The sequence below is a fragment of the Passer montanus genome, unplaced genomic scaffold (assembly GCF_014805655.1).
Source record: "Passer montanus isolate IOZ18808 unplaced genomic scaffold, ASM1480565v1 scaffold53, whole genome shotgun sequence".
Classification (NCBI taxonomy): domain Eukaryota; kingdom Metazoa; phylum Chordata; class Aves; order Passeriformes; family Passeridae; genus Passer; species Passer montanus.
The window spans coordinates 436,169-508,257 of NW_024370263.1; positions in this window are offsets into that span (position 1 = coordinate 436,169).

The following is a 72,089-nucleotide window of genomic DNA, read 5'->3' on the forward strand; positions in this document are numbered from 1 at the left end:
ATGATTTTAACAGAGGTGCTAGAAGAGGACTCCTCTGAACCCCCCAGTGGGCAGTGAGTAGCTTATACTCTGGCTCTTTGCCACAAAGCAGCACCCTGTGAGCAGAATTTCAGAGAAGGGAAATTTGCTTAGCTGGCAAGAAAAGGTCAGGCCCAGCTGGGTAAACCCTGCCAAGAAGGGTCAGTGTGGTGAACCAACTTAGGCTTCATTTGTCACCTGTCAGTGCTGAGCACGATACACTTAATAGCACGGCAGTGGAGAGGACAAAGGGGATTTCTGAGGGGAGAAGTGAGGTAAGCCATAATTAACTTGAATACTGAAGGAAAACTCCATCTTGGAGCTGCTGAGCTTTTCTTGTGAGCTTAGATGTTTTCACCCACACTTCTAACACACAGTACAGCCCCTCCTGTATGCTCTAACACCTGTCCCTGGCTGTGTTCTCCACAGTGTGCCATGTCAGGAAATGGGACCAAACAGAAGGAAGACTGAGTCTTTGTGACTGGTCTTTTGCCCATTACCTGGGCACAGGCACTGAATGCAGTACTAAGATCTGCAGTACAGTGCAGAGCTCAGGCTCAGTCTGACTTGTTGACCAAGGAAGCAGAGAGAACTCTCCCACGCTTGTGTTAGTACTGGGATTAATGTCCCCTCCCAGTATGGGTAAAAACAGAGCTTACTGACCCCAAGGAGAGCAGTTTTGTTAATTGTCCCTCCAGCAACAAGAAACAAGGGGTTCCCCTACACTCTTTCTTTCTCTATAGGATGAGCTATTGCCTATACCTGTAGTATCTGGTTTATCTATCACTTCTCCTGCATGAAATGTTACCACCATCTTCTCGCTTTTCCCAACAGAAAACAGGCAGGTTTTATTCTTTGTTCCTGAGTAGTTTCCAGCCAGTGTTATATCCCTCTAGATGTAGCCTCATGTCCCCCGCAGCACAGGCTGCTTCAATGTTGAAGCATAATCTGATTGGAAACCAGCAATTTGGTGGCCTCTTTTTCTCACCAGGCGTAGCTTGGAAATATCTCTGCAAGGGCTGCCAGTGCCCAAGCAGAGATTTGGTTCCTACACCCTGCTCATCCTATGTGAGAGCTGCTCTTGTTTTGCATGGCAACAACTGGCAGAGCAGGCTGGGAGCCCTGAGCCTGCATTCTGCTTCACCCCCAGAGCTGGAGTGTAAGTGGACCTGAACTATTTTTAAAGGAAACCATTCAAGTGTCATTAACAACAAAGTCATAATGGTAGCCTCTGACACAGCTGGAAAACATCTGCAAACACTTGGAACAGGTAACAGTTTGATGAGGGCAAAGTTGTATCAGACTGCACACGGCTTGTGAGGATTAAAAGCCTTAGCTAGTGGGGTCAGCATGACCTCTGGTTTGGTTTGGAAGCTCCTTTAGTTCAGGAAATATTGGTAAAACATGGCATCTCCTTGCTTCTGGAGAGTGTCAGGGTGTAGAATACCAAACAAAAAGATAATTTACCTGACAAATGTAGCTCTGCTCCATGTAAATTTCTTGAATTTGCTCATTTTTCAAAAGTTGAATTTCTGTACTATTTTGAAGGGTAGGGAAATGAGTTTTTTGTTTTGTTGTAGGTTGTCTTTTAAACAGCTGCCTGCACTTGGTAAACTGCAGTCACTGTGGTTAAATGACTAATGTTTTACATTCCCTAACACTGAAAATAGTTGTGGTGCAGATTTTGCTGGGATTAGTTTTGTTGTTCTGTTTTTGTAAAAATCTTAGGCAAGTGGCTTTTTTCTGATGTAGACAATCATGGAAAGCATGAAGCTTCATTATTCTCAGAAATTATGGCAAGAGTACAGCAATGACAAAAAGAGCCAAATAAATATTCCTGGGTTGTTTTTTTTTTGCTGCATTTGTTTGGAGCAGTGTGTGTATGGCCCAGATGTCATGATTTTTGTGTTTCTCTATTTTGCCTTGAGGTCTGTATAGTAATAAACTCTAAATGAGGACCATAGTATGTTGTGACTGTAGCAAAAAACCAGGGTTGTGTTTTGTATCCTCTCCACCTGCCACCTTTGGATTACCCTTGTCTCAACAGCTTCTATTCTTAAATAATTTTATTTGAGATGCCAGGTGAAGAAGATTTGGAAATCTAAGTATTTTTCTGATTGTTATGGAGCCAATAAACAGAACTGCAATTGCCCCATACATGATGCTACTATTTTTGATGTCAGGAATGCCACAGATGCCTCTTTTTTTTTGGTCTTCTCAGTTTTCTTTCCTGCTTCTCACCTGAAGCAGGCACACTCTGAGCATGGAACACCTCCTAAATACAAACAAACCCCAAACGTAGCCATTCTAGTAAAAGATAATACCTCACCAACTGATGTTACTCCCTACACTGGTCCCTGGAAGAGCCCCAGGCTAAGCTGAGTGTCTGTTTAAACAGTTTCAGTTGTTGGCCACAGCAAAATTGTTGGCTTTGGAGAAAATTAGGGAGTGTTCACAAGAAGTGTTCCTTTTGCAAACTGGTGGAAACACAGCCCCGGTAAAGACAGAAGAGATGGGAGGAGTAAGTAGCAGGTGTGGGAGGTAAGTGCTGCTTCTGGGTGACGATGGCCACTGTGCCACTGCAGTACCACTGCAGTGATAGCAGAAAACTGACTGCAGGTAGACACATCTTTTGCTATTGCTAATAAAGAAAGTTTCAGCAGATCTTAGATTACTTCTTTACCTCTCATTAAGAAGCCAGGTTGGGTGGATACCACTTTTATACAACTTTTAAGGTACCTCCCCAAGGTTATGGGAAATCAGTGACAGTGACAGACCTAGAAACAGAGCATAGGAGCCCTGGCTCTTTAGCTGTCTTCACTAGCCATTAGATGATACTTCCTCCAGATGTTTCAATAAGGAGTGCTATAAAAAGTTCTTTGCATTGCTGTTGCAATTCCTTATTTCCAAAGGGCTGCCTGCCTTTATGTTTTTAATATCATTGCTTTGAAGCACCATAGCTAGAAGTGACAGTGCCAGAAATAATAATAACAATAATAATCTGCATAGCACAACGGGCATTTTACCAGCATGCAGGAAGACAAAGGTCTCTGTGTGTTTTATATTAGCACAGTGAAAAAGTCTTATTGAGTCTATCTGGAATGCATAGGTGGGAACCTTAACCCCTCATATGCTGAGAAGAAAATTATATGCAGACCTGAGAGCTGAAGTAAATTAATAAAAGGGCACGAGCTTCATTCCTTTGGCAGTGGGAGGTCTTTCTGGACCATATGCCTTGACAGCTTTGCTCAACCTTGTGTATTTAATATCCATGTGACACCAGTGTAGTTAATTTACAAGTATTTTTTTCCATTTTCTTCACTTGTATATAATTGTTCTTTAATATAGACCAGAAAAGACAGAAAAAAGGCAAAAGCCTAAATCTTTTATTTTCCTCTGCCAATTCAATTCTTATTTCTGCCATGGCCCATGTTCAAAACCCAAACAATAAAACATACAGCTGTGACATAGGGGAATTGTCCAAAAAGGACGATGTCTGAAGGTTTATGATTAGGTTTTATATTCCCTCTGTCTACAGAGCAGCACTTCCTGAATGTTTCTGTGGTGGGAAAAGCATCCCAGCCATTTCCCCTTGTGGATGATGGTGTAATTAGAGCTGTAAAGAAAGAACCCATGACACTAAAAGGCTATAAGTGCTGCAGATTTAGGACAACAGGTTTCTATGGAAACTGAAGTGAAAATAGGACCTTAAATGGGTGAATAACAATAATACAGAGTTCTCAGTTTGGATCAATCTGTAAGTTGCAGGAAAATACAAGCCTGCCTTTCTGGCAGTTATTTGCATAATCTTTTCCATGGTGCTTTCAATGAAACATTGCTCCTCCAACTCTTAATTTCTATACAGAAACAGTCTTTTCTTAAAAAAGAAAGATGAGGATTTCCCAATTAATGCAATGCACCCATTTATAGATGTTATCAAAATAATTTGAGATCAGTATAGGCAAATAAGCAACGTAAGTGATGGCATCTATTCTCATCACTGGTACTACTCACTGAAGTCCTTGGTAGTAGCTGAAATTTTTCCTGCACCAGATGGAATATGAAGTCTTCTTATATTCTTGTTGATGCACTGGAAAGATGAGGCAATGCCAGTGGTACCTTTGCACATGATACATCTGTCATTCACTGTCTGCTGTAATTGCCAGCTCTTGATAACCAATTGTCTCTGAAATTCTGCTGGATTGTTTTTCAGTCTAAGACTGTTTGCAGTGGGAGATCCTTTCCCTCAGCTCTTCAGTTTCTGAGGAAATTCGGAACAGTCTCTTACTGGCTGTTCCAGGATTTTTGGTAGAATATTCTGTCTTGCATTTGCTGCGCCATGCTTTAAACAACATCTGAAAATGCCACAGTTAGAAATGCTCCAGGAAAGAACAAAAGGGGACTTGGCATTCTTTGCAGTGTTATTTTTTCTTGTTGAGCATTTAACCACAGTGGAAGAAATGAAACTTCAGTGAGAGAAAGATTGAACTGCTAATGACAGAAATACCCATATGGTCCTGTTTGTTTCTGTAGAAACAGCCATGCAAACTTTCTATAATAAATATAAAAACTCGGGAATATTTGAGTTGTAGATTACAGCTTTCTCTGCAATGAATCTGTATAGGCTAAATGTATAGAAATATATATGTAGCATTATTACTAAAATGAGAGGCAGCCAAACTGGGGCACATCTGTGCAGTAATTGACCTAAGAGCTTATCATCCCCATGGCACTCTGAGTGGTTCATGGTGCTCTACAGCCTGAAACATGAATTAATTTTGCAAGCTGTGGCTAAAAGTCACATAAGCTGCAGTTTAACTCTTTGCAAACTGTCCCAGAAGAAAAGTCAGCCTCATAATGTGCTGGGTCTCTTTTCCTGCCCTCATCGGTACCAAAATGCTATTCCAAGTGGGAACCACTTCAAGCAGTCTATTGCCAGTCATTGAGCCTGAGCCAAGATCTGGTTTGTGGGAGTGTCATCTAGAGCAATTCCAATGATTTCTGGCCTCAAACTTGTGTTCCACCATTTGAGTTTTAATTAAATAATACAGGCTTCCCTGACTCTCCAGCTTTGTGTTGCCATAAATGAGGGAGAATCTGTTTCTCTGTGCATGTGTCCAGAATCTCTCACTGCATGTCAAGCCAGGCAGATCCATGATTCTGGCTGCTCTGCTTGTGCAGGCTCAGGGCATTATCCAGATGCTGACACACTGGCTCCAGACAGGCTCCCCACAGAATAAATCGTGTTAAATTCTTGATCTGATTGGCAGCCCTGGGAATTCAATTCAAGTCCCCGGGGAGAGGCAAGAGAGCATTTCTTTTCTCTATGGCTATTGTCATGAAAATGAATAAATCCTTCTCCCTCCCCCCCATCCTCAGATTGTCACTGGCCCGGATTAATTTTGTGTACGTTTTTCATATTCCTTCCCTAGCTGCTTCTTGAGGAGGGGATGGCCTAATTCTCTGCTCAAGTTTGAAGCAAAACTGAGCAGCCTGGTAGATGTTAAACCAGGAAGGGAAGATGAGTGACCTGACTGAAGCCTCTGCAGCCTGCTGGCTCTGTGGCTGCCTGGTGCCCCAGCTGTGGTGCCCCAATAAAGACAGAGGCTCGTGAGGGCCGATGGGGGCAAGGCTGCTCACACTCTCCGCTCCCTTTAGCACATCCATCCATCTCATCGTCATTCTCTTCTTGTTAAGATATTACTTGGTGATTTGTCCATGGATTTACCCATCCTTTTAAGCAAATACAAGTTATCTGCAGCTTGGCTGGGGCCTGGTGTGCCCGCCCCGTGTCTGCCCCCGTTAGCCATGTGATACCAAGCACGGGGCAGCTCGGGTTGGGTCAGGCACAAATGAATGGGACGGGAACAGCAGCTGGGACCCGCGCCGGGCTGGGCTGCGGCTCTCGGCGATTCCCGAGTGCCCCGGGGGTGCTGTGTGCAGAGCAGAGACCGCGGGGAGCTGCCCGAGCACGCCGACCTGAGGAAACCCATCCAGCCTTTGTTTCAGCTGAGCATTTCAGCATGGTTAAGCTTCACGTTTACTGCAGTGCTTGCAGGGGGAAAATGGAAAAAGTAGAATTTTGTGTTCTATTTTTATTCGCTGAAACTTTCTGATTTGTCTTTTTCTTCCCTTTTGAAGGCAAAAAATGAAAAAAAATTATTTTTGGGGAAAGAAATTTTGTCGTTTTGAAATTTTTTTGTTTAAATATCTGATTTATTATTATTTTTTAATGACAATTAAAAACTTCCCCAAAGTTTTCTTTATAGAAGGAACCAGTATTTCTCAGTTTTATTTATATGTTTAAAATTACTTACATGTTAAAGTGTCTTGCTGAATCATAGTTTAAGAAGATAAAATTTATCTTAGCTACAATTCCCATTTGAACTTATGTAGGACGTTAAAGTATAACAGTTATATGGCCTCTCTTTTATCTCATAATTATAGGTCTTTAAAAACCTCTTTTAAAAGTATATGTAATTATTATATAGAGCAGAGTTTTTACCTTTAAATGTCATGCATTTGCATAAAAATTTACATATATTAATGCTAATGAGGGACATAGGAAGAGAAACAGAATTTCGCTAAACTTTTTGCTTTGAATTAGGACACCAGTGTCAGAGGTTGGGCTGAAAAATACAGCTGTTGATACCAGCTGTATTCTCCAAATCCTTGCACAATGGCAAAATTATCTAACGTCTCTGTTGGTCATCACTCTGTCAGGCAGTTCGGGAGTGCTGACACCTGGGTTGCTGTTGCTGCACCGTGCTGTTAACACCTTGTTGAGCTGAATGAGAAATTTGCACTTCTATTTAAGACAATTGATTTAATGATTTATAATCTGCGGTCTGGAGGCTCCCAGAGGTTCTTCTGAAAGCGCCAAAAGGAAAGTGAGCCTGTTGACACTGTGCTTAGATTTGCTATAAAAAGCCTAGGACAGTCAATGGGATTTTTTTTGCATCTGCAACCTGGAAAAGGTTGTAACTGTTGATTGAGAGTGTCAGCAGTCTCAGCAGCCAGAGCTGCTCCTGGTTAAGATCTCGACGTTTCCTCTCCAGCCTTCACATGGGGTTCTGGGTGTGTTCTCAGGCATTCTGTGTTCACAAAAGCATTACAAAAATAAAAATATTCAGGGAGAAGTGATTATTCTTAGAAACATGAGGGAGTTTACATGAAAAAATATTATTTAAGTTGGAGAGGGGGCAATAATGGAGAATTATTTCAATTCCAGAGGATTTTTTAAAAATTCCAGAAGCATGTGAAATTAGAACTAGCATGATGATGGTAAGGAAGCTCCCTCTCTGCACTTTACAGTAGAAGGGGAAGGAGATAGGTTTATAACTAAAATCTCTAATCCACTATGTTTAATAGGTAACATTTTTAAAACAGCTTACAATAGAAGAGGAAGGAGATAGTGGATTAGAGATTTTAGTTATAAACCTATGTTTAATAGGTAACATTTTTAAAACAGCTAAAGAAAATATTCTAGAGTCACGTGTTGCAGAACATCTTGACAAAATGTAGCACTTGGCAAGAAATTCAGCAGGATCCAAAGAAGTAAAGAGGAGAAGTTTCTAAGGCAGGCATCAAATTCCCTGTGTAAGTCAGTTGAATGTTGAGGCTGCATTCGTGATCTTGACACCTGCTTATTGTCTTTAATGCTGAGAACATCAAGAGCTGGACAAAAAAGGATGAAGTGAAATACAATTATAAAGCTACAAGAACCATGTATGTCCAGGCATAAGCCTCTGACCTGTGCCTGCTAGGAAGGAGCTTCCCTCTGAGTAGACTGGTCTGCAATTTGCCCACTATGAAGCTCCACACATCTACATCTTTGCAAGGAATTTTTTAGCAAAAAAGACAACAAACAAACAAAAATCCAGTTTATGAGGCACTGAAATCCTGGAGTGAATGAAATCCTGAGCTGCTGAACAGAATTTCACTCGTTCAGAAGCATGGCAAAGGCACTGCTGTGCATGCAGCTGGAGCTGTGCTGCACTGTCTGTGGCACTCCCACCTGGCATTCTGACTTGGATTTGGAATGGGAAGGAGAGCTGAGAGTACTTGAAGGGGAAATTATTTTTCTGAATTTGTTAGAATGTTGATGTTAATTATTCATGTTTTATGATAAATACTTGAGTATCTGGAAACTTTTATTCTCCAATAGTTAGTGAAACAGATCCAGGGCAGCCTTTCCCAGTACCTCAATATCTTAGAGAAGGATTTCTTTCAAAACACAAGCCTCTTGCATACAAGCTAAATAAACATCTCATTTAGGAAGCAATTTATGATGAGTAAGGGCTGAAAAAGTAACTGTTACAATGGAGGCACTGCAGCCAGGTAGTGACAGCATTTGGGTACAGCATTGGTGTCTGTAGATAAATGATGAGAGCATTGTTCGGTCCATCTGTGTAACATGAGAATGGCATATACACAGCTGACTGTAGGAAAGGAAACGGTGCTATTTTCTTTGAGATCTGCCTTTGTGCTATTTTAAGATGGCATCAGTTTTAAATACTGATAGTGGCAAGCTTGCTGTGGCTTATAGACCTTTAACTCAGCAGAGGTCCAGGATGAAAAAGGAGCCCACCTACCTGCATAAAAGTTATCCCCCTGCATCTTGCCTACAGTTTGAATACTAGAAAAGCAAGGCTTTTTTAGCCAAATTAATATGTAATAGCTGAGCTATATCCAGTTGTGAGACATCTGAGGCAATTTAGCGTCAGTCTTTGGGATTATGATTTACACCACATATTCCTTTTTACTGTGGCACAGAATAGCTTTAAAGTATATTCTGGTTGAATACGTGTTGCTGCCATCTTTGTACTGTTATGGGGACAATCAGAAGCCATAGGCATCTAAAGTAGAACTTAGTGTCTTTATTAGATGCACTTTTTTTCTTTATGGCTTTGATTTACAATTTTTTCTCTCTTGAGTCACAGTGAAAAGATTGGAATTTTTGATAATTTGTTTTTTAGAAAAAGGCAAGAAAGTGTTATGTTTCAAAATCTATAGTCATTGTGAAAAAGAAGTTTTAGTGCAGATGAAGCCTATGTACATTCAAGGAACATTTCAGAAAGTTTGGTAGATGACATTACTAGAAAGGGACACAAATAAAAGGTGAATGCATTTCACAATTTCCATTCGTGTCCCTGATTCCACAGCCATGGGCAGCAGTGTGTTCCTGTTCTGATTGTCCAGCTAGAGAGAAGTGAGCGTATCATCATGCCCATACCTTAGATGAGACAGGCAGAATCAGGCCCAGTGAATGCTGAGAGGCAGAATAAAACTGGGGGTATTGCAGGGTCAGGATCTTGCTTTTGTTGCTTCTGGTGATATATACTGCTGGTTTATGCAATATACTGCAGAGGATCTGTGCATGTAGTATTGCTATAGAGGACAGTGCATGCCTTGGTTTAATTGTTGTTACTGCTCAGTGTTAGATCATTATACTAATTTGCTAGATGCAGAGCAGTTGCTACAGATTACATTGATGGCATCTGAACAGATTACTAGGACCTGCAGTTTGCTGCAGGGCAGCAACCCATGTGAGAGAGATTAAGTGTCAAATTCTGCTCCCCAGTATACCATTGTAAACATCAATAATCCAATTGATTTTATCAAAGTAACTCTGGATTTAAACTGGTGTAATTAAGGGCATCTGACCTCGTTGTTTTGTTGTGTTTGTTAATACACACAATACTTTACAGCAGAAGTCTTTGTAGTGGGCAGGACAGGAATCTATAAAAGAGATTCCAGTACATTGCTAATATTTTTGAAGGAGTCCAAGTAACTAACATGAGCCTTTCATTCACTTTACTTATCCCATGTTTAAGTGTCTGAACATCTCAGCCATACAGTGTAAAGTGAAAAGGACGTTATAATGCAGTTTCATCCAACAACTGAAAGCTAATGCCCCCATTTCTGACTGAGCTGTGAGCATGATGCAGGATTGCAGAGACAGAATGATGCACAAGATATATAACACTGATTATGCAAGATGAACAGGCTGCAGTGAATACAAGTAACATTAGTGGTTACTCATGGATTTAGTATTTGATCTTACTTCCACCAAAGCTTATAACAAATCTTCCCCTGGCTCCAGGGGGAGGAGAGCTGGGAGAGCACAGCCAGCTTGTGTGTGCTGCAGAGAGAATAGTGCATCGTAATGCAGATTGCATTGGTTTGCTGCAGCGTCAGGGAATCTCCCGGTGGTGTGTGCACTGTAATAGAAATGTCACTCAGCCTGCCTGCTTTAATAAATAAGTGAGGTTATTTTAATACTACTCTTGTTAAATTTGCAGCTGCTAAAGCAGCTCTGAGTGGCAGGAGTACTCCAGCTTCACCTGCAGCCACTCTGGATGGCTGCAGCATTTTCATGCTTGTTCATTCAAGGAGGAATGCCAGTTTTCTTCTCACACCTTCCATCTGACCTTGCAGTCCTCTTGCATAGTAAATGTTACAGGGAGGCTCATGGTCAGGGTGTGGAACAGACAGATGTCTCCTTGCAAAGGGGAGCAACCTTTGCCTTGTTGTCCTCCAGCTCTGCTAAGTGCTTTGCCTCCCTGAGTGGAAGGAGCCGGGAACGAGTGCCTCTCTTGGCACCTCCTGGCAGCGTGGGTGGCAGTGTGGGAAGCTGGGGGTCACAGAGGAACAAGTAAAGGCCCTGCTAAACCTGTGTCCAGGGTCTTTTCATGTGCCCAGAAGCATTTTTGCATGTGGGTTTTCTACCTCTGGCTGCATCCTGCTTTGGGGCTTTTTGCACTGTAGTAGGCCAGGTTGGCCAACAGCCACTGACTTACTAATGAATCCATAATGAGTGTGCCAGAATTTAATTGGATGGCTATTGGGCCATGTATCTGACCCCTTCAGGAGACAGTCTTTCTTTGAGCCTTGTGATCTTTTGGTCTTTGAATTTCAGGATTGTATAAGTTGCTGATTCTTCCTGGGAACTTGGTCCTCCCATAGGTGACCAGCTATCGAAACAACAGTCACAGACCTGATAATTGATGCTTAATGTTCCCTGGTGCTTCATACAGGAGAGGACTTGCCTCCTTTTCCATTTGCTAGAGGCACTCAATGCCAAAACACTGGTCTGGTTGGACAAAACAATGCAGGCCAGCACAGTATGATCTTACCCTTGTGTGGTGTCTTGGCAAAACCCTGAGCTGGAACACAAGAGGCTCAAGCTCTTTCCCAGACACATTTCATCTGTTCTATTGCCACAACTCCTCAACTGTACGCCTTGTTCTCTACCTGTCTGGTGAAATTTTAAGATTTCAGAGCCAAAGACAGTAATAGGATATGTGAACGTCTAATGGGGTAGGTAGGGCTTTAGTCTTTGGAGTTTTTAGGTCAGGTGCAAATGGGACCATTGTTTGGTGCTCTCTCTGGTTGGTTTTAAATACCATATCCTGTGAGTCCATATCTCTTGCAGTGCCAAATGTTGCAGCAAGCAGTTTTCTAATGTGTCTGCAGGTGTTGTCATACAAACGATGAACAGGTCTCACAGAGGAGCACTGCAGAAAGGATGCCTTAACTCTTGAGATGTAGAAAAATGTGGCGAAATGTGGCAAAATATTCTTATTTTATTCATTGCTTGTCTCCCATTCCACCCACCTGTTGTGCCTGTCATTAACTGAGAGTACAATCACTTCAGAGCAGTTGTTTAAAAAGCAGACATAAATGTTCATAGAATTTCTGGCATAACAGCAAAATACTACTTTTAGTGACAATACTAGCTAAAAGAAGCAACAGAAGTGTTTACTCTCTCTTCTCATCTCTGCATTATCTTAGAATCTGGGCTGTGCTCTGCTGAAAAATTATGAGCAGATAGATCACAGGGTCTGTCCTCTCTAGCCTGAGTCCCACTGAGAGTGATGGGTTACTTTAGGCTGAAGGATCTTTTTTTAATGCAGTTAAAGCACCAGTCAGAGTCAGGGGTGACCATGTGGCTGAGTTTGCCTCACTGACTTGGTCTGAAAATTAATTGTGTTTACACTCTGGTTCTGGAAGACAGCAATGTGGAGCCCAATGTTATTGATTTTAACTGAATAGAAGGAGCCCCCCAAGGAAGAGCTCAGGCTTTAACATCACAGAGGGGAAAGCTGTTGTGCAATTGCAGTGACGAGGGTACCAAGGCTGACTTTGCTTGCAGGCCTGAAGAGTTTCTGTTACCAGCTCCTCCATTCATGAAAAGAAAATCCCATTCATCTTTCTCATTCTCAATTCTACACTCTGTAGGCTACAGGAATTTAACCCACAACATTCAGAGTAGGGATTTGGAAGCAGACTCGTTTGCTTCCTTGACTGACCCATTGTTTTATCCTGACTAGCAGCTGTGTACTAGGACTGCTAACCTTCAGTGCATTTTTCTCTCCCGATTTTCTGCTCTCAAGAGCTAGGCTCTGTGATAGGCCAGGGAGGTTAGAATATCTGTGTGAGCATTAAATGGATTTATGCAGCTTTGACACAGCCAGAATGACTGCTGCTCAGCTCTGTCATTGTTACTGTAATAACTTAATTATTAGATTTCCGGTTGCTACTGTGTTGTTGTAGGCTCTGTATAAACATACAAAAACTGATGATGGCCTGTGCCCTGAAGCTCTTGCAGTCTTGCCTACATGAGACAGCAGATTGTTGCAATGAGTGAATATTGTTGGACAATTAAAAGTATAAACCAAGAGCAGGGTTTTAGCCTCAGGTCCTCATAGCTCTCAGGTGCCAGTCTCGAGGTTATGTTCAGAGTTGCCTTCTCCAGGATGCAGGGGGGCAGAGCTGCTTTTCTATCATTTATACAAGTGTATATATGTTGGTTTGTGTTTAAACAATGTAAAACATAGTGCAGAGCTTGATTCAGAGAAGAAGCCCAAGATAACTGCTGGGACACTGCCCTGTGCCAGATAGAGCTTGAATGGCTGTTGACAGTAGCCATGACAGATAATTGATGGTTTTCATTGCCCTGACCCAGTTTCATTACATAATCTAGTATGAATTATGACAATATCATCCCCATTATATCGATGGCTTCCTCTGCTGGCTTTCCCTGGTTATTCAGACCAATATAGCTTAGTTCATGGAAATGCTGGGAAAAGGAGACTCTTGCAGATGCTTCCAAGAGTTACAGACGTACAGAAATATTCACACTGCAACAGCTACTATGAAGACTGATTTGGGTTCTGGGAGGTTACTAGTTAAGCAGGAGCTCCAGAAACATTAGTCACACTGGGCAGATAATAAATTCAGCAAAAAAGTTGTGGCAAGTTGTTGGCAAATATTCCAGATAAGTAAGGTATTCCAGGAAGTATTGCAAGTATTCTGGTGTGAATCGTGTTTGCATAAATCATCAGATAAGGCTGTTAAAACGATGATTGGAAGTAGCTGTTTCTGGTTATTTTTTTGGGGTTTTTTAATGGTTTTGACTCGAAGGGCTTGCAATTTTAATGATTTAACTAATTGTGGTTAGGCAATATGACTTTTAATTGGTACAACTGCAGTGCTAGGAAGTCATCGCACAAAGGCAGGTACCATGATAATGGTTATTAACAGGATGTATTCCAAGCCAGGCAGAAGGAGGTGAGGATCCTGCCTGAGCTCAAGAGCCAGGAAGAATTGCCCTGCAGGGCGGCAGGATTTTGCCATCAGCTGCTTCCAATGAGCAGCTGCTCAGCTCCTGCCTCTGGGCTCTGACTTCCTGCAGCTGATGGGTGGTGCTTTGCTTCTGTGTGAAACTCAGCCCCTGTGAGCTTCATCCAGGCATTTCGCATGCAGCTGTCTGACTAAAAAGAGGGAAGAGATGGCATAGTAGTGTTGCAAAGAGGGAAAAAGGAAGGGGAACATGCCTCTGCATATCACTGTGCTTCAGGCAGTGGTGCAAGAGGTGACTGTCCCATGTTCCCTAAAGGAATAGGGAAATCTGCACAGAATGCCTTTAAGACAAGGTCTGCTTGACTGGGGAGGTTTGTAAGTATCTTAGTATAACAAAGAAGTGCAGCTCTCCAGCACAGACTGAGCCCCAGGCAAGGCTCCAGACAGGAGCTGTCATGTTCCTGTTTGACGTGGTGTGACTTGCTTTTAGAGATATGGGGAGCCACAAGCTGCTTGGGCACTTGCTTCCTTCATGACACCTGATGTGCTCTGCATGACACCAATGAACAGGGTTAATCATTTCCATGTACATCAGTACCTCAAGGCACTAAATCTGATGAGAAGTGTTAGTACCAGTACCAAGCTCTGATGTTTGTGTTAGTGCCAGTGCTGGAGTCTCACGTGTCATGGTTTTATAAACTGGCCTCTCTTATTTTCATGACTTCTTGAAAAATCAGTTTTTCTTCCTTTTCTTTCTTTGTTTCATTGCTGATGAAAGCATGGTCTCTTCAAATGCATCATCCTACACTGCATCCAGTGGTTTTGGGTGTTCTTGATTTCAACAAACTTTGCAGAAGACGTTCTTTGTATCGCTGAAGTTTGCAGGATCTCACTTGTCTTCATCCATATGTAACTGGCAACTCTTTGATAAATAAAGTTCTACCCAAGTAAGCATATAGAATCCCATCGTGTTTGGAGTATGTGTTCCTGCTCTCTGGTCTTGAGATCTTAGCAAGAAACAAGTTTTTATCGGTACTTTATTTAACAGACAAAGGAAACAAGCCATAACACCAATCTCTGATTTAACTTAGCCATAAAAGTCAGTGTTTGTGGGTTTTGCGTTTGTGTGGAGTTGGAAACAATCACAAAAGTAGTTTTCTTCAACATTAGATATCTTTTCTGACACACCAGCCTTTTTGTCTTAACAGGCTTTTTTTGTGGTCTTGCTGCTTTCATGTTATTTTCATAAGCCCTCTTTGCTGACCCTAAACCTTTTTATATATTCAGCTCTTGAAGTACTAGTTATTATATCCCATTTTGTTTTGGCTTCTCTGCTGTTGTTTTCTTATTGATGGTCCAGCAAACTTCTATCCACTGGCTTTTTATGAACCTTCTCTCTTTCTGAAGCTCCTTCAGAAATGATGTGTTATATATTGTGAGATTGTGTGTAATGAGGAATCCTTGCCTGCCTAGAGGTTTCTATCTCCATGGGACAGATTTGTGTCTGGGGCTTGCAGGAATGTTATGGATAAGGAGATAGTCAAGAATCCTGGATGTTTGTGCTGCAGTTGCAGGCTTTGGTGGGGAAAACATGAAAGGCAAGTACATGGCAAAGGAGTGTGTGTGTGTGAAAGCAGGCAGTAAGCTTTTTCTTGTCTTGAGTTGCATGTAACAGTATTTTTCGTTGAGATCAGTGCAGTAGCAAGTTTATACATGGCACGGGAAAGATGGCAGAACTGGCACCATCATTTTGACAGTAATGGGCTCAAAAAAACCAGCACTGAGCCAACAGGCCCTAATGGCCACATCAGGGAGCCTGTGCAGGAGAGACCATGCTTCTCAGGAAAGCTAATTGGTGCAGGCAGAATGCCATCCTGACACAGCTGCATTGCTTCTAGCTCCTCACTAGTGCTGAGCAGGCTTAGCCGGAATGATCTGCCTGGCTCTGTGGGGCAGAGATTCACCTCCTCACTTCCCACTGCCTTGGTTACTTCTCCTTTCAGGAAGAGATGAAATGAGTGTGGCCTTGTGCCAGCACAGGTTGCTGGGGCATCCATACTGCTCTGCATTGCTGAGCCACCCCTGTTTGTGAGCCTGGTGACAGTGACAGTCCTTAGCAGAACTTTGGGACTGCAGCATGCCTTTGGGAACACTGCTACTAATACTGAGCACATACCTCTTCGGTTTGCTAGGGAGGTGAGACTTGGGCTCTGAAAACTTGAGTGGGATCTCAATAAACGCTCTAGCAAATAAATGGTTAACCAATAAGACAAAGTATAGAAATAGGATGGAGGAGTGTAATTATCATGGGATAAGCAAATGATTAGAGTGTTATGATGCTCTAAGTATAGCCCTGGAGTCAGGTGCTTAATTATTAATATTATTATTCATGGATGGGTCTTTATGATGTGGGAAATGAATATTTCTGGCACTGGAAGGAGATGTAAGACACCAGTTTAATATGCCAAGCAGAGCTTATGAGAGAGTGGTGTGCTTCATATAAATTAAATCTGCCCGTTAGCCACGTGTTTTCCACTGGGGATGGATTCTTTATCTCCTTGCCTCCTAAAGCTGCTCGTAAAATGTGAAATTAAAAAAGAAAAATCTCCTTTTAATATTTTTGTGAGTAAATCAAAATGTTCAAAATGGAACAGAAATGTGAGAGAGGATATGGGTTGCAGCTTTGGTCTCAGGGGAGGCAGGGCTGAGAGCCTGGTCTTGGTGATGAGTCCGGGACTATTTTTCAGGTAGCACTGACTGTATTCTCCTTTCATTTAAGTACCTATGACCTCACAAATCAATGGCATACATGTGGTTAGGAGCAAATGTTGGAACAGACACTAAAAAACACTGATACATCTTTTGTGCTGACATAAGCATCAGCTGCAGCATCCCCAAGGCCAGGCACACCAATATTTGTTTTGGGACTGTTGTCAAATTGGATGTTTTGGTGTCTTTGCGTTGCATTCCTATGTGTGCTGAACTCCTCCACAGCACAGGCCTGTTTGTCTGGGCTCAGCTGTTCATGATGGTGATTTGGCTGCTGTGGCTGTGGACCACTTTGGAGGCCACTGTGTAAAGGTCTGCATTAGTACAGATGGTTATTTGTACAATAGAATAGACTGGATTCAAATGGGCATCTCAAACACATCCAGGAAAAACAGCATACTGTAGTCAAATAAAGGGAAAATGTTGCTTAGCTTGGCCTCCAGTCACTGAGGGCCAGTGTCAGCCTTTGCAAATGCTAGGTTCAGGCATTAGCTGTTATTAGAGCAAGGAGTTGTGTCACCAGGCAAATAGCACAGAATTTAAGAGACAAAGTGGTATATAAAGTGTTGTAGAGAATGGAGGCTGTGTGCATGCTGAGCATGCTGCCGCCCTTCCAAATGGCTTCTTCCCTGTTGGTATCTGGCTTTTTGACAGTGGCTGTTGAAACTGTATTCATCCCTCAGTCCTAAAATGATGGGCTCTTGCAAAGTGCCCCTGTGTGTGGTAGAGCAGAAGATTGGGAAAGAGACTGTCTTCTTCTTTCCCTCTCTCTTTTTTTTTCTTTTTCTTTTTCTTTGCTTTTTTTTTTCTTTTTCTTTATTACAATACTGCCTTTTTGATCTTGCCTCCTGCAATATTATGAGGACTGCAATGGATTGCTATGGCAACTGGCCAACCAGGCCTGCATACTAAAGGAAAACACCTCCAAGAGGGCTCACAGGGGAAGGAGATAAAAGTGTAAATGATGCAAACAAACAGCAGAAACTCCAAATAACAGCAGTAGTACCATGTGGATGTGTTATACTGTGAGATGGAATAGAAGAACATAAGGAATAAAGCACAGTATTGCTGGCCAGCCTCAGAGCCAGAGCATTTTGTCATGCACCAGCAGGATAGAAAACTCTTATTCTTCTGCTCCCCCATCTCTGCAGCCTCAGCACGAGCAGATACCCAGCAGACACGTGTGTCTGTAAATATGGGTGGACTGCTAATTTGCAGGGACATGGGGAGATGGCTGTGTGAAATAGGGGATGCAAATGTTCAATTATTGCAGCTTGACAGTGATAAATGGAGAAGGGAAGAGGGGCTGCATGGCTGGGTTCATCCTCTGGGTACTTCTGTTCTGGTTGGTCTGAGCTGCATCCCTGTACCAGTGGCTCTGGGGAGTGCTGGGCAGAAGAGGGGAGCATAACAGAAGAAAAATGCCTGTCTGGCATGGGGAAGGGCCAGCTGGCAATAGGATAGGTATTTTCTGTTCAGTAAAACAGAGAAGAGATGTTGGTTCCTAAATACCTGGCAGAGGAGGCAAGGAGGTGAGGAGGATGTATAAATTTTCTCCAGCATATTTGGCTTTATCTCCACCTTCATCTCTGCTGTATTGAATGTCCCTCCAGTCTCCCAGCCACAAGCCCATATGGCATTTCCCCCTCCCCACAACTGGAAGGAGCAGCCCTTTTTGCCAGAGAAGGAGGAGGGGAGTGTATGGGGGAGGTTGGTGCTGCTGTTAGGGCCAGATGGCCCTGAAGGGCTCACTCTACACTACCCTCTGCCACAGACCCTTTCAGCTCCTTTATCTCTGCTTTTCTGCTCCCAGCAAATGGGCAATATCTGGTTTATCAAGCACCCCTTGAACCTGGAACTGCCATTAAAAACTCATGGGTACTTTTGTCTTGCTGCTCTGTGGGATGAACTGGGTGAGCCCAGATGTGCCATGTACAGAGGAGTTTCAGGGTGTGTATCTAGCTGTAGTCCCAGGCTGAGGCCTCTTGAAGCTTGGCACAGAGAGTAGGACGGCCAGTGCCCTCTGCAGAACTGCAGGAGCCTTTCCCAATTTGCCAGTCTTTACCATCTGTGCTTTAGTGAGCACAGACTCCCACAGGATTGCATTGGTGCACAAGCAATGAGAATTTTGCCCTTCACCCAGAAGAGACACCACTGTGGTAAACCAACACATTTTTATAGGCAGGGCAGAGTGCTCAGTCACCAGGCAGCATCTTAAAATCAGGTGCAGAGACACAAACCTGATAAAGAAGCAAGTTTCCATGGAGTGGAATGGGTGACAATGGATGCTGGAGAAGGAGGCAGACCTGCTCTGCAATGAAACACAGCTATCTGTATAAATTCCTGAACCCTGCTGGTCCTCCCACCATCATGTAACCATGTACTCTTTCACATGGGTATGAGAACACTGAATATTTGCAGAAATGCATCAGAGGAGTGACATGCAGGGGCTAAAGCAGGTGATGGGGTCAGCCTCCTGTCTGTTTCAGAGGTGGTATTGGTCACACTGTGATAGCAGGAAACATCTTCAGGTAGTCTTTCACATGGGTCTTTCACTTTGAATATTTGCAGAAGTGCATCAGAGGAGTGACATGCAGGGGCTAAAGCAGGTGATGGGGTCAGCCTCCTGTCTGTTTCAGAGGTGGTATTGGTCACACTGTGATAGCAGGAAACATCTCAAATACGTGGATTAGTAACAACTACATAAACTTATAACTAGAGTTTCTAACAGTTTCTAACGTGTATTGAGGAGGGCAGACCTGTAACAAGTGTTCTGAATTAACCTTACTGCTGCACACAAGCCCCTTTCAGTGTGGTAGTTATGTAAAATACTAGATTAGTCTCTGAACCTCTGCAGAGGCTGGGGAATGCTGATCCCAAGGCTTGAGTCTGAGGAACTCTGCAGGAGTCAGTCTTTGATTGCCAACATCATGTTCCCATGAAATTCTGCATCCTTCCAGAAGTTGGCTTCAACTCTGGCCCTTCTACAAAATATTTTCAGTTGACTTTTCTTTGCTAGTTTCAATGTGTTATTCCATTCGTGAGGCTGTACCAGGCTCCCTGTGGTTGGTAATTAAACATGCTGGAAATTCTTGTGCTTTCATTTTTGACCAAAGACCCTAGGCTGGCTGGCACAAAGGGATAAGGTTTGCTGACTTTGGTGTAGGAGGCCCTGAGTTCAGCTTCTCATCCCTTTCTCAGCACTTTTCTCTTTTTAAAGAAAACAATAAAAAGAAGAGGGATGTGATCAGAAAGCACTTTACAAGTGCAAAAATACTGGAAATGGGATGTTTGCTGCAAAAAAATGGGATGAAGTTAGAACAGGCTGAGCCTTGAAATGGGCCAAGTTAAATAAACAGCAAGTCCTGATAACTTGGCCCTTTTTTTCCAAGGTTCATACACCCACATATGGGATCTCAAAAGGGTGAGCCAATGTAACCCTAATTGTATCTTATTTATCTTGGCTGTTTAAACAGCTCACCATGCTGTAACTTGGCCCCTTCCACAGTGATTGCATCTTTATACAGTTGACCTTTTCTTCCCCCTCCAGTTTTCTGTATGTGCTACAAGTTTTCATGTCAGATATAATTATCTGAACCCCCGTAGGCTGTGGGGATAAGGTTTCAGCCATTTTTGGCAATGGGGTTCTTTCCCAGGGCTGCAGATGGGGTAGGTGAACCAGATGTACTCAGATAAGTTTGTTGCGATTTCTTTCTGGTTTTTGAGTTGTGCTTCAAAGGATGGCCTCTGCACTTAGGGGTTAGTTGCCTTATAAATTGTAACTCATATTTTTGCCTTTGTGATGAAGGTACTTTTCATTTCATTGAAACCTGGCTTAAACTATCATGTTCTTGTAGATTCCTTTCTAGAACTTGGGATATGATAGTTGAATGTATTTGCTAGTATGTACTTGGACTGAAGATGAAAAAGAAAATATTAAAATATTTTGGAAATCAGAGGCAGCTCCGCTGCTGCTGTACTGTATTACCTGCTGCAAGCTCTGTGTAAGGGTCTGCCCTGTAATGGGACCTTACTTGAGAGATAAAGACACTGCCTGGGTGTCAGAGCTGTGTGTGTACCACTGCACAGCCAGGCTTCTGCCTTCCCCTGGGCCCCCACTGCCACCCAGCCCCTCCTGCAGCTGCATCTTAGTCTTGTTCTTACAGATTACTGATGGGCTGGAAAGTAGGCAGATTGGTGAGCTGGTTAATTAATTCTGTTTAATATTATTATTTATACTGAGAGACTACAAAGAGCTGTCAGAGGTCATGCTGCCCCATTCACTAGGCTCTAGAAAAGCACATGAGCAGGACTTTGATTTGGTTTCTATCTCGCTAGACCAGGGTAGGGAAGAAGGGCAAGTTATGACCCTGATTTTGCAGAGAGGGAATGAGGGAGATGGAAAGTAAGCAATTTGGACAACGCTGTGCAGTGACTCTGGCTGAGCCAGGAAGTAATACCAGCTTTTGCCTACCCCTGTGCAGGCCATCCTTGGCTCTCATCAAAGCTTTAGCTTTTAAAATTTCTCTATCTTAGTGTTTTCATGCTGAGTTACAACCTCTTTTCTCCACCCATGTCCCCACCTTTCCTGTCTCTCGCCCTCTCACCCCATCTCCTTAGACTCAGAGTCACAATACTGATATTTGCTGGGAACAACATCATTTTGGAAACAGCACAAAATACATTTCAAGTGATAGCTCTGTTCAGCTGCACCATTTATAAGGGGTGGAAGGGAGGTGGAAAGAGCTCACTGGCCCTCTTTGTGTCAGTGAGTTGGTGGGGCTGTTTCTCCTCTCTGTAGATGCCACGCAGGAGCACCTCCTGCCTTCTGTTGGAGCCCTGTTCCCTGACAGGGCCACGGGCCCTGGGCTGAACTCAGCTGAGCCCCAGCTGCTCTGACTAAAGGCCGTCAGAGCCCCATAGTGCTCATACCCCTCAGGAATTGGCTGCAATTTTTTTTTTTAATTTCATGTTTTTGTCTGTTTGGGAGGTGACCAGTGGCACTTAATGTGGGTCAAGCCTGGCAAACTGATCTCCATGGCAACCCTTAATGAATGCCATTGGCTCAGTGGTTCCATCCCTGCATCTCATTAAATTTCAATGACTTTCATGGGGCTCGGACATGTAATTAATATCAAACACATGGTATTCAGCAGGATAAGGTTTAACAGCAGGCAACTTGTGCAGGAGCAGGAGAGTGATGTGGGGGGAGAATGTTTGGGCTCTGTCCCCAAACATGACAGGAATAGACAGCCCGTGAAAAAGAAGTGAAAGGCAGAGCCTGGCAGTTGCTGCTCTTGGCCCGGCAGAGGCACTGATGGGCTCTTTAGCCTGACTGCTGTGCTGGAGCTGGGAGCAGTTCTGTGATCAGAGTCATGCCAGCTCTCACTTCGAGAGTGGCTCTCAGCTGCTTTGTGACCAGTGGCCATCTTGCTGAAGGCAACAGAGAACCACTGTAGAAAATGGAGTTATATGTGCTGGCTAAAGGAAACTCCTCAAAGGCTAGGGAAATCAGAGGAAGCAGCACAAGGAAGAAGACAACTGCAGTTGCATTTTTTGGTTTTCTCTTCACTGTGAACTGGTACAATCTCTGTGGCACATCACAAACTCTCCCCAGCACAGCAGCATTACAGAGTAACTTCCAAAGCCATCACAAGGAGCCACCATAGACTGGGAAGAATCTTGTGCTTATCATTGGGGTTGGGTGAATCATATGACTCTCTTCAAAAACAAATGAGAAATTTGAGCTGGAGGTGCAGCAATAGGAGCAGCCACCACAGCGTTCTGACAGAGTCCACCTGAGCTTTGCCCCATCCAACTGCACAGGGCCAGGAGAGGTTTGTTCTCAAGTGGAAGGGACAGGTGCTGAAATACAAGGGGGAGTGGTGAAGAGTGTTTTGTTGTTTGCCAAAATGAATTTGAATTTCTTAGGGTTTGCCTGCCTCTAGTGAAGATCTCAGTCGTTTCAGTTGTATTAAAATCTTCCAGCACCTTATCTCACATGGATTAATGTTACCAGACATTAAATGAAACAAAAAGGTGGGGGGAATGGAGGAAATAACTTCTGCTAATTACTAATATGCAAAGTGAGTAACAAGATGAAGAAATAATGTGCTATCAGATATAATCCTGGGGTTTTAAAAACAAATTATTTCATCTTCAACTGCATTGCTGCTATTCCCCAAAGAATAATATACAATTCCCACAAGGATATGAGGGTATAATTCAATGGCAGCTCTGGTGAAGTTATATTCAGTTTAATGAACGTCGGTGGGAAGCTAAGATTGAATTATTGCCCAAGCGCTCTGTCAGATTGCCTTGTGTTGTTATGCAAGATATAAAGAAAATTATTATTGACAATACTAAGGAGATTCATTTTGTCTGAGTGAAGGAGGCAAAGGAGGTGTATTGAATCTGTGACGTAGTGGGAGAAGGTTAATCATGACTGTAATGTGGGATGGGGAGATCGATCATGCGTGGATCACAAGGATGGATATTTAATGTGTATGTAACATGGCAGTGGAAGTTTTACTGGCCAGGATGCATGGAAGGGACAGAGTTAGAGGCAGTAACTTACTGTGTGACAAATAAATACAAGGATGGTATTCAAAGATCCTTGTGCTCACTAGAAGGCACAGCAGTGGGGTAAAAGTGCACGGCATTTCCGGCAGTGTTTGTGTAAATTCAAGGCATCTTCCTGCGTGTGCAAAGAAAAGAGGCTCGCTCCAGGAGAGCCTTTGCCAGCCGCAAATGGCAGTCGGCGCTTTAGGCGGGCGCCGCTCGCCCTCTCCGGCCGTGGGGTGGCAGCATCTTGATGTGCAAAACGAGCATCCGCAGCGCCCTCGCTCCCGGAGCATCGAAGGTACCCGCGAGGGCTGGGAGCTCGGGCTCACCGCCCATCACAGCACGAAACACAGCGCCCACCTTCCCGCTTACAGCGTGGTGCTGGCCTCAGGTTGTGCCAGGGGAGCTTTCGACTGCATAGCAGGAAAAATTTCTTTGCTGTTGTCAAACACTGGAACAAGCTTCCCAGGACAGTGGTGGAATCACCATCCCCAGAAGTACTTAAAAGATTTGAAGATGTGGGACTTTGGGACATGTTTTAGTGGTGGACTTGGCAGTGCTCCGCTAATGCTTGGACTTAAAAGAGCTTTTCCAGCCTAAATGATTCTGTGCATCTGTGGTGCTGCAAGTGAAATACAGCAGAAATGAAAACTAAACTGGATGCTCCAGTCACACACTCTGGGGAGTTTGCTCACAGCTCGCTGGGAAAATAGCTTGGGGACAGACCCATCCCTTGGTATTTTCATGGACAGTCTGGTCTTGAATCAGAAAAGAGAGATGTATGAACAATGCTAAGTAATTATGTGCAAAACTATGCAGAATTGGCAAAACCAGTTTTTGCTAAAGCCAGATTTAAGTATCTTTGAGATCTCTATATCTGTCAAATTTAGTTGACATTGGCCAATGACTTATAACTACTCAACAAAATGTCGGGTATGATATTGTAATAAATATTAATAAATCACACAATTATTAATGGGAAGACGTGGACAAACACATACTTAAGCATACAGCAAGATTGTGTAAGATTTGTTTTCTCAGGAAAGCAGCTGATAAGTAATGGATAGTTTGGAAAGAAGGAACTGAACATTCTCAAACTTCCAAGAAATGTTTGCTTAAAGCTAGACATTAGAAATGCTTTAAAAAAAAAAAAAATCAAATATCTTTCTAATCTTGCCCTTCCTACACAGGAAATTCATTATTTATTCTTCAGAATTCCAGGTCACACAATTCTAATCAAGATTTCATTATACTCATTCAGAAGGCAGCACTCATTGATTTGAAGAATTATTTGATTCATCAAACTTTCCATATTAAAAAAATGTAACTTCTAATTTTGACTACCATTAGGGTAAAGGGTTGTTTGCATCTGGAGCACTGGACAAGGCCCTTCTACAGTATGGATTCGTGTCAGCACCTATTAGAAGAAAATGAATGTATTGAAATCAAGTGCAAACTATTATAAGCAGAGCAGCTGGTGGTCTTGTTTCAGCAAATTCCATTAGCCTGCAAAATGGAAGGAGATCCATCCAAAAATCCCTTTCACATTTTTCCTTGTTATCCACAAGAAAACTTCAAAACCAGATCAAATTCAGTCTTCTTGGACCTGTCCGCCACATTTCACTTACATATTTTCTTAGAAAAAAATCCTACAACAAAATATGGAGCTGATTGTTTCATTTGCTGAACCTGTCACTCACTGTGTTTGATGTGCATGCTCCCAGTGCAGCAGTTGCAGTCAGCATGTTTCCATTACAGACAGGACAAGTGCCTGGGCCACACCATCTACAGCTTCTCCAGTGCTGGCATTCTGAGCAACATGGGACATTTGATTGGTTTCCATCTGCTGAGGTGACAGGACTGATAGGCAGAGAAATACAAAAATAAACAAAACCAAATTCTTTAGTGGCCAAAAGAAATTATATTCTCATAAATCATGGAATACTTTGAGTTAGAGGAAACCACTGACGGTGGTTTGTCCAGTTTTCTCCTCAAATTCCTCATCAGATATATTTGATTTTTGATATCCTAGACCTCTCTGTCACATTTCTGAGCTTTTTTTTTTTGCCTCAACATTTACCAAAATCCCATGGGTATTTTTCTTCTTTTCTTCTTTCTCAGTGCAGTTCTGCTTAGGGAGTCTCACATTCTTGACATTTCTCTTTATTGCATATAGTAAGAGATAGTCTTCAAATGCAAAATATGAATCTACATTCAGAATCATAATCACAGGACAGGCCTGTGCTAAGATGGAGCCAAAAGTTCACATTGTATGTCAGTAATTTAAAATACTGCAATATATATCATCCCAGAAGTGTGCACTAACGTACCAAGGGAATTCAGAACTGAGACGAAACTTTAAAGGAGCACAGATAAAGAAAGGAACAGAAAACCATCCAAAAATACCTAAATCTGCCTTGTAGAGATACAGATTTGTTCCTGTCATGGAGATCTGATCCAAGCTTCCAGCAGACAATTGATGTAGAGCCCTGAGTTGAGTGTGTCTATTGCCTTGGGCATGGCAGTTCCCTTGTTTCCCATTGTGGGGCCCAAAGCCTTGGGTAGGATGGGAGCTGTGGTCATTGAAACAACTCAGGAGCTCTGGTTCCCACTTTCTGCTTCCAGCGCCCTGCCAGGGACTCCAGCTGAGCTGCTGGTAGTGTGGAATGAAAAGCTGGAAGCTCAAGGTTTCCCAAGGCTCCAGCCCAGTAACTGCTCTGGCAAATGAAGCCTTGTCACAGAAATACAGCTCCAGCCTTGTGTCTGGAAAGATGGTAAGGCCCTTTTGCTATGTGTGGCTCTTTCTCTCTCTCATATTATCCAGTCAGCGTGTTTGGAAGCTCTATGTATTAAATAGATTTATATGTTTAATAATTACTAGTTTCAAAGATTTACAGTGTCCTGCTGCTGTTTCTGTGACTCTGCCTCCCCAGGAGGTTAAGAAAGTGAAAATCCTTCATCGAGGAAAAAGAAAAAAATTAGAAACTTTAAATTTTCCATCATTTGCAAAATAAGATGTGGAGAAAATAAAACCACATTCTCTGGATGTTGCGGATTAGGTGAGAGCATTGTGCATTACACACGTGTTTAGGGAAGATGTAAAGATCTGGATATGTTTATCTCCTCCCCCTTTGCTTTAAAAAAACCTTCAGACAAGTCAGGGGGTATAACCAGAGGAAGCTTCAGAGCTGCTCTGCCACTGTTTGGTTGTGCAGTGATAATTTGATAGAAAGAAGCAGCCTTCATTTATCAAGAAAAAAGGAGTGGGATTTACCAATAGGAAGATACAGCTACTTCTAATACAGCCTCACTTTTTTGTTATCTTCACAGCTGACTCTTGCTCTGTGCTCATATAATTTCCAAAGCTGTCTCATGCCAGAGCAAGTCCCACTGTGTGAACTGGCCATTTTAATCTTCTTTTCATGTAGAGTGAATTACAGTCACTATAAAAGCTAAAAGGAACACAAAGGGAATTTAAGAACTGAAATGCTTGTATGTGAAATTTATTAACATATTCCTGTCTGGGTTTGGTGCAAAACCAATGCAGTTTTATTAGATAACAATACTAGAGGCATGAGGAACTTGGAATGCAACTTACAGAAACTGGATTTGAATGACTCATTTTCAAATGAGAGATTTGGAAAGGAAAAGAGGACCGTGCTGTATTACATATTTATTATAGTAAAAGTCTTAATGAATTTCATGTTAATCCTGATTACCTACAAAAATTGGAGGTTCACAATCGAACTTGAGGAGAAGTAGCATAAAACTGGAAAGTGTTTGATGTTCTGGGAAAAATGTATATTGTGAAAGTTGAGAATCATACAGCAAGGAATTATGTTTCCAGAGTTTTCTTCGTTCCTGGACATTTCCAGAAGGATGAACATATGTGTAGACAATATCTAAGTTCCTGCCATAAAACAAGCACTAAATCACAGGTGTAATGGGGTTCTATGGAAAACCTGAGTAAAGTAGAAGGGCATATCCCCCTTCTGATAAAGGGAGGTCTTCATTGTGCAGAACACAACAATGTGCTCTTTAATTTGAAACCAGCACTAGTGAGTGTAGAGGACAAGAACTGCCTGGTGAAATAGCAGAGCTCTGAGAGGCAAGCAAGCTTCCTGACATCTGAATGTTGAGCTCTGCACATCTGCATACCCCAGCTCTACAGCCTCCATGGAATCACCAGAAGTCTCTGTGTTCTTCTGAGCTCTGCCCTGAGCGGTTCCAGGGGCCTTCACAGGAGGACCTGAGCTGTCTGACCTGGTCTGCACACTGTGGATTTACTACCAAGCTTGTACTGACATTAAGGACCCCATGGAAAAGAAGTTTATCTTCCAATTTGGCAGCATGGAGAGGTAGATAATATTTGAACGAAGTTGCCAAAATGCCCTCAGGGCCTTAGCAAATTGCAGCTTTTGAAGCACTAAGCTGCATTTTTTTCTTGTGATCTAATTTTAAGAATCCTTGTGGAAAAAATCCCTTTGTATGTGGCCTTGCAACCTTAGGCTGCTAATTCAGATCTGATCAGCATGGATGGGAGGCTCCCAAATTTTGGTTCATGAACAGCTGTCTGAAGGACAGGATAACAAACAGCCTCCAAAGCAGGCTGTTTATATGGAGGGCTGTTCCTAAACTTGGAGTAAGCTGCACTCTCAAAGTTTGCTTTACTTCTGCAGTAGTAGCAACTACTGGGGCTTTCACTCAGCTACCCAACTCAAAGCAAGCTGACACTACTGTACTGCTAGTACATGACCTGGTCTGCACAATTCCTGAGTGAGAAGCCTTGCACTCCACCAGCCTCTTGTGTGAACCTGCAGAACTATGCAGGACTGCAGAGTCCCTTTCTCCCTTCCATCACCTTATGCAAGTGGCCGTGCCCTGTTCACATTTGAGCTGAGCCCCTTCTTGCACGTGTTACATTTTAGCAGCTTTAGGGAGTAAAACATCACACTGCAGAGGGGTGGTCTAGTCTGAAATGGCCGTTTGCTGAACTATGTGTGTAATTCCAAGAACAAGAAGAGGAAAGGGACATATGGGGAAGAGAGGGATTTCTGTTTCTGGGAGGAGTGGTATGCCTACATGAGGCAGTGAAGATGGATATGTGCACTAACATGCCTGAAGGTCTTCATTGCTTCTGTTTGAATATTTTTATTTATTATGCTGGAGCTAAGCAGTTGCTTTCTCCTGCTGCTGTTAGCTCTATTTTTTTGCATGCTTATGACAGTAAACATGCTTGTCCATGTAAATAGTACATAGATATGTTTATGTGCCTATAGCTTTCAGGGGACAAATGAGGACAAAGGACTTTTCAGTATTCTACATAGTGCTTGCTGCAATTGTCTTATTTTGGGTTTTTCCCCTCTAAATAAAAAAAAAAAAGTTGGATTTTTTTTTTTTTCGCACTGTGATTAGTGCTTATTGGCCAAAGATGTCTCAGCCCTCTGTAATCTGTCCTGTTCATAGCAGATGTGTTCAGGAGACTGCAGTGGCAGATGTACCCTTGCTTCACCATCACAGCCAGAGCGTTGCAGTCTGTGTTCCTGCCCTGGCTCCCAAATAAGTAATGGACAGATTGATTTGGATTTCCAAAAGCACTCTGTTCCTTAAAATGCTGGGGCCGAGGAGAGGAGATGCTTACTGGCAAGGCATTACTTAGGAAAAGAAGATTTTTGAGTCATCTCCTCTGCTTGTATTTTCCTCCCCTTTTTGGCTTCAGTCTGGAGCTGCTGTATCTGTTTCCTTGGTGAGCCAAGAGTGGCTTGGATTAACCCTTGCAGGACCATCTCCCAGCCGAGTGCCTATTGTCCTGTACCTTTACAGAAGCAGGATTTGTGTTTCCTTAGATGTGGCTGGAAGATGATCAGGATTGTCTGTGTCTCTGGCTCAGCTGTGTGATGTGTACAGAACCCAATCTCAATAAGATCTGGATCAAAATTTGGCTCTGTTGAAATCAGTGGGAGTGCTTTATTTGAGTTCATTTCTTCAACTCATCTCTGCCAGATGCTGAAGATTTATAGTAGTCTTTCAGAATATTCTTAATGCATTTGCAACACACTTCTAATATGACTACTATTTCATTTTTGACTCTCTATGGTCAGTGCAACTATTCTACTTTTAAGATAACACAATGTTATGATTTAATAAACTTTTAAATTTTGAATACTTTTTAATTGATTCAATTAAAATGGAAGAGTCACAATATTGGCATTATGTCTAATGCTAGGTATGCTTAAAAGCGTGTGGTTGCATTTAAACATTTCTACAGATGAAATGGAAATTTATTCTTTCAAATAGGGATGTGTAAGGAATATAACAACAATAACATCCCCTTATAAGAATGGAGCTCTGTAGTATGTTTTCCAGCAGGCTGTGCTCACTGAGAACAAGACAGTTGCTGTTTATACAGCAAGTTCATTCATGGAAACACACAATGAATAGCAAAGGAGAAGAACAGTGATAAACTCTCTGTGCCTCTTAGGTGATGCTGAACGAGTTTCTGCATCCTCTGCTGATCTGAGCACCTGGGATCTCTGGCACTTGCCATTTACAGCACCATCTTGTGTGGTGACCTGGTGACTCCATGCTGGAAAAGAGCACTCAGAGGATTTTGAAGGTCTTCTTTCTTACCTTTCTTTGATAGCTTTGCCTAGAAAAATGTAGGTATACCTGAGGAGGATTAGCTGCTATGTATCTGCACATTTTAGTCTTCTATCACTCTAAAGGGAGAATTGCATGCCAGCAGCTAACTGAATTCTTCTGTCGGGCAGTTGTGACAGTGTTAAAAGTAGGTCATTTGAATGCATTGCTGATAACAGTAATGGATTCACACATCAGCCACATGTAACCCCTGCCCAATGTCACCTCCACAGCGGTTCACTCCCAGCCCCTGGAATGTGCCATTTTGCTAATGCACATATGCAGACTTTGCATCACAAACCAAGGAAAGCTGAGAGCTTAGAAAATGCCAACAATAACTGTTCTCTGAAAAAAGTGTCTCTGATCTGGGCACTACCTGGCTGGGTTATATGGAGTGGCAGCTGGATGAAAACTTGCTTTAAAAGTTTCAAATTGCTGTGACGATGTTTTATTAAAAAACAAACAAACAATCAGAAAACCCATCCCACAAACAAAATAACCCTCTAGCTCTTTCTGGAGTGCCCCAGAGGATGCACGTTCAGTAACGTCTGTGAGCTGCTCAGTCCTTGCAGCTCCCTCTGCAGCGCTTTTTCTTCCCCGCTCTGCAGCGTGCGCTGTGAGCCGGGCTGTGAGCCCCGGCCTCGGCTGCTCCGCGCCCAGCGGCTGCGGGCTCTGCAGTCAGCACCTCTGCATCGCTTTGCATGACGACTTGCTTCTTCCTACTTTCAGGATAGCTTGAAACTAAATTCTGAAGATTGAAATCTTAAATACTGTATGTACTTCATTCTGCTGTCCCCCAAACAGCTTAAAGCGATGGCAACAACCAAAAGCAGCCAGGAGCCGTGGGTTACATTTGCATGTCTTGCAGTAGCTATTGTAAGCCCCTGGAAGCAGCAGGAAAGGCTTTGCTGTCCCCAGATCAGCTCCTCCACAAGCAGCACCGAGTTAGGGAGCAGCTGCAGTCAGGCTCGCAGATCAGAAAGGCAGGGGCAGGGTCTGGGCTAGAGGATGAGCATCACCCTTTGAACAGAACAGGAGCTGTGAGCAGAGGAACAGAGACATTTCTAGCCACTGTAACCAGCCTCTGGTAAAGCAGTTTTAGTTCCCATGGAGAAGGTAGCTCACTTGTGAAGCAAAATCCATAACCTCTAGTTGATGTCACCTAAGATAGCCACAAGAGTTTTGGACTTGCTATCCAAAATGACATTATCTATGGAGACACTGGGGAAATAGTTTGCTTTTAAACTGGAAAATGCAAAACAAAGCAAAAGCAAGTCTAATCTCAGAACCCACTTGTTCATATAAAAGACCAGGGCTAGGGTATGTGTACTTTGAAATGCAATTTAGGAAAATGAAAGAGCTAAAAACCTACAAAAATATAATAGAGGCACAAACCACCGAGTTAACTATTTTATAATTGGCTGTGCCAAGAAAGGAAGAAAGGATTACTCAGACTGTACACTATCTCTTTCAGTAGCAGTACTGGACAGCAGAAAATCTTACTTGATAGGTAAGATAGCTTGGTTCAGATCACACATAGCCCTTGCCTACTCCCCTAGATCTGCTACGATCAAGAATCATATGTGTCTTTTTGCTACTTAAAAATACTGTATTGTTGGATTCACTTTTCCTATCTAAAGATTCAGGAATTGCTGATGAGACCAAAACCTGCAGCTTTAGAGAGAATGTATCTGAAGAGTCAGCAGTGATACGCTACTGCAGGCTGTTTCTGTGCATGCCTGTGGTAGGAGGTTCGCTTTTCCAGCACAGCATAATGCAGCAAGTTGATGGAAAGCTGAGTGTGATGCAGGCTTGGCTAATTGGAGCACTCCTGGGAGGATGTGAATTGCAGTTTCCATAATGAGTAGACAGAAAAGATAGTTTACATCCCCTAATGTAACAGCATCAGGACAAGATTAATAGCAGAACCAGAGCAGCAGTGTCGATCAAACACTTCATTATTAAAGGAACTGGGCTTCACTAATGGTATTGTGCTGGTGATGGGTGCTGTGAGTCAGTGGGCAAAATCCCTTCCCTGTGTCTCCCCTAACTTTCTTATCACCAAAGCCTAAGATTATAATGGACACAGGAACACAGAGATTTTTCTGTTAGGCGATGCAATTAAATTGTGGTTCACCTTCCAAACTACACTGGAAATTGAGTAATCTGAATGCACAATTGTCCATGGATCTTTTAATTCTGCTGATGCTTTATAAAAGGTCATATCAGGAATGTTAATGAAGAGTCATTAATTTGAGGGTGAGGAGATGGACTGGATTTATGTAAACATGCAATTTTTCTTTCATATTTTGAGCACACTATAACTGGCAAGGTTCTTGGTGATACTTGGGCAGCACAAATTTGGAAAACAGTCACCTTTGCTGGCAATTATTGACCTGGAATGGGATGGCCAGGAGTGTCACAAATCAGCATGTAGGGAGGGGGAGGCTTTTGCTCTGAGACATACTGTAGGGTTAGAAACCAAAAGAGGTCACTTTGCTGTCATTTCAGATATTTATTAGAATACAAGCTATGGTGTTGTTTACAACCAGAGAGGGAAAAGACCTTTAAGTCCCCACTGCTGTAGGTGAAAAATATGCCTTTTGCTGCTGGTTTTGAGGAAAATCACAATCAGCAACTTTTTATGATCTGTGCTGGCAAAAAGGCTGTGCATTTTTCAGATGCCCTGTTTGGGGGAGGTGCCTTTTTCAAGCAAATACTGTTTGGGTTAACACTAGATAAATCTCTAACCCAGAGCATGTTTGCTAAAACCTAATCCCAGACTGGTGAAGTGAAGGTTTTAGTGCATCATCAGATCAGTTTTGTATGTTAATCTCAATCTCCTACCCTTTCGTATGTTAATCCTTGCCCTTTGCTGGACAGATTTGTGTGTCTGTTAGCATAGCCCCCTCAGCAGGACGTGCTGCTGACTGCCCGTCATTGAGGCCCATCAAGACCCTCAATGATGCCAGAAAAAAGTCTACCAATTCCAGTTTTTAGTATGATGATAGCTCCCATAAACTTGAAGGCCCCAGTTTGCTCTCTCCTATCCTGGTGTAGGGGCTTGGCATGCTCCAGCCTTGGCTTGGAATGATGAAGAAGGTGAATCTGAAGTGCAGTTATTATTTCTGAACAAATTCCTGTAGTCAATATCCTGTGTTTACCCAGAGAATGCAACGACAGTTCAATGTTCTATCTGGTAACTGAGAGGGGAAACTTTTAAAGTCAAAATTACAAAAAGCCCTGAGTCTGCCATAAACAAATATAAGTGCAGTCTTCTGAAGAACTTTTCTCTGCAGTTACCATTATTTCACACCTGAGGAGCAAAGAAACTGAGAGTCTGGGGGTACTCTGGCACGCACACCTCCTTTCTTGTGGCATGTGTTCATCCAAAGATGGTCACTTAACCACTTGCTTGCCCTGCTCTTCTGAGCTGAGCTCATTTGCTTCTTACTGTGATTGCCAGGTCATCTTGGAGAGCTTGTAAACAGAGCATGTTTCCCTCTCTCTCTCTCTTTTTTTCTTTTTTTTTTTCAAATGGAGTTAACCACAGCTCAATATTTGTATCATTCAAACTCAATTAAAAGCACACACAAAAAGTTCATGAATAGTCTGCTTCTAATGGAGAGGCTTACTTTCATAACAGCCGCTTTTCAAAGATACTTTTAACAACGAGACAGAAGGATTTACGATGTAAGTGTTTTAGTCATTAGAAAATTGGAATTGTTTCTTTGGAGAAAACAAACAGGCTCTGGGCTCTTCCTAAGAGCACTACGAACTCAGCGGCTGGCAGCGAGTTAGCCCCCCTGCAGTATGAATTAATGATAAAACTGCTTTCGTTCAGAAGGGAATTTTATTGGGCAGGATGCCGGGTACCAACACAATGAGGTCTCCAGGCACCCCTCCCTCTAGGGGTCTTCAATTACACTTCGTAATGAGCACTGTTTCATTAGTGAGGAAAGCAAAAGTCTGCACTAATTAAAATTAAATTAGGACACACTCAAGTTGTGTCACACAGTGTGCTGAGATATTAATAAAAAGGAAGCTGCCTTGAACAATGGTGTTGTTTACAACCAGAGAGGGAAAAGACCTCTAAGTCCCCACTGCTGTAGGTGAAAAATATGCCTTTTGCTGCTGGTTTTGAGGAAAATCACAATCAGCAACTTTTTATGATCTGTGCTGGCAAAAAGGCTGTGCATTTTTCAGATGCCCTGTTTGGGGGAGGTGCCTTTTTCAAGCAAATACTGTTTGGGTTAACACTAGATAAATCTCTAACCCAGAGCATGTTTGCTAAAACCTAATCCCAGACTGGTGAAGTGAAGGTTTTAGTGCAACATCAGATCAGTTTTGTTTGTTAATCTCAATCTCCTACCCTTTCGTATGTTAATCCTTGCCCTTTGCTGGACAGATTTGTGTGTCTGTTAGCATAGCCCCCTCAGCAGGACGTGCTGCTGACTGCCCGTCATTGAGGCCCATCAATGATACCAGAAAAAAGTCTACCAATTCCAGTTTTTAGTATGATGATAGCTCCCATAAACTTGAAGGCCCCAGTTTGCTCTCTCCTATCCTGGTGTAGGGGCTTGGCATGCTCCAGCCTTGGCTTGGAATGATGAAGAAGGTGAATCTGAAGTGCAGTTATTATTTCTGAACAAATTCCTGTAGTCAATATCCTGTGTTTACCCAGAGAATGCAACGACAGTTCAATGTTCTATCTGGTAACTGAGAGGGGAAACTTTTAAAGTCAAAATTACAAAAAGCCCTGAGTCTGCCATAAACAAATATAAGTGCAGTCTTCTGAAGAACTTTTCTCTGCAGTTACCATGATTTCACACCTGAGGAGCAAAGAAACTGAGAGTCTGGGGGTACTCTGGCACGCACACCTCCTTTCTTGTGGCATGTGTCCATCCAAAGATGGTCACTTAACCACTTGCTTGCCCTGCTCTTCTGAGCTGAGCTCATTTGCTTCTTACTGTGATTGCCAGGTCATCTTGGAGAGCTTGTAAACAGAGCATGTTTCCCTCTCTCTCTCTCTTTTTTTCTTTTTTTTTTTCAAATGGAGTTAACCACAGCTCAATATTTGTATCATTCAAACTCAATTAAAAGCACACACAAAAAGTTCATGAATAGTCTGCTTCTAATGGAGAGGCTTACTTTCATAACAGCCGCTTTTCAAAGATACTTTTAACAACGAGACAGAAGGATTTACGATGTAAGTGTTTTAGTCATTAGAAAATTGGAATTGTTTCTTTGGAGAAAACAAACAGGCTCTGGGCTCTTCCTAAGAGCACTACGAACTCAGCGGCTGGCAGCGAGTTAGCCCCCCTGCAGTATGAATTAATGATAAAACTGCTTTCGTTCAGAAGGGAATTTTATTGGGCAGGATGCCGGGTACCAACACAATGAGGTCTCCAGGCACCCCTCCCTCTAGGGGTCTTCAATTACACTTCGTAATGAGCACTGTTTCATTAGTGAGGAAAGCAAAAGTCTGCACTAATTAAAATTAAATTAGGACACACTCAAGTTGTGTCACACAGTGTGCTGAGATATTAATAAAAAGGAAGCTGCCTTGAACAAGCATGGACCAAAGGGTCAAGTGATAACAATTAAAATATTGGATATGATGTCAATGCTGAATTTTAGCACTCTAGTTTTGGCTTTGTGTATGGAAAGATGATGTCTGGATTGGTTTCTGTAAGTTGGAAGATGCATTGCATCTACATCTGTCAACATAATGTCTGACAGAACATTTTCCTAAAGCTTGCTTACTTGCCAGAGTATTTCACAAGAACACATGCATATGCACATGTGCCTGCAATCTGGTGTTCATGCATGCTGTTGAGCTGACGTGTGAAAATAAGATGTACATTCCACGTGAAAAGCTGCATAGGCTCCTGCTGACATGCAAAAGGTGCCTGCTTGAGCACTCGTGTAGCAGAGCAGAGCATCTGCACTGTTACATATGTATACCATGAGATGAGCATACATTTTCTATGTATCTATCTCACATGAAGGTGGTTTCTTCTAAGTGGAACAACTGAGCTCCAATCCCAGTCCTTGGCTCCCTTCCTGGGAGCACTAATAGTTCATTTACCTTAACGTGTGATGCTCTTGACAGGGATGTTCAGAGATTTGGTAGATGAGCTTCCCTTACGTTTAGAGCATAGCTGAGCTTCCTTGCTGTACACTTTTTAAAATCTGCCGTTTTTACTTCTTTTCTGGGCCTGCCTTGGTGCCCTGTGCTGCTGCTCCTTGTCCCCAGTGTGTGGTGTGCTGCCAGGAGCGCAGCGCAGGCGCCCGCGCGGATCTCGCTCAGAGCCAGCGCAGCTCTGGCAGAGCACAGCCACCCCAGACCCAGATCTCCAGCTGCATCTGTCCCAGCCTGTAGCTAATTGTTCAGACTAGTTGTTGTAAGCATTTTTGAGGAAAACTTAGTGCCCAGTTTAACTGTGTTCAATTAAGTTGGTTCCAAAGGCATTTGCCAAAATATTAAAATATATTTGACCTTCAAAATTTATTAAATAGGCATGATGTTCAGCAAGGCAAATTACAGTGAACATCTGTACATTTTGTGTTTAAATATACACACGTGGAGCTTGCTGAGCTGATGAATGATATGGATTATTCAGCACATACAGATTCTAATCTAGAAAAGAATCATTCTTCTTAGTGAATATATTCTTGTACATGAGTAAAATTGTGGCCAAGGCACCTCACACAGTGTGAATCTGTTTGCCTTGTCATAATTATTGATGCTTGCAATGGTACAGCAATAGATTTGCATGAGACTTCTCGGGTTGAAAACGGAAGCAGAAATAGCATCCTAGTGTTACCTAAGGTAATACCTCTCCTTGGAGATTCAGGCAACTGACCACCAGCCCACCCAAATGTCCATGTCTGTATAGCTGTATATCAACGGAGCAGGCTTCATAACTGGAACATCTGTCTTTTGTGCTTTAAGTCTTCTTTCCCAAGTGTTAAGAGAGTTGGTACCTTTAAACTTGCTGTTTGCTTATATGCTGGTTGGTTGTTTCCCTTTCTGAGCGTTTCCCATAGTGGCAGCTACAAAGAAAGCTCTCCATCCTGTGAGACTCTGCCTGTGCATCCAAGGTAAAACTCATAAACTATTCAAGGCCCAGCTCTGAAAGCTGACTACTTACATTTCCTTAATACGAATTTACAAGAGAGATCATGAAGCCTGTAAATATGTGTTACAATAAAAACACCCCTAATGTGTTACTGAATGCTCTGCCATAACCATTCCACATGGGCTGTTAGTCGCTGAGAGGGCAGCAACCTGTGTTGTAATAATTTCTTAATGTCTGCCTTAATAAGGGCCCTGATTTCTCTAGGTCACTTATTTACAATTCTATAGATGCTCTGCCTTTTTAGTACAGTCAAAACATGCACTGGTGTATGTTATTGGGCTTTTGTTTCTTTTCTTGTTGTATTTGGTTATAATGACATACATTTATACTGCATTTTCCATCAAGGAGACAGAGATACAGGTCAGATAAAAATGTATATGACTTCACCACCAACACAGAAGTGGAGCAGAGCATCTGATGAATACTGCACACATACCAGTTCAAAGACTTTAAAGAGATGTTTTAATCCCATGCCCTGCACAGAAAATCTGAGCAAACAATCAAGGGCTGTTGAAATTGAATATTAAGTCCACTAAGCAGAGACTTGGTAATCTAGGGAAAGATGCAAAGAGAAAAAGAAATCAAATCACCAAAAAGCATCCCTTAGCACTTCCAGGTTTCCTAGATGGCTTCCACCCTATGAGACATCATTCTGATTGGCTTTGAGGCAGGACAGTCAGTGGCTAATGGATTTGCTCAGTGCTTCAAATTATTATATAGCTGTTCTTAAAATCTCAGACTGTGCTCAGACTCAAGTACCAGCTTCAGTGCTACTCTGCTGAGTCCTGGGATGCAGACAACATCCTGGGGGGAGAGTGCACTCTTCTGGAATACATTTCCAGTCAGTGCTATTCCTTGTCCTTTCAATCTGCACTGGGAAAGGTACAAGCAGGCACGCTGGGGATGAGTGAGCAGGCAGCACACCAACATGCACACGCAGCACTATTATGCTGCCATGCCTTGTGCAGGCATTTTCCTGCTAGTTCCTCTTGCTTTTCACTTAAGTTGCTAGAGATTGCAAAGGAACATGCTTCTGTGTTTGCTTATATTGAATCGCTGGATGATACAGATCTTTGTTACCTAAGGCTGCCTGGTCCCATTCAGGAGCAGAGATGTTTCTTTGTGTTGTACAGAGGTACTTGCTTTAGCCTGCTGCAGTCCTTTCTTAATGGTGAATGGAGAGCGAGTGAGTGTGGGTGTGCATGTGTGTGAGCAAGCTTTACAAATCCCCTCACAGACACCCCTTTGGCAACCTCTTTTATGAAATTTTTATTAGTATGTTCAGCAATGTGCATGTCCTCAGGAATAACAAACAGCACAGAGAGAATATATAGCCGCTCAGATGGTCCAGGGGCTTCAGAAGGGAGGTGAACAATGCTACTTTAAATATTGCAGGATGGTTTACAACCCTGAGGGAGGAGGTGTGGGGGAGGAGGGGGGAAGAGCAGATGGGCACAGTGTCCATTTAAGGTGGTCTGGCACAGTTGGTCAGCAACAATGTGATTTATATTTGGAGACTCATTCCAGCCCCTGTTTTTGAGTTTGCATATCTGTCTGTCTCTGAAAACATCACCATGGATTTCAGGAGATTCAGCAGCTAAGCTGTGCCAGTCAGTATGTTTAAAAGATTGACAGAATGTTTCAGTGACCATTTTCTTCAGACCAGCTGGGTGCCTCACATGGCTGATGTGCCCTGTGTCGGGGGCTGACACGGCAGATATTGCTGCCTGCCCCAACTGCAGTAAGCCAGTCTCAAGTCACAAGAAGATGTCATGAGGATCTGCTGAGCTCAAAACCTCTGTCAGGACCTGAAAAACATTCAGAAACGTTACTGGCCATTATCCCAGACACCAGACTGGCTCCAGGCTGTGCAACATGGGGAATGAAAAAACTGTGTTATTTTGGGCTTTTGGCTCCAGGAACTTTGAAACTGCACGAGATCCTTGAATTGATGGAAGGTCCTGGTGTCAGAATAATCCTTAACATACCCATACTCATATGCCTTGTACAGGGCTCTTAATATGTGCAGTTTTCCCTCTGGGCAGTGGGAGCTGAGGGTGCTCTTTCATCAGGATTTGAGCTGGGAAGGTTATGTGGATTCTGGCAGACTTGGCTATAAAAGAAATCACCAGACTGTGCTGCTTTTTTATTCCTGAGTAATAATTGTGTGCTTCTTGCTCCTTTTTGAGTGCAGGAGCTCTGAGGCTTGTGAGCACTGAGCTGTTTCCTTGGGAGAAAAGGCACCAGGTATCTACAGCAGTGTAGCTATCTGTCTACAGTTAGGGCCTAGTTCATCTGCTAAATTTCTTTGGATAGGATTGGTTTTATGTTTGCCAATTCTCCTCCCTAAGTGACCCATTAAATCATGTTAATCCCTCCACTCCAGTCTGTTCTTCTACCAAAATCCATGTCTTCCTGTAATTTGCTTCTCATAATCAGCCCATACACCTGTGAGGTGGAAAACATTTAGGCTGGTGGTCAGCAAAGGGACTGTATAGACCAGCAACAGGTAGGTGTTCATGCCTTCATTTTCACTCACGATGTGATCCCCTGAGAGACATACAGCTTTTGTCCCAGTTTCCCCATCTGAAAATTTGTTTATTGCACTGCAAGCTTTAATGCAGTAAGGCCATCAAGACAGCTGATATAGAAAGGCTAAGGAAGAGCATTTATACTCACATGAACTTTGATATTGCCAATAAAATTAGCCTCACTCCCTTGGTTTGCTACCAACAGTAGTATCAGACTCCATCATAAACTAAAACTGTCTGTGTAAGAGTTCTGGTTTATCTGTTTGCACTGGAATTATTCTGTTAATCATCATGCCAGCATGGTGCAATATCATCTAAGAGCATTACAGGTGAAATGTTTTTTTCCCTTCTGTGTCTTCAAGCATGTGTTTTGTGTTTGGAGAGACAGGCAATGATCTTTTAGTGGCATATGGAAGGAAGAGGATTTGTATTTCGTTGAGTGAAAGATGATAGTACATTATCATGTATTCAGCTCGTCATAATGCCACAGGAACAATATGAAAGAAACAGGACATCATGCTGAACAGGGACTGAAGTCTTTGGGGCAGGAAGCATCACTCTTTAAATGTAGACACTGTCTCCAGCATGGTAAGTGATGTGTACCTGAGATTATTAAGCATTCCATCAGAAAAATGTAATTACTGTCACCAAGGCCTGTGTGATGAGATTTGCAAAGAAAAGTCTGATATTTTAGGGTTATACATGCAAAATATCCAACAGTTGGCTGTCTACTGCTTGGAAATCCATTTTGGTTCTTATGCATTGACTTGCTTCAGTTTTTTCAGTGTCCTGAGGCCCATGATAATAAGGGCTTTATGAAAACCTTACTCATTTTTCTGATGTGTGGAGCATACAGACACTATTAATCCAATGGAGTTTAGGGATACAGCCAGGCATGTACAGTATCCATCCACTAGAGTAGTCAAAATGGGTGTGACCCAACAGGAGGCTGGAAAACCGCCTGACACACTTGGCAAGTGATGTAATTCTCCATTCTCAGGAGCAAATTCTTTATTGAACCCCTCTAGCAATGAACTTTTGGCCTGAAGCTGGAGTTAGGATTGCACAAGCTCAATAAATGTGTAATTATAAATACCAGAGACACATCAAGCCCCACACCACCCCCCTACAAGTAGGACCTGTTTTAGAAGTTGGGAAGGAGCAAACATCCAGCCAGTGTAAAGCCATAGCAGGAGCCAGCTGCTCTGATGGAGAGCAGCCTCTGCTCAGGGTGTGGGCCCTGCAGGAGATGGCTCCTGCCCAAGAAAGTGTCATCGGTCATCTCGGGCATTGTGGCAGCCAATCAAGCCAGCAAATCCATCAAACATTCAGCCTCCAGCAAATCCATCAAACATTCAGCCTCCTCCTCAGGTCTTGCTGCTTTGAATTGGCTGCTTGACAAGTGTGTGGTAATTCTGCTTTTACCTGAAGTCATTGCCTAATTTAGAGTTTGTTTGCAGCTTTGCCATTTAGGAGCTTGAGATGGATGGGAAGCCCACGGCTATTGGGCTTCCTCTGATGTGGGAGATGGTATCACGCAGAAGGGGAGAATCTCAGCTTTCATAGAACTTCAGTCTCCAATCATGGTTTTTTTCTTCCTCTCTTCTTAATTTAGAATTACTGCAATGTAATGCAGAGATAGAGGATCCACTTTGATGGTAGAAATATATCTGCAGCAGCTTGAAGCTCAGCACTGGTAGACCCTACCCTGCTCCTCTCATTCCAAAGGAAGGATGCAGAGCTCATGGACAGTGTGGAGTGGTACAGGAAGAGTCTCTGCTCTTCTTCCAAAGTTGGAGTTATTGGTTTGGTGGGGTTACCCCAAACCATGTTAACTGTAGTTCTGCCTGCATGTAAGGTTTTTGTTTTTTAAACCTCTGCTGGTTTGCATGATGGCTTGCTAAGCTTTTTATGTATAGGGTGGATCCAGCATTGAAATAAGCAAATGAAAAGGCTGCTGAAGGAAGGGTGAGGAGTGGAACCCAGATGGCATATTTAGTTCTTTCTGAAGGCCAGGAAGACCTGTCCAGCCTGCTCACTGCAATTATTGGATACCTAGAAGAACTTAGCATCATTTTAAAAAGTCTGATTTACATCTAACTGCAAATATTAGAATTAACCATCATTGAACAAAATCAGGCAGGAAAAAAATATTGTTAGTCTTAGACTGGAGAGTGGAAAAACCAATCCTTGTCCTAAAGCATTCAGAGTAGTTACCCCTAAGCTGTGATGCACTGTGCAGCAAGGTTGTGTTTGGAAAGCATTATGATAAAGTGAGGGGGGTGTATGTGTGTTTGTACACACACACGTGCTTTAGGGTTAGCAAATGGAAATGTTTTCATTTCTACCTGAATACAAATTTATCCTCCTGCTTTAACACACCTACCACCTGTTTAAAAATGACACAGCTCGTGAGGGTTGTGAAGCACTACTAGCAATGACTGTTAACCAGGGCACCTGAGTGATGATCTAGGTGTGAACAGCTTTGGCATGGTTCTGTGAGTTTTCTCACCGTTCCTAAAGCTCCAAAGGGCGTTAGAGGAGGTGCAGAATAGTCAGAATGTTCCTCTGCAGAACACAGCAGATCATAGCATGGCTACAATGGCTCTTCTCTTACAGCAGGGCCAGCAGTGTGCTTCCCCCTCAGAGGTTTATCTAGTTAGAGTGTTCTTCAGGTGTACATGTATTAAACAAGAGTGACCAAATACCTTGGCACGCACATGTGCAGTTTGCTGAGTTTGTTAATCCTGTACAGGAAAGGCAATTCAAACATTCTTGTGACCATTTCAACCACATTGTTTTATAACACTTGTAACATTATTTTCCTTCAGTGTGCCCTGTGATCTCGGTGTGAACAGCTTTGGCATGGTTCTGTGAGTTTTCTCACCGTTCCTAAAGCTCCAAAGGGCGTTAGAGGAGGTGCAGAATAGTCAGAATGTTCCTCTGCAGAACACAGCAGATCATAGCATGGCTACAATGGCTCTTCTCTTACAGCAGGGCCAGCAGTGTGCTTCCCCCTCAGAGGTTTATCTAGTTAGAGTGTTCTTCAGGTGTACATGTATTAAACAAGAGTGACCAAATACCTTGGCACGCACATGTGCAGTTTGCTGAGTTTGTTAATCCTGTACAGGAAAGGCAATTCAAACATTCTTGTGACCATTTCAACCACATTGTTTTATAACACTTGTAACATTATTTTCCTTCAGATTCTGCAAGGTCATTCCCTTTGCTCATATTTTCTCTCTCTTTTTTTTTTTTTTGGCACTTTCTGCAGTTGTGAAACCTGAAATTAGGCTAAGATTTTTATATGTGCTAAATTAGTTGCATTAGCTCAGCAAAATATTTGTTTTAGCTGTAATCGTAGTACCTACAATATGTATTATAATATAAAGTTAGGTTATTTTATTATTTATTATGGTGTATTATTGCAGTTAGTAAACAACACTGTCTGGTGTAATTACTATATCAATACAACCGTTTCAAAGATCTACCCATGTTTGTACTAGAAAACTAGATTTCAAGGGTTTATAATTCATCCATTATATATTTCCTGAAGGTGGAATATAACACAGTATGTACCAGTATTGGGGAAATCCCTGTTTCCTTTGTACTATCCACTGGATTGAGGCTTATCATGCTTGGAGAAAGATCTAACCTCCTAGAACTACAGCTGTGGAGGCTTATCTTTGTGGGTAGGAATCCGTGCCAATCCCCACAACTGAAGGTAGATAGCTACTCTCTGCAGTTCCTAATGAATGTTTCTTCTTTTTCTTTCTTGATTCGCTATCCAATTGATTCGTTTTACACTTTCAGAGGAAGGAGTGATAGAGAAAACATGCAAGAAATGCTTAAGAGAGAAATTTGTTTCTTTGTCAGCAAACAGATGAGAGAAAAAAATCCTGGAGATGAAGTCTCGGCCCCAAGCTGCTAGGTGCTCCCTGATAGTCAGTGTTTATTCTTTATTTTCCAGAGCTAGGGAAATAAAATGGATTAGAATTAGTCATACTTTCATTTCCCTAATCTCTGGGGTGTTCTAGGCTGCCTTCTCACTCCATAACCCAAGGAATCCTAAATAGGATGTCTGGAGGGGAATTTGGAGATTTCTTCACAAATATTGTCCCCCAGAATCTATGTAGGGGTTCTTTCTCTTCTTCTCCTTTTTTGCCTATTCCTGTTTCAGTTCAGGATGCCACATTCTCTATATCAATCTTCACCTCTTCATAAGGGGCTCCAAACCCACTGTTCTTTCCTTAATCCCTGTTGGCATGATAGTATCAGATACAGGTTTGGGTATTTGCCTATGGATGCAGATATATATTTATTTATTCCTGATGAAATGCTTGCAAAGAACCAGATGTGAAAACCAGAAGAGATGGTGAGTCACAAAGGACAGGAGTGAGCAATGAGATGCAAGGTGCTGATGTTGGACTGTGGATGCCCTGGTCCAAAGGCAGAGTGCTGCACACACGGAGCTCCTGCTGGAAGGTCCTGTTGGTCCAGGGACGTGCTGTGGCCGAGTGGCTGCTAAAGGGAGCTACTGTCCATTTGTGCAGAGGCACCAGAGCTGAGGGATGGGATCCACTGGATCCATGAGCTAGTGGTGGTGTGTCCTACAAACCTGCTAAGATAGTTGTAGGAATAATAATAAGGATGATGGTGATACCTGGCAGAGTTCGAAGTGGGAGAATTTCAGGGAGATGTGATATGAATCTCTTACTCTTGCTATATATCATGTCTATGTGTTGGCATGAAGGTGTGGGTAAGTCTAGAGAGCAAATCCAGGCACAAACAATAGAGCCATACCTTTTCCCCACGCCAAAGCGGAACACAACAAGGATGAGGTTCCAGAATGGAAGCAAAATGAAGGAGCTTTCTGGCCTGCAAGTGGACCGTGATTGACTTCAGCTCTTTGAGTGCAGGAGTAGTGATGGCCAGTATAAGTAGGGTGAGCTGAAACCAGCTCTTCCCAGGCCGATTCAAAGGAATCTTCCCATGGCTCTCCTTTCGCCCATCCTCCCTTCCCACAGGTTGATGTTCGCGCTCAGGCCGTGTCCCGTCAGCGGGATCGGCAGCCCTAGAACCGCTCTGCAATACCGGGAACTGCTGGCAGGGGGCGCGGGAGAGCCGCCGGGAGCGCGCCCATCCTCAGCCGGGAGGAGCAGTCCTTCGGTCACAGAACGTACAACCAAATGCGTTTTAAACACATTTAAATAAATGTGGTTTAGAGCCTCCTGGGTGACTGACCGTATCTCCTAGAATTCCACCTAATGAGTTGCACTTACCTTCAATTATTTGAAGCTACGTTCTTGCGGAGCGCTGCTCTCTCTGTAGGAAGCCACACAGTGTAATGGGTTAACTCAGTTATTCACTCCCTAGACTAATTCAACTGCCTCGGGGACGAAATACAAAAGTTAGTTAACCAATAAGACTTCACGGCAGAGTTTGAGAGGGACACAAAATGCTGAGATTTTCTATCAATTGTCCTAGTGAAATCTGAAATAATTCCGTCAGCTGTCAATGGAATTGTTTGGTTTATACCCATGTACAAAATCTATCCTCTAAAATGTCTCTAGCAGAAACTACATCAAAAATATTAGCAACAATTTGGCCAGAACATGGAAACTAAGGCGATTTCTGCTGGGAATGCAGGTCACAGATGTATTTAAACCAGCTGCATACTGGCTTAAATGCATCGCATATCACATATACATCTCTGTGTTGCACTCACAGGATAGAGGACAGTATGCATGTAAGCTAGATTACTACACTGGAAAGCATTATGGAACACAAAACCAGAAGGACAAAGCCTTCCTATCTCATCCCAACATCATGTGAGACTGGCATGTACTCACCCAAGAGGCATTTGCCTTTGCTGGTCTGTCTGGTTTTACCACAAAAGGTTATGGTACCAGCAATTTGATTATGGTGCAAGTGGGGGATTATTAAGGGTTTCTGTTTCCTGTGTTAAAATTCTATGATTCCAATTGCAGAACTACTCTGCTTTTACTAGAATCATCTACAGAAAATACATAGAAATATTAAAAATTTGGCAACACTTGTTTTTTCCTCTTCTGTAGGAAATTGTTCATCAATTTATTGCCTAGGGGCTTGCTGAAGAGCAGTAGTTGGTGTCTCCATTTCTCTGGAAGTTAATTCTTCATTCTGCTAGGTGCCTTTTCTCTTTCAAACAACAGTAGTTGAGACAGTACCATCCACCTTATTCTTCTCTTGCCTTCAGTGTGCTAATATCTACCCCTTGCTTCAATAATTACCATGTTGATAGCACTTTGTAGATTTGTCATATGAATATTTCTTCTGTTGCAAAGCACTGTGCATAGCAATGGAGGATTCATCGCTCTCATGAAGCTGTAAGGTACCTCTTCAGCAATGTGCTAAAAGGACAATGCTGATCTGAAAATAAAGCTGCCTCATTCAAATATTGAAGCTGGACAAATACAGACCAATGTATGGCAAAAGCAAATGTGAAAACCCATTAGATAAATCTGCCCTCAATAAAACTTTAATCTGGTGAAGGCTGAGAGAAATTCTATAAATACACAGAACAGGAGAAAAAGGAGAGGTAAATGCCAGGGAGGAAGACAACTGCTTAGACTAAAGGCAATATTGGCACATGAACAGATGGGCATCATCAAGCCAGTAGTAACTTTAGCTGGTAATTAGAAGGTTCCTAACCTCAGAAGGGAGAGATTCTGGAGCAGAATTTGCTGTTGGAGCTTTTTTTCCCTACTTCTTGCTGTGAGGCAGAAGTCAGTAAGCTGGCATGAGGGGTTATATTATCTGATGTACTGGCCGTAGTGGGAATTAATCTGGAATGTTTTCATCCTTCCCATCCTTGGACTGTGAGAGGAGAAATAGCCAAGAGCTCTCTTTTTTTTGTCACTGTGATACAATCAGTCTCAGAACAGGGATTCCTGTTTGAAAGGCCTGAAGATCTGAGGTGGCAGGAAAATTCACTCTGGAGAGTCTGTCCCTCTACAAAGGATTGTGGAGAGGTCCTCCCTCATGCTGGAGAAGATAAGCACGGGCCAGAAAGTCAGATTGAAACAGCTCCAGGTCCTCTGAAGCTGAGGTCTGTACTATGAGCCTATCTCCAGTGACATCTCATTGAATCTGAATCATTTCTCCAGCTGCTAATGTATAACAGGCAGATGTGTATTCTCACACCTACTGCTCACCTGTGATTCTGTTTTTCTCTTCAGTAATTGTGCAAGTCACCTGATAATTCAGCTAAAAGCCCTTACGAGACATTACATAATGTCCTCGGAGAAACACTGTCTGCTGTAACATTGGAGAGATTATTATGCAAAACTTTCTCTTTTTTTCTCAGTTGTTTGGTTTTGGGTGGGGAGTCAGGCTGGATTTCCACTTGGCTGAATCTAAAAGATTTCAGGTTTACACTGGGTTGTTCCCCTGTTTTATTCATCTCTGGAGACTGTGCTGGAGCTGGCCTTAGTATCACAAGTGAAATGAGTTTGGCAGGGCTCTCTGGATCCAGGGAGCACACCTGGCTGTGATCTGAGGTGCAATTCAGCTCAAGTGGTAACACTTACTCAAAAAAGCTCTAATGTGATGATTTAATTAGCATCACTGGACCAGATCCATTGGGTAAAACCTTCCCCCAGTACTCCCTCTGGACTTCAGAGCCTTCTATTTGCACAAGTATTGCTGAGGGGATTGGGCATTGCTTGCAAATGTGGGCAGGAGAGCTGTGGGCAGGCCTCTGCTGAGGAGGATGAGTACAAAGAGTTAGATCCCAGCTCCCACTGAAACCTCTTCCTTGTGTGGCTGTGGAAGGCTTAAGCAGGACTGGCTCATTCACTCTCTCCCTTTTGCTCAAGCCCCTGTGGCCCTGCCTGCTCTAATGAACAGCCTGTGGGTAACACTGAGCTCCCATGAAGGTCTGAAGAAAGGTTAAAAGTCAACACCCAGAGCAGTGTGATTCACCCAGATGTCTCTCAGCATCCTGCTTCTGTCAGCATCTTGGAAAGTCTCCATCCCCAGCTGTAGCGCGGAGGGGAGCAAGCAGAGCTCTGCTGCAGTTTCCCCCAGCTGAAGGGGAACCAGCCATTCCCAGCAGCACTCGCTGAGCTCCAGCCCTGCTGTGCATTCCTGCACCAGCCTCCCATCCTGCCTGGCATCCAGCACAGTTCATCATCTGCCCAAGCACAGAGCCCAGGAGCTCCTCAGGGCTGTGGTTTAGGCAGCACTTTGTAAAAGGAGTGGGTGGGAGAGCAGGATGAGAGCCTTGAGGTGATGTCATGGGCAGAGGACCTGTGCAGCAGCTCTGTTCCCTGAGCACCTCCTGCCCCAGAAGCAGAAGGGAAACTGCACCAAAGCTCAGGTCAATTGATCTTATCACAAACTGTTTTCCTTTGTGTCCCGAAGTTTTGAATGGAAATACATTTTCTGAAATACTGCTTTTGGCTGCATATTTCAAAGCAGCATGAAAAATTTTGTTTCGGCTAAAAGTGTTCTCTTTGAATGGAGGTTTTGAGAGAACTTTTTCTTCTTGAAAACTGAGATTAAAGAAAGTCATCAGCTGCAGAATTTCAGTTAGGAAATCTATCCAAAAGTGCAAAATACTAGTTTTTTAAAAACTGCCCTATTGAGGGAGAGAAAAAACCCAATGATTTGTAACAGCTATGTTTTTCAAAGGGAATTTTTTTCCATTCAGAAAAATATCAAACAGCTCCATCAAAATTGTGTTTCCTTCTGCTTGTTCACGTCTCCTCTTCTTTGTTTTTATTTTATTTTTTCCCCTTACTTGTTGGTTGCTCCCACCAACAACTGAGAATCTAGAAAGCCTTTTTTTCCCCAATGGTTTGCAAACCTTCTTGATGAACAAGCTTCAGGCTTGTCATGAAACCTGAACCCAAAGAAGGTTTCCAGGCTTCAATCTGATCTTGCACATGGCTCTGGCTCAGAGGATTGCTTTAGTATTGCAGCAGGGATGGGAAATCCACTTGTGCAGAGGAAAAAAAGATGGAAAGTGTATGGGCTGCAATGTGGAAAATCCAGCTGCAGGGCAGCCACTCTGCCCCTGCTCCTAAAGCCCAGGCTGGTGCTATGCTGCAGTTCTCACCAGCTTTGGCAGCTGAACTGGATTGCTGTGGACCACCTTAAATGTTTTCCATGCCAGCTGAGCACAGAAAGCTGCTGAAATGGGTCTCTGCTGTGTAGTGCGCACTCTCCCTCAGCAATGCCCTCATGGTGACTCAGTCCCATTCCCCGCTTCTTTTAACCCACAGCAGGTCAAGAGTTTAACAAAGTGACTGGGGCTGGGAGCCAAGTCCCCAGAGTTGCAATCTGCAGCCAGCATGCCAGCATCTGGAAAGCGTTTGTGACCAATAAAAAATGAATGTGCAGACTCCGCCAAAGCAGCAATCATTTGGCATCTCAAGCCCAGATCTTTACAAGATGATTCTTCTGAGGCTTGGAAAGGCTTGCCTTAGTGTTTTCTAATAAAAACAGTTCTGGGCTGGGCCAATAGTCGGGTGAATAGTGCTATGCGTCGCCACATGGGAGACAGCCAGCCGGGAATGGGAAGGCATTGCTGGAGCCCAGCCTCTGGGGCTGGGGCTGGCTGCCTCATGGTGGTGATGCTGGCACTGGGGCTGGGGCCAGGGCACTGCCAGTGCTCCAGCAGCTGCACTGAGAGCACACCCTGACCCCGGGCTGTCTAACCTGCTGGGGGCACTCGGATGAGCGGTGGGTACAGAGTACCCTACTGTTAGGGCACAAAGCTCCTGGCCAGTTTGACAAGAGCTGCCAACCAGCTGTTAGACCAACCCCATGGATAAAGCAGTTTCCAGTACTCAGCAGTCACTTTTCCAGCTGGTGTAGGTTAAATGTGCCAGGCTGTCTCTGCAGGGTACATTTGCCACGTGTTTGTCAGTTCCTGACTGCAGAGATCAGCGGCTGTCAGGAGCTGCTCCCAGGCCTTCTCAAATACAGGTAACAGCACAGTCCATGGCCAGCCTTGAAGAGGCTGAAGAGGTTTAGTGTATATAGGGTCTTGGTACTTTGGAGTGGTACAAGCCTGATAGGGGGCATTCAAAATGGGAAAAAGCAGCACAATGTGAATGCTGCCATCGATGGCCCTTGCCAGCAGCCAGCTCATACTGCTGTTGTTGACTGCATCCAAGAGACCTTCTCATTGCTTCCAAGCTCTGTCCCTCAGGATGTGTTGAACTCAGCACGCTGCTCCTCCTTGCAGTCCTCAGTGGGATGGGTTTGTCCGTATGCATGTTCCTTTCCTCAGCTGGATTCCTTTTTTTCTGTTGCCTTCTCCCTCCTCTCTGGAGTGACCATGAGTGGCAGTCCCTCCCACAAAAGCCTCTAGGGCTGTTTGGACTCCAACCACCACATACCCTGAATTCCACTGCGAGGAGAAAACCAAAAATGAGTGGAAGTTTAGTAATTATCTTGCAAGTTGCCAGAATACTTTTGCTGGAGCAAGATGGATGTTGTTCCTCTGGTGTCATCCTTTCTACCATGGAATCAGGACAGTGCTATGGCTAAAGCAGTGCAGCTGGTGTGCAAGAAACCCTACACCTAATCCCCTCTCTTAATTCTGAAGATAGTGAAAACAAACACACATCTGGTTGTTCCCCTGATTTGCAGAGACACTGCCACCACAGAAGAAGAAGCTGGCATCTAAACTGCAGGATTCAAGCACAGATACATTCCAGATGCTCCATCATCTTGAATTTGATCTTGTCCTTGAGGGCATCAAATCTGATGATCCCAAGGAAGCTAGGAGGAAGAGGAATCCTGTAAGTGAAGGAATTTTCTTTTATTCATTTGCACTTCAAACTGCAGATACTGAAGTGGGTCCTCTGGGACTACCAGAGCTGTGCATAATACTGCCATTTTATGAAGTTTGGGTGTGACTCAGCACTGTTTGATCTCATCTCAGTCCTGCTTACAGTAGAAAAATAAGCCAGAGCTAGCCAGTGTCAGCTGCTGTATGTGCTTTTCCATATATTCACAAAGGATAGGTTAGGGTGGCTGACCCAGGGTAGGTAACAACAGAATAACTTGAAGAGATGTTACTGGTCTGGGTCAACCTGAGGTTTTGCTACAATCCCCTGTTGTTTTGCCAGTCTTGGTAGGATTAACAAAACAAATCCTACCCTCCCCCCATATAACACCTTTTGCTTTGCATTTGTGTCACACATGCAAAATTCCTCCAAAGAATCTACTTTATTTCCCTTGGTTTGGAAACTTTAAATTGATCAAAGTTGGCTATAAAAGGTGAATGACTCTTGGTCAAAATCATCCTGATTCAAATTTCCACTGATGGGGCCTGTTGAGCTTCTCAGTGATAAAAAACTGCTTTGTTACTGCCCTGGGCACCCCAAAGGTAGTGGGGTGCTAGGGAGGCAGATCCACAATAAAAGAGTGAGGAGTTATAGGGCTGTGGCATATCCTGGGCAGTGCAGCCAGCCCTGGCTCGGATGCTGCATCTGTGGGATGGCAGCTGGAAGGCTGGAGCAGATGACAGCCAGCCAGCAGTGGGATACAGGATGGCTGTATGGGAATGCTGAACATGCATCTCAGGAGGTGGGTACTGGGTACGCTGGTGAGCAACAGGCAGGTACTGCGTGCACATCACAAGGTGACAATGACATGCGAATGAGGTGGCTCTTCTTGTGATGATCCTGGAGCTAGAAATATTTCACTATTTTGATTTCTGTTGGCCTATGATTGTTGCGGTTCATTTCGGGGGTGGGCAGCCCGGGGTGTCCCCAGAGGGCCCCCTAGGCTGTGAGGGGACCACAGGCTTGGGATATACCATGCATTTTGGAGGGGTCAGACAGAGCATATGATCATTAACCCTTCTGCACACAGCTGTCCAAGTGATCACAAAATACTTCCTTAAACATGTCCAGTAAAGGCTGCTGCATGGTATCTAAGCATTCTCCATGGTTGTTGCACTGCTTATCTCTGTCCTGTCTCTCTGACAGTGAAGGGTTAAATCTCCCTTTTTTCCACGTGCCGCTGATGAACACTAAATATGCAGCTAGGACCTGTTTTCACGCATATGTCCCTTTCCATAATCCAATCTTCTCCACTGGAGGCTCTTCTGCAGGCAGCTCTGCTGCCATGGGATAAGAAGCAGTAGGTTGATTTACATAATCATATATGCAAATAAGCTAAATCATGGTCCTTTCATTCAGCTTTGGTTTTAAGGAGACTCTTTCCATGGGTTGAGAGCAAAGAGGTTTGAAATGATGGTTTTCTTCTCTGGAGCTCTTGTGACACAGAGCACCCCCTCAGAACAGTTCTGCTGTTGCCAGCCTTGTACAGCCCAATGGGTGAAAGTGATTAATTGTGCAAACCCACCTGATAGCCCATCCCACGCAATTGCACCCCTACCCTCCAGGCCTACATCATCTGTTCCCTCTACTGGAAGTGTGGACTGCATCCTTATGCAGGAAATGAAAGAAACTCCATCTCCAAGGAACAAAGGGAATTCATCTTTTCATCTGGTGGAACACTTAAAAGATGTTAAGAGCAGCAACAGCCTCACACCTGTGGCATACCAGATGAGACACGTGGGGAGGTCATTTCAATGTGTGCCCTTAGAAAGGCTCCAGAGAATAAATCAGAGCACAGCACTGTCTGTCAGCACTTGGAGCAAGGACTCCAAACATTTGTGCTTCTACTTGGTTCCCTTTTCCTTGGTCCTGGCATGCTGGCTGGCCTGATGTGGGCTTCTGGAAAGCTCCAGGAAAGCTCCAGGAAGTGGTGTGAGCCATCCATAACAAACTCATTGATCAGTTCAGTGATCCTGTTTCCAGCAGTGTCCCTTGAAGGGGTCCAGAGAGAATGAGGCAAATGTACCGGGTGGGGCAGTACCTGTTCTGGACTTGTGAGGCTCAGACAGGTACCAGCAGCATCACAGATCTGAACCTGGCTGATGGAGTGCTCTAAAGATCTAACAGTGAAGAGACGAAATGTTTAATCAAATTTCTTTAATCCTTAAAAAAACACCTAAAATTAGTAAGCTATTAATCTGTCTTGCAACAGTGGGAGTAGAGGTAAATTGAATGTGTTAATTAAACATTAAATAAAAAATGATGACATTTTGTCAATTTTAAGTGCTTTGCCTTTGCAATTCCACTGACTTTAAGAGAATGTGTATCTTGCTGGGCTGTTCTGCCTGAGTGATCAACTCCTACTTGAACATATATGGAACTTTCCCATTTGTTTTAAAGCTTTAGATGAGAGACAATATGGTCAGGTGCTCTAGCTAAATGCCACAGATTAAGGGAAAAGATCAAACCCAAGAGATACAGTAGCTGGGTGCTGTTGACTCTTGTCCATTACAAATTCTGATGGTAGGAAGCTTAACAGTGGACATTCAAGGGTGGGTAAAGTTGTGGCTTTAGCTTTAGACAATCTCAGAGAGGGAAATTTATTTTTGATCATAGTCTGTGAAGCAGCTTCATCATCGTGGAGTTGAGAGCTGCAGACTCCAGGCTGTTCTAGGGGTGCAGTGAGCCATGTCATACCCTGCTACCCAGAAACTGGCAGAGCTGTGTAAACAGCTACTGGCACAACAGCTACTATGCCAAGGGCAAGCAGAGGGAATGAAAAAATGCCAACTGGATTGCTTTGGTGGTGTTAGGAGATTGCCTCTGACATCTAGCTAAGTCACCTCTGCAGTCTCCTTACCCCTGGAGCAACACAAAGTTGCCACAGATAGGATCAGAGTTGGCTCATTAGGGGTGTGTGAGCTGTCCCTGCCCCGCTCTGCCTGCTGTGCACACTCTGTTGCACCCAGCATGCCTCTCAGTTCTCCTAAACCAGTGCCTACTGCCAAGTACCAACAGCATCACCCACACCAGCAGGACATCTGAGAAGAGCAAAGATATTGTGGTGCTTCTAAGAATTAGCTAGCACTGAAGAGAAATACAGCTTCTCTGCATTCCTGAGAACTGTTGGCACAGATAGTGTCCATCTCTTGCAATTATAATGCTCATAGAGTAGTTGTGCAGAAGCTGAACGCAGTGTTTCTGCTAGGAAACAGTGCTACTGTTAGAACCTGATCTGAGTTCATCCGTTCATCCTCTGATGCCCAAGAGGTTGGTCCTTACTGCTGAGATGAATTTGTAGAGCATTTTGCAGCACCAGTGCACACTGGGTAGAATGAATTAAGTCAGGCAGTGCTTTGCTTGAATTGGTGCATCACAGACAAGAAACTATTACAGTTTCTTCTTGACTCTGTGTGGATAAACTCAGGTGGTAGCTTGCACCTGAGGCAGGAAGAGTAGGGGATTAAGGGAGGACCCAGTGGCTTTTTTTCTTGAAAGGTGATCTTTTGAAAGTTAAGCTGAGTTTGCATGTCAGACAGAAACTGGGTGTGCCTGACACTGTGGTGTCATGGAGAGTCTGGGTCCGGAAGGCAGGGGCTGCAGCAGCTTTTGAAAGTGCTCATCCATGTAATTTGATTCTGTGTTTTGCTTCTACAGCCAGTAAGGAAGGATGTCTTTGCCATGTCTTGATCCTTATACCAGCCTGGACTGCAGACATCACCGCAGCATCCAGCTTCTCAGTTCTGACCGAATCTCCTTTGGGTGGGTGGGAGGAACACTGACCAGCTCTGCTTTTACTTGCACAAGTATTTGCCATAGTGGAGAATCTTGCAAGTGTGTGTGTATTTATAGGGAGGCAGATGTAAACCACATTTGTCCCGTGTTTCTGGCAAAGAGAGAGCGTGAAATATTTGTGACCCGAGTCATTGGCTTTCCTGCCATTTGTATAAAAATTTCCAGATGTGATTGTTGATGCCTCACCTGGGACCAATTAAAGAAAGAAGGGATATCCAGAACCAACTGTGTTCATGTGGATACTTGACTTGTTTGTGTGTGCGTATGTGCATCTCTGTTGCAATGTGTGTGTTTTAAAGTAAAGCAGAATTTCAGTTCAAAGAACTTGTGTTCTCTCCTAGGATCTTCCTTTTGTCTGTTATCCTTTCCTCTTCAGATTTTCCCTGTCCCACAAACCAGCATCAATTTGAATTTCTTAAATACTTTCCTCATACTCATCCTCACACCTTTTCTGTTCTACCTCCCACTAACTGCTTGTGGCTCACCTTGGTCACTGGGCTTTTCCATTCAGGCACAGCAAGTTCCCTGGAGGAGATTCCTGAATACTATAAACTTCCAGGAAGCCAATGTGAAATCTCCAGTTACACAACAGCAACTAACCAAAACAGAGTCCAGCACAGCATTTGGACCACTCACCTCCAAGCGAGCTTTATTCTCTGGTCTGTCTCTCCTGCCCTTGCTTTTCTCACCTATTACTTCAGTCTGTCAGTCTGCCGGGTCCATATTAATAGACTGTGCCTGGAGATGCCTGGAGATTAAACTCCTGGCTCTCCTCCCTTCCAGGCTGTGTCCACAAAAACTGCCTCCCAATCACCTGTTTGGTCTCCATTTTCTTCACTCTACTAATGACTGGAAACTTCAATCTATTTTGTTTATTTTCTGTCAAGTTTCTCTCTATGTTTTTGTCTCACCCCAGAGTCCTGACTGAGTGTATTTCCCAGGCTGCCTCCCTGCCTTAGTCATACTCTGCTGGAAAGCAAATCTGAAGCCATCCAATGTTCTTCCCTCCTTTTATTGTTGTTTTTGCAAGGAGAGTTCAAACAAACAAATACACCCTACCTACCCCAAATATCTGGTGCCTTTCAGGAGCCTTAAACTCATGGCCTGAATGAATATGTGGAAAGAAAGGCAGGATGGTGATCCAGCTAACTTGCAAGATCTAGGCACGGACCCAATGGAATAGACTTTTTCTAATTTGAAGTATCCAAGAACAAACTTTGTACTTCTGTGCTTATCAGTCATGCCCTTTAGCCATGATCAAAAATCCATTTCCATTGTGCTTCCCTCCATACCTGCTGTCACCCACTTTGCTGTGGGCACAAGGCCTTCCCTGTACAAGCATTTATTCTAAAAGGGAAAGAATGCAGGGTCCTGTCTGCAGCAGGATTCATTGGACAAAAGGTCTGGAACCATTTCTATGTAACTTCAAACCCAGTGTGGCAAGTGGCAGGTCCAAAGTGAACTTTCTTCTGTCTCAATTTTTAGCACTGACCAAGTGGATTTGGATATCTTTATGTTTCTTTTCAACACAGAGGATAATTATACAATTGTCAATTCTAGTGTATGTTTTACACAGTAATTTGTTCATTAACAAATGTTTCCAGGATAGTTACGTTTTAGCTCTAGACTTTCAGCTAGGATTTTATTCCTCCAGCAACAGATTTTCATAGCTAGACTGAAATTGACAGTCTTAGTAGATGACATGTTAAAACAAGACTACAAGTGTAGATTTATATTTTCTGTGTTTGTTGGGAAGGGAGATATGCACTTACTAGTCTTTCTCAAAGGATTATTTTTGTTTCCATGAACTATAGCAAAGAGAAATTATTTGGTGTATGGCTGTGCCCTGAAAAAGCCTCTAACAGTTAAAACTGTTCTGCTTCATTTTTTAAAATAGAAAGGGGACAAACACGTTCAGAAAACAATGACATGACTATCACTTGCTCAGTGAAGCTTTTAGATGTCTGTATGTATTTGAAGTGGCACTGTTTTGTTTTGAAGTTCTGGCTGGCATGGGTGTAAACCTCTCAGACTTTGTCCCTTGGTGTATGCTGGCACCACCAACCCTTTCTGCACTGTGGAAAGGTACATTTTAATTCCACTGTGATACTGTGTCAGGTGCTGCAGCTGCCTAGTATTGAGCCTCTCACTCTCCTTTCGTGGTGCAAGCAAGTAAGAAAATAAATGCAGTGATAGAATATTCCCTTATCTGCTCTGTGTCCTGCAGACATTCTGGCTACCCAGGGCTTTATGCCACGCTGCACCATGGAGTGAGCTACATGCAGCTAGTTCAGAGAGGAAGGGTAAAGATAAACCGAAGCAGTGAGTTTAGCAATGCATCAGCCAGGTTATCTCAGCTTCCTGCAGGTGCCAAAATTTCTCTGAGTTGGCTCTTTGATACTTGGCCTTTTTGTCTTTAACCCTAGGAACGCCAGAGCGGTGGTTTTCACCCTTTCATGTGCTATGAGACTCTCAAAGGAGAGGGTGGGATAATAGTGCCCAAAGGGCAAGTGTGGAAGGAATGAGGCTGGGTAGCTGGGAGCCAGGGGGATGGGACACCGATGGCTCTGTGATGGCCCCAGGGCAGTGAAGGAAGACAGGGGCTAGAGAGAAGCTGTGTAAAACTGATCAAATGGAAGATAGAAGTGCATGAAGAAGATTCATGACTATATTAGAGCAGGGGAGTGGAGTGCTAATAGACTGGTGGCACGATCAGGTATCTGGCAGTGTTTCTTTGCAGTGAGGCCAAGCTGAATATTCTGCTGCATAAATGATTCCTTGCCATAAATGATTCCTTGCTTTGCGGGGGAATTTCTGCCAAGTCCCTTCCTCTTCTGGCTCCCAGGTCTGGGTGTCTTGCTCAAGTCATGGGGCTTCCAACCAGTTTCCTGGCCACTGCAGACAAAGGTGGTGCCAGTACTTCTAAAAACAGCCTCTGCTCTCTCCTCCTCCTCTTCACTTTGGCGAATTCCTGCCTCCTCCCTTTCAAGCAATGCTTATTCAGCTTTCTCTGTTACACTCTCGCCCACTCTGGAGCGTACAGAGTCCTGACCTGAGGAGTGGAGTAGGTAATGCAGGAGGGACAATTTTAGGAAATATTCAGCCTTCCCTGCTATTATGAGACAGGTCTGGCTGCTTTGAGCTCTTTCTACCTTCAGCAGTTACTTGATTGTCCTAGCAATGCTTAAATGCATTATTATAAAGCTTTGTGGGTTTTTTTTTTCTCCTATCTGAAGGAACACTTGTGTTATTGAGGATCTGGCCCAGTTCCTGTGTACTTTAATCAACGCTAAGCTGCACTTTTAACTATAAGGGCTGGGGGGGCAAAGACTCCTCCAGGTACATGGGGCAGTTATGGAGGCTCTAAAGAAAAGTGAACGTCAGTTGTGGCTGCAAGCAGGCAATGCTCGTGCCCCACTGCAGCAGGGCCGGGGGCTGCCTTTCCCACACATGAGCAAAGCCTCTCCATCAGCGCAGCGAAGGTCCAGGCCCGTGGGGCCGGGGCGCTCACCTCACCCTCGGGGGGCTGTGGGTGGTGCCCGCCCGGCCGGAGGGGCCATGGCCGGCCGGGATGGGGCCGCGGGCTGGCCTCAGCTCTTCAAGCAAGGAAGCGCCCTGTGCGACGGGGGGAGGTCTGAGGGTGAGGAGCAGAGCAGGGGGCTGCCTAAGGCAAGTGTCCGTCCGTGTTGTCTTGTGTGTCAGATTTGATTAGATTTGGCTGGGGCAAGGCCTCCACGCTGCGAGGGGTGGGGTCTGGCCGGAGGGGCAGAGCCAGATCCTCCTTTTATGTGCTGCTGAAAAGTGTCCTTTGTTGTGGGGTTGGCTGTCTTTGTCCCTTTCTGGAAGCAGTGCCCCTTTCTCCGGGCTTCAGCCCTGGAGAGAGGTGAGCGACCAGTCTTTTTGTGTCAGATCTGAGCTCTGCCTTGTGCCGGTGTTGCACTGACCCTCCGGGGGTCGAGGGAAGCATTTTTCCTGCTAGTTTGGAGTTGTTAATTTGAAACTGCATTCGGCAAGGATCCAGCAAGGTGTTAAGCTACTTTAATCGGGACTTCCCCCCAAGTCCCTCCCCTGTTTCTTCAACCCTTTGTGAAAGGTTTAGAAGAACAACTGGAAACAAAATCTGCTCCTCCAGGCCTTTCTGCACACATGTCCCCCACAGACTGAATGATCTGCACTCAGCAATTTCCCATAGGGAAATTAAGGCTTTGTTATTACAGTATTAATTTTGAGGAACATAACAGACTGGGAGTGAACCCCTGATGTCAGGGTCTGGTAACTGTCCACCCCCTACAAACTGCAAACTCAAATCTTCTGCATTGGAGAGCTGCAAGATGTATACCCCACAAACCAGAGAACTCACTGGGTGTGAAGGTAAAAGGTGGCTCTTCCAGGGAGCAATTTTCACACCCTGGATCCCAGGGCTCCTGTCTATCTACCATGGGACAGACTGGACTGAACGTGCAGCTGTGTCCCAGGACTGCACTGGCAGTGCTGCATCACTTCCCTGTCCTGAAGGCTTGGCTTGTCTGGCTGTTTGCCACCTTCTTGCCCATTGCATCTGCAACATATCGATCCCTATGCCGTGCTCTTCAGAGGGTTATCATGCATCATTTTAGCTTGTCCAAGGCCAGGTGACAGGACAATGAAACAATTTTCAGATGAGAGCTGGATTTATATTTACCGTGTATATTTATTGCTTTGATTAAAATAATTTTAAGAGTACAGTATCTGGAGGGCTGGCTGTCTTTCTCTTAATATGACCCATCCCTCCTGTGTTGCCTTTGGCAATATGAGAATGATGACTGATCTACAGATGCCTCCTCTGCAGACTAATGCTGTCATTGCCCTGGGCATGCTTAAAGGTTTGGCACTGCAGGGGTTAAATAACTCGAGCAGGGTGGAGGATTCTTCAGCCAAACCCAAACTGATTGCACCTGGTTTGCTCAACCTGTGAGTAAATGACACCGTGGTCTTCCCACCCCCACTCCAGCAAATGCCACAGGGGCTGCCAAGGTCTACGTGCAGGTAGGGCTGTGCGAGCAGGTGTGGGGCCCGCAGCGCTGGGAGGCTCCTGGCCCTGCCGCGGGAGCAGCCCGGCCGTGCCAGTCACACGCACTCGGCAGCCTTGCAAACTGCAATCACCCTCTGCTTGAAATCTGCAGCCTCCTCTTAAACATACACATCAGCTGCTGACAGACCTCAGCGCGGGCTGTCCTCTGGAGCGGGGGAAGTGCAGGTTTTGGTGAGCGTTCGTCAGGCAGCCTGCTCAGTCCGTGGGAGCTCTGACTATTCTTTGTGCCGTGATGTGGCTCTGAGGTCCCAAGGCTGGGCAGGGCCCGCTCCTGGCTTTGCTCACCTGTGCCTCTGGGACAGTGCTGGCTGAATGCACACAGACCTGAAAGCAACGAGCTTGCTCACACATGTGAACGTTGATTAGCTGTCCTCAGGGAAGTAATGAAGGGTTTAGGTCCATAGACTTGGGACTTGGAATTTAGTCTTTGGGAATTTAAAGGAATTTAGAGTCTTAGGGAATTGCTAATGAGGCAATAAATTTCTTATAGGAAACTAGTCTGGAAGTGTGTTCAGGGAAATTATGCTCCTTTAAGTGTGGGTGCCTTGTGCAGCAGTGAAAATAATCACTATCAGGCAGTAGAGGGGCTGAAATTATTCACATTTATTCTCTCTTCCCCCACCCTAACTCCAGGTGGAGCCAGTCCTTCCTTTTCCAGTTCATATTTACAAAGACAATTGTCACTGGTTCATCCTACTCTGCAGAGGCCGTGCTTTTTTACGGGTCAACCAAGATATCATTCATTTCTCACTCTGTGTCCACTATTTAGTCCAAGCATATGTCTGTGGGTGTAAACAAGACTGTTCTGCTGAATGTAAAGTCCTGCTCAGATCTAGTGGAGGGAGTTTGGCCCAGAGCTCCCAAAGGCTGACCTGCATATGGGTTTTCTTTGGCATTGTATAAAGACTCTGAGGTGAGTGGTAAGGGCTGGGGAGATTCCATGTTGTGGCCCAGCTGGCATGTGCAGCCACAAATAATAATTAATTGGCTCTTTAAGAAGTCTTGCAAACTCTTTTTTTTGTCTGTCTGTCTTAAGCTCCTTTTAATTAACTTCAGTCATGTCCCAACACATCATCTTGGCTGAATCATAGACCTCACTGTGCCAGTTTTTTGCATTCCTGAAATACACAGGCCGCCAGTGTTGCGAATGCAGCTTGGAGGCAGCGGCTCAGAGGAAGTCGGGCAGCTCTCCTGGAACTCTGAAATTTTCAGGAACTGTTGTGACATCGAGAGACAAAGCAGACCAGCCTCTGCTTCAAACTCCTGTGCTGCCCAATTCCCAACAGCGTTGCTGGCTTGCACTTTACCCGCTGACTCAAGGAGCAGGCACCTGTGTACAAGCAGCTTTGTTCCTTCAGAAAGCCCCTTATTCGGGTTACAGTGCTTGGGGCATGGAGCCTTTTTTCCCCATTCAAGAGCTTGTTTCTTTGTCACACTTCTTATTGCAAAGGGTCAGCTTTCAAGATTGTAGGGCATGTTAACAAGATACTCAGGCATACGTAGTCACCAAACAAAGTCTGTGTGGCAGCAGGACAAACTTTTGTGGCTCTTCACTGGAAAGCTTCAGGCCTGGTCTGAGGACCATTTCCTTTTTGGAGAAATTTGGGGTTCAGGAATGTCTATTGTATTACAACCTGCCTGTGCTCTCACCAGTGCTGTAGAAATAATGCCAGTGTTTCCATTGACTCAAAGCTCTGCCAGTAGCTTTTGTCCCTTGATCTATGTATTTGGAGCTGGGGGCTTCTGCATTTGATAACTCAGACTCAATCTTAGCACTCCGTTTAACAGCATGTTTAATTTACTGAAAAGAAGGGACGTCTTTTTGTGGTCTCTTGATACATGTTTAATGAGTGTAGTTTTGATCATGGAGTTGTCCAACTAGGGCAAAAAAAGAGTGTTAACATTCAGTGGTTAACAGCAGCTTTTAAAGAACGGGGGTGCAGCATTACAGTGGTGAGGATCTTTATCTATTTGAATAATGTAAACTACTGTATTCTTCATTCCAAAGCATTTCTTGAACCAAGTTTGGAAGCAGTCTCCAAATAAAATTATCATATTTTAAAAAAAAGGGGGGGGAATTTATTTAGGATACTTCTGTGATCTGTGCTGAGGAATAAAGAATTGCAATTTACCTTCTACCCTAATGAGATAGGAGACCAGGCATTATGATAGCAGCTTCAGGTGGTGTGCCCCAGGCTGCAGGTGAGGAGCCATGAGTTGCCAGAAAACTTTTCCAGCAATTCTTCTGTTTCCATAGCAGCTCCAGGAATGACTGCTCAAAGATTGTTGCTGTGTTGCACGCTGGACTGTTTTGGTGGCAAATTTTTAAAAGGTGTGAGGGAAAACAGATATGATAGCTGAGAAAAAGCAAAGAGGAAAAAGTGCCTCAGTCTTTTGGGAAAAGCACAGGAAAACCACAAAAGAGAATTTCCAGCAAGCATCAGGTTAGAGCATGGGAGCAACATCTGGATTGCTCAGGGCTATACAGAAGCACTAAAGACACAGGCACATTGCAAATGGATAAGAAGGAGGAGCAGCATTCAATAACGAGCAAGAAAGTAAAACAAAACTGAAAATGCTGAAATATGCCTCATCAGTTCTGTGGAACTCAAGCTAACTCCCTCTGCATCTGGGACATGACAAGTCACTGTGTGTACAGACTCGGATCAGCTGCACCAGCTCTAAGGTGATGTAGAAGTTGCTTCTGTTGAAAAAAAGAAACTTGTTAGAAGTTAAATAGCAAAATATACTGACAGCAAAAAAGAGAGAGAGAACTTAATGAGCAGTTAGGGGGGACGCTCAATTTTGTTGCCTGTTCAGGAATTAAGAGTCTGCTGAGACACAAAGGATTTGGGTCTTTTCAGTTGCAGCCTTGAGGAAAGATCAGGTATGCTGTAGTGGGCAAGTTCAGGAATATATTTCCTCTGACATACTTTAGAACTAATGATTTGTTTTTAAGGAGCACGTTAGTCACTGCTTCCCAGGGAGAACATTGCCACAGATCTGGATGCTACCAGACCTGAGGGGATGTTCACTCTAGGCACACAGAAAATTGCGACCCTAGAATGGGTTGGACCCCCAAAGAGATGCATTTCAGAGGGCTGCCATACCAAAAGCACATGACTTTAACAAGAGGGTTGTAAAAAACTCCTGTCATGGATGTTACTGTAGTATTTTTCCTGAAATTCTTCCTCTCGTGAATAGTAAACACTGGTTTCTAAAGCACTTACTGGGCACCTGTCCCACAAGAAGTGCTGGAACAGCAAAATTGAAGTGTGCTGTCAGAGAGAGAGGGCTGGACTTGGCCTTGAGCCACTGACAGCCTGTTTAATTCACTCAGTGAGGTGCAGGAGGAGAAAAGGAAAACTGAGTCACTGGTTGTTAGAAATTATGAAAACAGCTACTGGGACCTGCTCACAAAGATCCATTGGTAGGTAATGTGCCTTTTCTCTGTGTAGGGGCAAGGCTGCAGATCATCACCAAGTGTCATTAAACAAATCATACTGTGATTTGTTTGGTTTTTTGTTTGCTTTTTTTCATATATTTTCACATACTTTCAGCCATGATTTTCTTCCAACAGACCACTTAAGCCTAGGAAAACTATGAATCAAATGTTGTTTATCCTGAGGGTCTGGTGTCATACATGTGTTTATAACCAAAAATATGTGTGCTTTTGGAAGTGAAGGAGTTGAAATAGCTCTCTTTCATCCTAGGTGAAGAAGTGAAGAACCCGGGCCACTCGCTGATCCAGGAAGATAAAAAGATCCTTGTATTAAAGTTTGGGATTGCATAATGCAAAAAGTGACCAGTGGTAGGGGAAAAAAGAAAGCAGATGGCTCTCAGAACAGTGTGTGCTGACCATTCAGAGAGCTGACCGGGCAGCTACAGGCTTGCCAACTTCTTCCAGCGTGGCTCTGCCATAAAATAGTTACTGGTTCTGCTTCCTTGTGCTCCCCATGGCCCCCACAGGGATCCCCTGTGTGTACATGATGTGACTCACAGTACAGAAAAGGCTGCTTCCCTGTGTTTTTCTGTCTGCTTCCACCTGGGAAGGGTTCTCAGATGCTCTGCATGTTGTGTACCAGGCAGTTTCAGCCTGTGTTTCCATTTCCAAGGGACTTCAAAAGAGGAAGATACTCCCATTAATGTTTTGCATGATAACAAGTTAGGCAAGCATCATTTTTGGATGCACTTGATGGAAGACTGGTTACTGCCACTGCCAAGTGGGAGTCTAAGTTGAGACTATCAAATGATGTCTGTTGTATTAAATGCTTTGTTACATTTCCGGCTTGGAAAATTATGCATGTGTCAGACAGAGCTTTCTGTTCTGGCATTAAAGCAATCTTGGCACCCGGTGGAAACTGTTTACTTTAAAAGCTTAATTTTAAATATAGTTTTGGAACACACTTGGAAATGTCTGCAAATCAACAGTACCAGACAGGAGACTAAAGCACTGTTTCCTTAATTCCTGTGTCCTTTGAAATACCTTAATCTGCTTTGCTTTGTGTGAGCCGCTTCTGGTTTGTGCGTGATTTATTCACACATTGTTTCTTCCTGAATTGGACAGTAGCTGAAAGACAGGTAGGAGCCAACAGCACAAAAGAACATAATGCACAGAACCATTTAAAGTCTTTTTAGTATTATTTAACCCTTTTTTGTGATATACGAGTGGTGCAAGGAGAACATGTTCCACCTTGCCGAGCAGTCAACAGAGACAGCCTGTGTTGGGATCCTGAAGGGCACTCTCCAGTCTGCTGCAGAGCCAGTGGACATGCCAACATGCAGTGCCATTAATTTCCAGCTAGCAGAAAAGTTCTTTAGAGTGCCAAGCATGACGCCAGAATACAAAACACTTCATTCATCAAAGCCATAAGTAAGAAATTCTGTGTTTTTGGTTTTAGAAGTAACTTTTGTACATTTATGACTTTTTCCACATTAAACATCATTTATGGTTTGGAAATTGTTCAGGCAAGAGGCATGTGGTTTCTGCTCCTGAATATCAGCAGCAGTTTTGCTAGGTTCAGTCTCTATTTTTTGTTGACATTTTTTTGGCTTTTCATTTATCTTTTGGGTGGACCTTTTTGGAGCAAACTGCCTCAAGGAGAACCTATAACCTTCTTTCTAAATGAAGACTAAGTGATCTGTGTAAGGTGAAGAAGATTACTTTGGTATAGGGAATTTGGGTTCAGAGCCATACTTTTGCAAAGTACCTGGTGAAGAAATACTTTTTCTGGGATGTGTCCTCATCAGAGCAGTTGCTGGAACAAATTGAGAAGTAGGAATTTTACACCTGCACTTTGAGACATAAGTTGATAGGTTTTTCCACAGGCAATGTGAGAAGTTATGGAGTAGCTGTTAAATTTTCAGTTAATTCTATTTGTGCTGAATGAATGGTAAAGGGATAACTCAAGATCCTGGTTTGTGATCTAGGAAATTTATAAATTACAAATTGTACAGAGATTTCAAGACCCTCTTTTTTCTGGCCTTTCTTTGCATAATTGCCACATTTCAAGGGGGAGTGGATGAAATTACATCAATATATTCTCTGTATGCATCAAAGCAGAGGTGACTGCATAGATTGGATGTGCTTTTGTTCCTGCAGCAATTTGGATTCTAGTGCTAATTCTTTCTTTAGCTGACCAGGAAGGACAGAATTTAGAAACGCATGCTGGTTTTTGCCTTTCTGTATTCAAAGCTCTGTCCAAAATAACAATGTGTAAATGCTCTGTGGGGGTCCAGTTCTGCTCCTTGCTGAGTCCAGTTGCTCCACTGAGTCATGACAAACAAATGCTGTGGGGTGTCTGGATGCAGTGACAGGTACTACAGTGCACAAGCTCCCACAGCTGCTGCCAGCTCTAAATCAATGCTTTTGTGATTCTAGGGTTTATAAGAATCTAAAAATTGCCCTGCTGGGCCACACCACTGGGCTGCTTCCATTTAGCCACAGGTTTTGTCTCTAGAAAGGGCAGCCCAAGATGGTATTTAGAGGCAGCTTTCAAAGCTGGCCCCTGTCTGGGCTACACTCACACTTCTCAGGTGCTGACTCGTGTCTGTCCAGAGAAGCAACCATTGTCCTCTTCCCAGAATCTCTGCTCTGGAGCTTTGTGTTCCAATTGCCCCTGAGAATTAGAGACCCCTTTTATGGCATCATGTGGGACAGCAGTCAGAGGATGTCCCTGCTGTCTTTCCTGAGGTATACTACCAAAAAAAGGAGCCCTGAATAGAGGTCTTATTTTATTTCCCTGCTCCTGCCTGAATGAGGAATGAATAAAGACGTACCCTATGATATATTAGGGGAGTTTTCTTCACTCTGCATCATGGCCCAGTGACTTCTAGTGCTGAGTGCCTCTGTCTCTGTTCTGGTGCAGTGATCTTTGAGACTGAGGTTTGTGAAAGCTCCCTCTAGCAATAGCCCATGAGAAGTTGTCTGGAGCATACAGCAAATGATGCCTAGAACCTCTGGCATCTGGGATAGAAGCCTGCTTGGAGGAAAGAATGTTGCAGCTATATTTTAAAAATTGCTTCCTCTTTAGTGTTTGCCTGTATTCTTCCATTACCTGACCACAGGTATCCATCTGTCTGTTTTGGGCAAAGAGCAGGGCTAAACTTCAAGGAGAGAAAGCAAATTTTTTAACAAATTCTTCAGTTTGTTTTCCTCACTTGCCTGAACTTTTTGCATGTGCCTACTTTGTATCCCAGCTGCTTCTGCAAGTCTAATATGCCTCTGTTTCTAAACCTAGCTTCTTCCTGGTGCCCTGGGCTAGGGGCTTGGAGCATTTCTCTCTGGCATTTCTCTCTGGAGCATTTCTCAGCCTGTAACAGAGGGGTTTCATTCCCATCCTCCCAGGTCAGGACCACAAGCCTACACGTGGTGGTGCAAGCTCTCCTAGCTCAGTCTCCAGCTTGATTTGTGATGGTTTCCCAATAATGGGAAGAGATTATGAAATCAAAGAGAGGTGCACAGATGAAGAAAGATATCTCAGGGCTGCCAGGGCAGCTGTTTGAGATCTCTGAATCAGATGGAGACAGAACTCCACCACCCTCAGCTTCCCCACCCTCAACCAGGACATCTCCCTTGTGCAAAGCAAAACCAGCCCCACCCCAGCCATGCCATTTTAGCTAATGGCCTAGTTAATAAATGGCAAATTCCAAGGGTAATCCTGTCAAAGCCTTCCTGACATCCTCAATTGATAATATTAACCACAAAGTGCTCCCCTGCTCATCTGATTAATACCAGAAGAATTCTACTTGATTAGATTATTACTGAGGGGAAATGTAGGAAAGATAAATATTCCAGGGAAAAATGAGGCTTTAGACAAGGGGGAAGTCCAGAGTGTCCATGGTTTGTAAAGCTTTTCACCTCGTGGGGAGAGGGAGGTTTGTGATTATCTTCTGCTCCCCAACAACCCTTGCAAAGGATGAGTGTCCCAGCCCTGCTTTGCCTGTAGCTCATTCGTATCATGCTGATGTGAGCAGTGTAAGCCAGGCAAGTGCCTACATCTCTGAAGGGCTGCAGATTTAAATGGAAAGGCATAATGGCAGAGACCATGTAAATGTTCTCTTGAAAAGTCTGGCAAGGCCAAATTAGTGCAACTTTTGGACTCTTGGCACAGAACTGAGAGTGGAGGGAGGGGCAGAGGTTTTTTTTCCCATCTTGTCCATACCATAGTCCTTCCCTGGAAAAACTGGCATAGCAGTTTGGAGGCTGGGTAAGAAATACAGTATTTTGGGAAGGATACTGGGCTACTGCCCTCTTACCCTTTCCCACCCTATCCAGAACTGTGGTTCTTAGTTATCTTCTGTTGAGATGTCAGCTAGTCACACTTCTCAAACTACCTGCAGATTCAGATAGGCATCACAAGGTTCCTTACACATGAGCTTTTATGTATTTATTATCCTGCAGGCTTCTAGAAATGGTGGGGGGAGGAGGTGTCTTTTTAAATGGATGTCAAGATTGTGATACAGAAAAGGAGTAGAGCAATTCTTCATCCCTCTTTTCTGATGGTGCCTTTGATTGATGCTGCCTGCATCCTTGCTTCTTTGTTACTGGGAAGTACAACAAGGTTTGGTCATGTAGATATGATCAGAACTGGAGCAAATACTTGGACACACCTGAGTGGTTGTTTGCTGTGTGTTTCCCTTGCAGCTCTCTAAAACTGGAATCTGCTTTGCTGATCAGCACAGGCATTAATGGGAAAAAGACATGGGGAGGAGATAAAAGACAAAAAGGTTTTTGGAGTTGGATATGACTAGCTGATGTGTATAAATAGTTGATGGGAGGAATAAAGAGGACAGAGACAGACTCTTAGTGATTTCTACTATAAGGATGTTTGAATATAGGAACTGGTTGCCAGAGAGGCTGTGGAGTCTCCATCCTCAGAGAGAATCCAAAGTCCAGCTGGACTGTTCTGGGTTCAGAACAGTTGAACCTGTCATGAGCAAGGGGGGTGGACTAAATTATCTTCAGAGCTCCCTCCAGTCTCAGCAATTCTGTGATCCTTTAAGCACACTTGCAAAATACATGTCAGAGGGTAGTTGGGATAAGCTGACTTGGGAGGTGAAACTAGCTTTGGAAATTCTCACAGATCCCTGCAAATGCCATAGTTGAAAGCAGCTTTCCATATTTTGGGGTTTTTTCCAGGCCATGTGAAACATAGCCTACAGAGTAATTGATAATCTCTTCTGGGGAGAGGAGTGAACTGTAGTACTGCAGCAAAGTCTCTGGAGAGAAGAAATTTTTAAGCTGCCTGAGTTATTTCAGACAATTTTGCATGTAGCTACACTTCAGCCCCTGCTCCAAAGTATGGGGCTGTGCCATTCTGCCTCATATAGCAAGCTTGGCATTTACCTGAAGATATGAGAAGAGCATCTAGGAGGTTTAGAAGGGGAGAACTGAAAGAGCCCGAGGCTCTTAAACAAGAAGAACTAAGGAGAAATGTAATAACATCATGGAGTAGTGAAGGGCTGGAGAGACAACACAGATAATACAAGGAGAATGGGTATAATTTGTTCTCCATGTCCAGGGCATGTAGGACAAAATTTTGAGATTTTTAACTACAACAAGGCTTTGGGGGGGAAAAAAAACAACAACCAAACAAAAAACAAACAAACAAAACAAAAGAAACCCCCACAAAACAAAACAAAAAACCCCACCTTTATAACAGTAAATCTAATGAAATCCAGGAATAAAATGCAAAGATAGCTGTGGGGTCTATGAAGGAAATATTTAAAACACAGTATAAACATTTCAGTCCAGGATGGCAGACTGAGCTGACCTGCCTTGGGGCAAGCAGATGGACAGACCAGAAAGTCCCTCTGTCCTCAGCTTCTGTGGCTCCCTAAACAGTGGGAGTTCACATGCAGCAGAGAGCTTGCCTCAGGAAGAGGTTTCTCTTCATGTCCCCCACTCTAGTTTCTAACTCTTAAAAAGCAAGAGAAATTAATTTAACCTTGTGGTTTTCTGACCCTTGGACTGTCTCAGAAGGTAAGATGCACCATCTTTTGTGGCTTTTCACATCTGATGATGTCACCAAGTTCAGAGTTAGTCCTGGGTCCAGCCCTGCCCTTTGCAGGGAAGCTCAGTAGCAGAATTAGCCTTTTTGTTGTTATTCTATTTGTGGTTGTTCTTCTCCCTTGTCAATAGCCTGTCTAGAAGATCTGTGCCCTGCAATCATATACCTTGCTGCCAACATCAACATGTGTAAAAATGTCATTGCATTCTACAGTGGCTCATAACATGGAACAATTCCTTCGGAGATGGGGTGTGGTGGAAAGACAAGCAATCTCCCTGGAGTGAGAAAGGCAACCACTGCTTGTTAACTGACCTTGTGGAAGGAGGGGAAATAAGCTGATAAAAATAATAGAAGTCATAATGCAGAATAATTTGGGCATCAATTCCTGTACAAGAAACCTTTGTAATCCACTGAAAGACTTTAAATCCTGATCTGACACATCCATAGGGAATTCCCTGCCAAATATGTCTTATTCCCTTTCCTACTTGCACCCTCCCACACCCTGTCCCAGACCACAGATAACATTTTTAGGCATGCTCTGAGTAAGCAAGAGGGAATAGATCCCACTGGTAAAGCAGGCAGCTGGGGGGATGAAGTTCCTTGCTTTAAAACGTCTTCTCCAGAACCTTTCTGGCTTCAAAATCAGCTTTGGGAATTCACTAGCAGCTGAGCAGGGATTTTTTAGGCTTTCACTGAGTTCTGAGTTGTGAAAGCAAAATCCCTGAGGAAAAGAAGTTTGCAAGTCTCCCTCAGCCTCCAGGACATAGCACCTTTTCAGCCCATCTCTCATTTGCTCCTTCAGAGGAAGGCACTGGCCTCAGCAGTCTCCTGCTTTCTGCAGCCTGTGCTTTAGAGGCGCCTTCCCAAGTGTGGGTGAGCCCCACACTGCCCTGGAGAGCCAAACCCTGTAACGTGCTGAGAGAGCAACTCTCTGCTCCTGGCATTTCTTTATATTCCAGCCCACAGCCATTCCCTTTCTGAGAAACCTAACCACTCTGTGTCCTTTGTTCCCTCCCTCTCAGCTCCCTGGACACATCTACTGCCATGAGATGTCTCAGCCAAGGATTTGGAGCCAAGATATGAAGGAAATGCTTTAACCAGATGTGTGCCCATGCCTGTGACACTGAACTTTCAGATGCTGGTATTTAAAAAGATTGCCATCTCCCCTGCCTCCCAGCAGCAAGGTGAGTAATGGGTGGGACAGCAGCATATCCAGAAAAACACCTCTTTTTCAAATGGAAGGAGAGGAGGTTATAATTCGACTGCAAAAATTTGCTCCAGGCTGAAAACTTGGCAAACAAAAGCTTAGCTTAGGAGTGATTTAAAAGGAAACAACAAAAAAAGCATAAAATAAATCAGGGCAGTCATTTTGGGTGGAGATGAGGGTCCAGAGCTTAAAGATCATTCTTTAGTGGGGGAGGAGAAGGAACAGCTCAAGACAGAGTTGCATTTGGCTCTCAGCCCTACTATAACTAAGCCTTTCAAAGCCAGGAGAATAAACTTAATACAAGTCCAGTCCCTAACCCTTTTGTCAGAGGAAAGCAAGGCCCCCTGTGCTCTTTAAGGCAGAGTGGAAGCAGATATGATGCCATTAGCTGAATTCTTCCTATTGCCACTTTCTAAATATGGATTTCCCTGTACCTGAAATTATAAAAGCACGTGAAGTTATTAAGACTCATTTTGCCCAAGAGGCAAAGAGGGGCAACCCTTGCCTTCAGCATTTTGACTTTCCTCAGGCCCTCTCTCACTCTGTGCCATACCATGCCTGCTGCTCAGCATCCATGCCCTGCTTTTGCCTTCAGCATTGCACAAAGCCACTGCATAGCAAGCTGCACACCTGAACAAGGGGATGATTGCTCCTTGCAGCTCTTACATGGGGTTTGTTCACAGTCCCAGGCTGACAAAGCTTAGGAAGAGGAAGAGGTGGCTTCTGCATAGCAGCAGAAACCAGGATACTCTGGAGGGAAGGCTTTTTCAGACCATTATCTAATGTCTGAAAGGAGGAGAAAGAAGCTGATAAAAACATGCATGGCAAACATGGTTGGCAGCACACTGGGCACCAGCCTTGAAAGACAAAGCCACTTCCCCTGCCTTTTGTCATCTCCAGACCCTGGGCCCCTGCAGCCTGGATGCCCATGCATAATTGCATTGCAGACTCCCTTTGTAGTGCTGTGACTGGGAGATTTTCCTGATGGTCTGGAGCCTCCACACATCATATTAGGGAGAAAAATGACATGGTGGCATTCTAGACAAACTCCTTAACCTGCAGAAAAGGACTTCACAGTGAAGTGGGTTAAACACTGGAACAGGTAGGACAGCAAGTGTATGAAAGCTCCATCTTTGCAGATTTTCAGAACTCAATTGGATAAGGACTAGAGCTACCTGACATAGATTTGCTGCCTCTCCTTATTGCTATGCACACTTCTAAAACAGCCATCCCCTTGGCGGCCTGATGGAGTGCTTTGGCTCTAACAGGTACCAAAGAACAATAGGCTAAATGAACCATCAAAGGCTCCCTCCCACTGCATGGCTTCTCTCCCGTGTTTGATTCCATCAGCTTACAGTGACACAGGCAGTCATGGTCTAGATGGGATGCTATTTAATTTTGCTCAGAAGAGGCCTTCTTTGAAGGGCAGCACAATTTAAACCTCTCTGGCTTTGTAACAGGCTCCATAGTTTGCTTGCAAATATTTTTGCATGTGTTCACAGATCCTCCCTTCAAGCATCTCAGGGCTGTCTGAAGAACTTAGTGCTTTGCAGCAGCTGACAGTGCCTTGTTTTGCTTCATATAAAAGAAATGCACTTTAATTCTGTCCTTTCTCCAGGCTTAATGAGGCAGGGAGAACCAGCCACTACAGAAACTTTTAGAAATAGGTCTGTTTGTTCAGAAAGCCTGGAGAAACTTTGTGCTTTGCTTTGTACTTCTTGAAGTATTAAGAGATCTCTTACCTTTATTGCTATACTGTTTGATATGAGATGTTGAGGAAGGCTGTTTGAGATGCTGATGCTTTCATGTATTGCTATTTCTAGGGAAGACTGAAGCCATAGAGCATGGAATCCAGCCCTTCTAACTACCCAAGGGCAGTAAAAACACCTACAGCTGCTCTGGAGCACTGGAACTTCCAGTTGTATATGTTTTCAGGGCACAAGCCATATCAGGAAAGCTGCTTTTCAAAAGGTATGTCATCTCTTGTTTAGACTAGAAAACTGAAAGGGGAAAAAAAGAAAAACATTTAGCTTTGGCATCAAAACAAAGCAAATCTTTCTTTTCCCTAAGCTTCTTCAATTGTTCTTCATGCAAAAGAAAATGACACTGTAAAAATGAATGGGGATGAAGGTAAAGACAAGGTACTGGCATTGGAGATAAGGCTAAGTCAGAGCCCAGCAGAAGGAATATGGCAGTGGAAGAAGTTTAACAAGTTCATTTTATGTGCCACTGTGTCATGCTTCCCTTTGTTGCTCAAGAATGTTGCTTCACTGGTTCCTAGGGGTGTGAAAGGGCCATGCTGCTGGGATGATGTGACCCACAGACTGCATGAGCTACTATTGGGCTACCTTTTTATCTGGAAATTGTTGTTTTACTTGTTATTACCATTTTGCTATGGACCAGGAAC